Raw genomic sequence first — 54,292 nt, 5'->3', positions numbered from 1 at the left:
CGTTTGAGTAGGGGAAAACTATGGATAAGGCGCCTTCAGACCATTCAACCCCGTGGTCTAAACGTCCAAGAAGGAAACGACTAATTACCTGTTTAATTTTGCCTTCTTCTCCCCCCAAGATACCCATTTTTAGCCTGTCTTATTCATGAATAAATTATCCCCCCTTTTCTACCAATAATATTGTCCCTTGTGTTGCCATCATGTTCTTATTCCTCTAAGAGATAGGACTGGTCCTAAGTTAGGACCAGTAACTCATCCTAACTTAGGACTGGTCCTATCTCTTATCATTGCCTAGGACTAATCCTAAGTTAGGACTATCTTTGTGAAATCCACCCCAGGGTCGCTCAATATCTAGATAGGTTATTGATGGTTTTGCAGGGAATGTGTGAGGATGTACTAACAGTGCAAACAATTGGCTTCACGAAATTCCGACGTGAAGGGCGTTGTATGTATCTCAGCGAAGTAGCCGAGTATAAACATCTGATCATTACTAAATAAATAATAAAACTGAATTAAAATGATTCCCTTGGTAAATGGAGACGACTGTTTGTTTCAATCACGTACTATAAAACCAACCTGTGGAATTTTAATATTCACAAAAGGTGGCAGCGTTTTCTAGAATTTGTCGGAAATTTGAAGCAGTTATGTCAATGCGGAAAGAATAATCTACAACTAAAATACACAATTTGAGAAACGTTGCTGTCAGTAACGATTTTCAAATACAACGATTTATTGAAACAAAAAGTGATATATATTTTTTTATAACAAGTGAAATCGTATTCGAACCCAGATCACTTCAAACTGAAAAGTTTCTCAACATACATTATATTGTTCAAAGCTGCTCTCTTTTTTTCCAAATAAGTTTTGATTTCAGTTCAGTCTTAAACACTTGTAGACAGACCCTTTAATACAAAATATTAAAAAAAAAAAATGATGTGGAGGTAAAAATCCAGAACACCATGCCTTTCTAACTCGAACTGTCGTTGTGGAGTCACAGACACAAACCCCTATAGAGTCAAACCTGTGATCTACATCATATTGAAACAGGCCACACAACACCTGTTCGCTTGACTGTTCCAACACCAATCTAGAAGGGCTGGAGCAAACGTGTGTTTATCAAGAAATAAACTATTTGCAGTTCCACGGCAAGTGAGTGAAAATGCCCACGGTTGGGGAACATGAGAAGAACAAAATATTACATTTATATAAATTAGTCATTATTGACGCCCTGTCAAACTATTTCAGTCACACAATTTGAAGTGGCAAAACAAAAAATGTTCCGCGTTTGTAAAGTGGTTGGGCATTTAGGTGTCGCACTGTTAACCCCGCACTACATAATTATTCACTGTGACACTTTGTGTTGAACAGATACTTCCATTTGAAGGCAGTGTACACTATTGGTTATTAGTCAATAATTATCAGCATATAAAATCTCCCTTGGTAACGAGTACATGTACTGGGGAGAGGTTGATAGGATAAAACATTGTGAGAAACGGCTCCCTCTAAAGTGACGTGGTTTGCAAGAAATAAGTAATATTCCACGAATATGATTTCGAGACCTCAAGTATGAGGTCTCAAAATCAATCATCTGAAAGCACATAACTTCGTGTGACAAGGTTGTTTTTTCTTTCATCATTATCTCACAACTTCGATGACCAATTCAGCTCAAAATTTGCACATGTTTGTTATTTTATGTTGAGGTACATCGGGTGAGAAGACTGATGTTTGACAATAACTAATAGTTTCCAGTGTCTTTAAGAGGGAAACACCTCTTGATTTCTACCCTTGAAGCGTCAATCGGAGTGCAACAAAACGCTATAAGAAATACGCATAATTCAATTGAGATACCAGTGGAATAAACATATTTTGTTCACGCAGTTTAGACTCAAAATTAATTCATTAACCCTTTCAGTATTAACATTCATCTCACTGTTGTCATTCTTTGCCTGTTATCAAATTTACAAAAACAATTTAGTATGAGGTATGATATATTAGGCACACAATGATATAAGCAGCAACGTACAACACAACCGAAACGGTAACTGGCAAACAAAAGGGTAACTGGCCACCGAAACAGTAACTGCCCACCGAAACAGTAACTGCCCACCGAAACAGTAACTGCCCACCAGTAATAACATGACCACCGAAACAGTAGCTGGCAACCGAAACAGTAACTGCCCATCAGTATACATGACCACCGAAACAGTAACTGCCCACCGAAACAGTAACTGCCCACCAGTAACAACATGACCACCGAAACAGTAACTGCCCACCGAAACAGTAACTGCCCGACCTGCCCACCGAAACAGTAACTGCCCATCAGTAACTACATGACCACCGAAACAGTAACCGAGGAAGTGTTTCGTTAATAATTTGCTCCGAACTGGAAACGGTTTATTGACTTCCTAACTGTCGGATCTTAACAAACTAATCGATTTATTTGTGAATGCCGATTGCAGATCACGTAGACGATGGTCGCGGGGCTAACGTCGCCCCTTGGGGGGAACTGCAAAACTAATGCGGCGACAAACAACTGTCTGAATTCCGCGGCTACAAAATGATTCCCTATTAACGAGGTTTGCCTTCCGGATTCGTCGACCCCCTCAGGGTTAAATAGCAACCATTACCACACCGAGTACAAGGTTGTGAATTCAATATTATGGAGAGCCATCGTCGAGGTTCATGCTCGATTCCAAGCTTCACACAAACAGGCACGTCGTGTCCGGTTTATTAAGTTAAGACTTCCAACCTGGCAACAAATTTTAATGCGAAATTTGCGACATTTAGCACATTTCGACTTATGGTGGTTAACTGTGAGGGCAAGGCAAGGAGAATTGGCTCGATGGGTTTATAAGGCCTACCCTCCAAGGATTTTTTTTTCATGGGTCCTTACTGCTCATGTGCGTACAAAACCAATTTTCTTCAATACAGGAACAGAATTAGGTACAACATTTATTTATTTTTTTTTTTTTTTTTTTTTTCAATTTCCTCTTTGCCACAAAATAGTTTGTTCGCCTGCAGAGAAGTCACTAATCACAGGAGTCTGGATTATACGTGCACGGTGCAATGTCAGGACAGTAGTCACATCTCCTTATATAAGCCTTACATTCCCGCGGGGAATGTTTCATCCCTTCACGTTACAAATAAATACAAAATAAACATAAAAGAAGGACATCGTGGACTGGGTCTTAATTTGTCATCTCCAAATCCCAAACCAAACCATTCATCCACACGCCCTGACCAACATTGCCCTCTCTCACATCGGGAACATAAATACAAACCGACAATTAAAAACATGTATCCGGCGCCAAATGATAAGCTCGTGGTGTTCTTTAAAAAGTGTTTAACTACAGCTAGAACAACAACAGTCTCGACCCCTCCTTCACGTATATTATACCCGCTAATCAGGGATAACGAGAAAAAGCGCATTGGTCTGCGTCTTAAAATGCTGGCTGTTGACCGGTATATTCAACCTCGTTTCCATGGGTGACCATATCACCCATGGGTGCCGTTTGTGTTCTACTTTCAGAACCCCTTGAATTGGTTCATTAAAATGTGTCAGCTTCGGGAACGTTTTAGGGCCTGCAAAGGAGGTATCAAGTTAGAGAGAGAATTACTCTCTAATCGTGTCGATCACTCTAAAGCAGTGAACACTTTTCTACAAGCTTTGTACATTCTTTTTTCAATGTGTATACCAACTCACGCAAGCACTTAAAGGCAGTGGACACTATTGGTAATTACTCAAAATATTTATAAGCATACAACCTTACTTGGTAACGAGTAATGGGGAAAGGTTGGCAGTATAAAACATTGTGAGAAGCGGGTTCCTCTGAAGTGGAGTAGTTTTCGAGAAAGAAATAATTTTCCACGAATTTGATTTCGAGACCTCAAATTTAGAATTTGATTTCGAGACCTCAAATTTAGAATTTGAGGTCTCGAAGTCAAAACTCTGAAAGCACACAACTTTGTGTGACAAGGGTGTTTTTTCCTTTCATTATTATCTCGCAACTTCGACGACCGATTGAGCTCAAATTTTCACAGGTTTGTTATTGTATGTATATGTTGAGATACAGCAAGTGAGAAGACTGGTCTTTGACAATTACCCAAAGTGTCCATGCCTTTAATACCCCGCGTTTTTCAAATTGATGCATCCCTGTGGAGACGTCTTTTGTTCTTTCATTGTCCCTGTACTTACTATTTTGCCGTAGACTCTGTACACAAAATGTCTTGTGGAACATTATAATTTCCCTATGGATGGAGTCATTTTTTTCCAATTTTTTTTCTGTTATCCTTGGTTTCAAGAATTAACCGAATATGAACACACGGGACCAAGACATTCACAGCGAGAAAAAAAAAACGCAATTATTTAGCTTCCCCGCTGCAATAAATGCATCGTTTATTGTTTAATCACTGGTTCCGAGTTCGTTCTGTTTCCAAAGGCTGCCTTCGAATTCGTCGTTAACATGTAAATTTTGGAATCAAGACGTTCACAGCTCAAACTTTCAAGGGCGAGTGGGAACGAAATTAAGTTCAAAACAGTTTTTAAACAACTTACCGGCTGCTTAGTTTCTTTGTGAAGGTGAACCCACGCTTATGTTTTGAGGACATCTTTAAGACGACGACAGTCGTCGCTATAGCATTCAATGTCAATCTGTTGGATGTAAAGAAAGGAAGAAGCATTTGAGATGGCGGTATTTAATACCGTATGGTTGTTTATTAAATTTAAACCGAACGCAGACATCAAAAACGTTAAAGAGGGCGGCCAGTGCAGTGTTATCAGCCTTAACACAAGCATAGACGGACCGACAGACCACTGTGACAATCACCTCTATCTTAAACAATGTCATTGTTACTCTATTTGGAGCGTTTAAATTCATCTTTTGTTTCTACTAACATTATATTATTATTTTAACTTCATTTTTTTTTTTTTTTTTTTTACATGTAACATGTTATTTATGTCAGGCCTATCCACTAATGAATTCCTTTGTACTGTTCTTAGTATTAAACAAAATAATGAACATTCTCCTGTAAAATTAATTCAACTATAAAAACACCAATTATGTTTTAATGAATGGCAGACCTTTTAAAACATTACACATGACGCACACTGATAATTGTCAGTTAAAACGACCCAAAATGAACACTTTGGCACTAACAACGAACCCAAGCAGCGCTGCCAAGAAGCGCATGACAAAATAAATGGGCGCTGAATGTAATTGCCCAATTACGGTTCATTTCACCTCTTGGGATAATTGGCAACTTTTCGGCAAAAGAAACCTCTCCGGATAAACTACAACTTCTCGGTGTCTACGTCAGATTTACGTCACGAAAACAATGGGTAGTAATTATAGCCAATGATCCGGTTTAAATTATGCTTTAATTATACAGAGAGGTGGCATTCACCGGGAAGCCGTGTACATGCACAGTGCGTCAGAGAACTCTTAGGACTGCAATACAAAGTTATGAAAGCAGCTTTGAACTGAAGGTGAACGGGTAAAAGTCTTTGGGGGAAAAGGTGTTCATAGCTCTGACACCCACCCCCACACACAATCTTGTATACGCCTGCAACAGTGGACCTCTTAGTGTCCCTCTTTTGTTTATACTCTAGTTTTTCTGCAACAGCTCCCATTGGCTTTGTACACGTTTTCAAATACTCTCTTTTGTTATTTTTGTTTAGGTCCCAGGTTTGAATGTGTATACATCCTCACACATTGTCAATATGCATCCCTCTGGAGACATCTTTTGTTCTTTTCACTGTCCCTGTACTAAAGATTTTTCAATATACGTTGTACACTCATTCCATTGGAGCACCCCGGTTCTTAGAAACTCCCTATATATGGACTCCTCTTATGTTCTTTTTTTTTTGTTCTGTCCTTCGTCTCCAGGGGTCGATTCACAAAGGTCGTCTTAACTTAGGACTAGTCTTAGGCAATGCTAAGAGATAGGACTGGTCCTAAGTTAGGACCAGTAACTCATCCTAACTTAGGACTGGTCCTATCTCTTAGCATTGCCTAGGACTAGTCCTAAGTTAGGACCACCTTTGTGAAATCCACCCCAGAAGGTACCGAATATGGGAGAACCTTGACACACTACGGGGTACCTTCATTAATTGTTAATAATTGATAATTCCCCTTTCTGGTTTCCACTAGGCCAAAGACAACTTTGTGGTATAGTAGTGTGTTCCATTGTTAAAAGTACCCCGTAAGCTGGCGTGTGTAAGCTCACGCAAAAAATGTTCAATCGTGGACCCTCCTTTGTTCAAATCTTTGTCCCCTGAAAACAAAAACATGGCCTTCATGGCTTTCCTTTGTGAAGTCCTTCATGGTATAAACGTCACTACAAACTCACTCACACACACATTCTCTTTTTTTCTTTATCTTTTATTGTTCTCCTGCAACTTCAACGATCAATTGAGCTCAAATTATCTAAGATTTGTTTATGTATGTTGGGGTACACCTAGTGAGAATACTGGTCTTTACCAAAATGTGTCTAGTACCTTTAAACATCGTAAAGCGCCATGAATTTGGGGCACCGTGGATGATGAGCGGAAGCACACGGCATTCTGATCTGGATGAACAAAAAGCGGGGGCAAAATCACAGTGATATGCCACGTGTAATTCGAGCGGTCGAATGGGGTAGATTACAAAATCTCGTCTTTGACGAAATGTCGGCTATGGCGCCATGATTGCGTAAATTGTCCGGATGAACCAACGGGTGAGTCAACCGAGTCTTACATTGTCGGGTCTCAATGCACATTTCGGTTTCAGTAAAAAAATAAATGATATTGATGACGGCAGAATTGTTTTACTCTTGGTTGGTTCTGGCAGTGAGTCAAGTTGCTTAAGAAAAATAATATAGGCTATAATACACTTCTAATGTGATGTGCGAAACTTCTTTCGCGACTCTGCTTATTAATGTTTGTAGTGTTCACAAAAAAGCGCCTAACAAACCCCAAAGGCGGCAGTTAAAAAAAAACAAAAAAAAAAACGACAAGGACAACGACAGCGACAGCGACAGCAACATCGACAGTGACAATGACAGTGACATCGATAATGACAGTGACACAGACAATGACAGCGACATCGACAATGACAGCGACAGCGACAATGACAGCGACAGCGACAATGGCATCGACAGCAACATCGACAGCAACAATGACAGTGACACCGACAATGACAGCGACAGCGACAATAACAGCGACATCGACAATGACAGCGACAGCGACAATGACACCAACAACGGCAACGACAATGGCATTTACAACGACAACAACAACAACAACATCACCAACAGCTGAAACAAAAACAACAACAAAAATAACAACAACAAAAATAACAACAACAGCAGCAGCAGCAACGACAACACAGCAACATCAGCAGCAGCAACGACAACAACAAAAACAACAACAACAACAACAACAACAACAACAACAGCAGCAGCAACGACAACAACAAAAACAACAACAACAACAACAACTTAATACGATGTTTCCCCTTATGTATGTTCCTCTTCATACAAACACACCGGTTGAGGTTGATGGCAACATATTGGCCCGTGTATACAGTGCCAACCACAAACTGTTGAAAGCGTATGGGACCATCTTATATTTTCTAATCCCAGAATAATTAGCGTAGAAATTGATATCTACAGCTGAATGGTTGAAATATGAAATCCAATTAAAGTCTATTTCCATTGGAAAAAAGTCATGTTTGCTCCTTGGCTATTAATACTGCATTGTGGAGGGTTTTGATACTTTCAGTATCCCTCGCACAATGCCACACCGCCGACTGACAGAAGACCACAGCCCAACACGTGACTTGTCTTTCGCAACAGGCCATCCTGGTTTACCTCAAAAGTGGCAGAGCGAATAAATTAAATCAAAATAAAGAATGGAAGAGTACAAATACTCGCCCTTCGTGTTGGAGATCACACTACGGAGAACTTTGATTAAAATTCGGCATCCGGGGGAAGACTACACACCACGACAAGAGAGAGCAAAGAGGGAATGTCATTGTGTGGTACGGACCCGAAACCAGCGTTTTGCCTAGACTCGTCTCAAGCCCCTAATTACGGGAAGGAGGAGGGATGAGTACAGAATTGCGTATTGAATTCGGAAAGTGACCTTTATACTACCGTTGTTGACTAGCCCAGTACTCTTAGGAAATGTCCACAATACAAGGGTTGTAGCAATATTTGGCAAAGGCAGCCGCTTGAGAAATCACCCATCCATGGATGGTATATTTTTATTTAAAATTCAATCTCTATCAGTATCAAGCAAAGTACACATATCTTTATAAACACGAACCCCCCCCCCCGCCCCTCTGAAAAAAAAAAAAAAAAACATAATATATTTGACCCAATTTCACGGCCATGCTTCGGCTAAAATTAAATTATGCCCATCATTTGCGTCAATTGGACTTTGAAAGTGACGTACATATAGTAACGTTGAATGCAAAAACGGTGACTTAAACCTTTACATTGTACACAATGGGCCTGCTTAACAAGCAGGGCTCTAACAATGAACAAGAACAATGCTGTAAACAAATGGCAATGTATGTACTAGCATCCTGCCTTTGGAAAATGTGCACCGCACATTTCTTTGTGGAAGGCAAAACGGTTGTTTACATTCTCAAAGACTGAAGTAATGCTGTTGTATAAACAATTTGCCTTATGATAATGACAACGAATGATTATTTAGAGTTACTAGTGCATACATGGCGCATTTCCAGATCAGTAAGCATACGTAAAGTCATCAGAGAATTTTCCAATTGTGCATTTTTTGTACAGAGCTTATTACGATATCTCACAGCAAAGACTGTCTCTCATCTGCCCATCTTCCCAATTTACACACCCGGGTGAAGGGAAGCAATTTATGGTTTAGGTTTCTCATTACTATGGAAAAGGGTACTGTTGCCTGGCATGCAATGCCGTATTCTTTATCAGTAGGAGATCTAGTAACGCACCAGACAACAACCGGCCACGACAGACACATAATCGTGACGTCATTGCGTAACACACGCGTGCGCACTTGCTGCGTTCCAAAAGTTTTCCTCTACTTCCGGCTTCGCAGCTGGCAAACGATTAATGTAAGTTTACACCCAAAAGACACACATAATGTCGTTAACATTATTTTCTAATGACAGAAACGTATAATTATATGAACACACATTCCCTTTTTTACATTCCTGTGGGGACATCTTTTGTTCTTTCCATTCTCCCTGTACTGTAGATTTTCCCATAGACTTTGTGAAGCACCCAGGTCTTTAAATTTCCCTAAGGAGTCCTTTTATTTTCCATTTTTTGTTTTGTCCTTTACCTCCATAAGGTAGTGAAAATGAAAACACCTTTAGTGTTTGAAGAGCATATGTAAAAGCCTAGCACAATTTTATTAATTGAACATGATCAAAGTTAAACTAGCTCCCCACGAGGTTAAAACCGTTTACAACTCCTATACTATGGGCTTCTTTCTGGTATATCCGTGCAGCCACTTTGTGTGAAATTGGTTAGGCTTACGGTGGTATTACGTCACAGGATACGCAAAGAGTTGGCACAGACCATGCAGGTAATTAAAGTCATTCTTGTTAAAAGACACAACTTCATCAAACAAAACCTCACAACTGAACGGGTCATCAGAGTCCATCTTTCTCCAGAAGACGATCAGAGCATACTGATCGAAACGTCAAGTTGAAACCAACGGTTCTTTTCAGAACCACCCCAACTCATTAGAGAAAGTGTTACCGCAAACCTTTCTACATTGAATGGGTTTAAACGAGTCTTCTTTTATAAATTATATTGTATTGTGCCTTCTTGGTTTTGACCAATGCTTTTTTTGACAATTGTATTAATATATTAATATTGTGTTTATCTCCTTATTGTTAATTTCTACTTGATGTTTTTTTTTTTTTTTTTTTTTTTTTTTTTTTTGACGATGGCACGTGCAATACGGTTTTTAACTGCGATATATATGTATATACATATTTTTTTAATAACCCATTTTTTAATTTAATTTAATTTCATATAGGTGAGACATGGTTTGACACTATTTACCACAAATTTATCATAATTTATGAGTTGAAAATGATAATGAATGTAGCTATTATCAAATTGTGGTTAACATTATGGCTCTGTCTCTTCTCTTTGTTAGACTTAAAGTCACGCTGACGCTGTTACACAAATTAGAATCAAGATACCAGAGGGTATTTTAAAATTCAATCTAAGCTTCCGAGAGTCCGCATTGTTAAAACCGTTTTAATATAGCCATGACGCGTTGTATCGACGCGCTTCCGATCTCCAAAACTCAATTATAGAATTCAAAGCTATGAAAGATGTCTAAAAAACCTATTAAATAAACAAGGATGATGAGATTTCGCCAGCAATAAAACGTAAGACTTTTTTGCCTCTCGTTGTGTCCCCGTGGAACACAGGTGAGCACTGGTCCGGGCCATTCCCTGACAGGTGCATAAACTACTCTTTAAGGCATGCACCGCTGCCAAACCTGAATTTTCAAACTGGGAAACACTCAATTTGTAAGTGGCTGTCTCCTTTTGGGAATTGTCAGTTAGATCCGGTCTAAACATGAAAACAAATTTTCCTCAGCAGCCCCTCTCTCTACCCGGTAAGACGATACCAGTGTCCCCAGGGCGGGCATTGATTTAGTAGAGGGGGCTTGCATAGGGGAGTTGGTTGGCACCCTCCACGCAAACGGTTTTTCAAGTCGACTCAACGTCCCTCGGTTTGGGGAAACTAGGCAAGATTTCCTGCGGCCGTGCCGAAACAAACTGTGTTGTTTCCCCGTCATGTCTCTCCCTGCGCTGACAGGCACTGTCGTTCGGCCATCAGGAGTCCAAGTCAAAAACCAAATGACGCCATAAACACCACCATTGATTCGCTAGCCTAAGTACAAGCCTTCTGCTTTTCAATATTTGGGACAATCCACTACGAATCGCCCCCCCCCCCCTTCCTTCGATGTTTTGAGAAACGCTGCATCGTATACGTCTATAGCAAGACACATAAGTACGCTGGATCGGGTTTTTGTTTTCTATTTAGTTAAGTATTATTGTTTGCGACATGGGGGATCATATGTCGAGGATAATGAAAACTAAAGATGGTATTTTAAGTTGAGGTTAAATCGAGCTAGACAAGCAACGCATGGTCCTCAGTCAACTAGTTTGATTGACTCTCAAACCGTTCGGATAAATAAGACTGTCTGACTCCATCTTCCAGACAACCCGGTGAATTTACGGGCAGTTTATACAAGATGTCCGCTCTTAATAAAGGGCGAAACATCGCTCCCAAACAAACAAAAAGATTCAGGAAGTCTGATCAAGAATTCTGAGAGGAGACTTCTGTTTTGTTTCCCTTAAAGATTCAATAAAAGAGAAAGACAATTCTAAAGAAGAAGAAAAAAAAACATATCCGCACTTACTAAAATGAGAAACATCGCTCACATACAACAATACAGATTTTAGGAAGTCTTGTTTAAAAATTTCAAAAGGGACTGACGTTTTTCACCCTCTAAGATTAAATAAAAGAGGAGCAGTGTTCTTCACGTGTGCGTGTAACCTTAAACAAGAGAAATCTCATTCACCCCCCCCCCCACCGTTCCCGTCTTTAATTAAGTTTAAGGTTTAAATATAGTTCCTCTGTGTTTTAGAACGAAAATAAAAACAATCCGCACAAAGTATTTACTTCTTTTAAGACAGATTCGGCGATGCTTGTGAACGGACCGTGATGGGAATTGCAATTCCTTGACACAGGAGTGAACACACCAATAGACGGCCCGATGCTTAAAAGCAGAAGCTCAAACCTTGCACCCTAATGGTTGAGGAGCTCATGATATTTTTTTCTGAAGAAAGACTTTTAAGTTTAAAAACATCCATTGTCATTACATACTTCTGGTGGTGACACCAGTGATACCACATGTGAACTTCACCACTGTAGCTCGCAAGCCTGAGAAAACAAACAAGGGTAATTGCTTTAATGTGAACCATAAACACTGGGTTAACCCCTACTCTTTCACGATAAGTGTTCAGGGTGTTTTTTGTGCACTACATATACTGAGCTAGTACACGGGACCTACGGCTGAATGTCCGATCCGAAGGACGAAGCAATTAGTATATATCTCAGAAAGGACATTAGTGCACTCCAGTTAAAACCTCTCGGCCACGACCCGCCGCGGTGTAGAAAATACGCCTTAATGTAAAAACATCATTTCTTTTCAGAGCCAACACAATTCACAAACGTGATAATTAACATGATGTTAACGCACACCTTATCGTGTCATTGGTAATCTTTTCAGAGCCTTCTCGATTTCTCGGGTCGCTTTATTAAATCAGTTTTGCCTGAAAACTGGAAAGAAAACAACCCCGAGCTATAGTTTTAATATAATTTTTTTAAAGCAAGCTCTAAGATGAAGAGTGGCTAATTTCAATGGCACAACTAGGCTACATGAAACCTGCAGAGATTTGGGGATAACGTTATTAACGATGAATTTAGGAATAATTGTAAAGGAACACGTTGCCTTGGATTGGCCGAGTTGGCCCTGTGAAAAGCGATTGTAACCGTTTGTTATAAAATGCATATGATAAGAAAGATATTTTAAAAGTAAGAAAATAATGCTCCACACAAGTATGACTTGAAATTGCGTGGTTTTCATTTTACTTTTGCGAACAACACGGTCGGCCATTAATTATGGAATGGGAGTCAAAAATTGACTCCAATAAATGACCGACCGTGTCGTTAGTCGACGAGGTAAAAGGAAAACCACGCAATTTCGAGTCATACGTGTGTGGATCAATATATTCTACTTTTTAAATATCTTTCTAACATTTGCATTTTATAACAAACGGTTACAACAAACGGTTACAATCGCTTTTTAAAGACCAACTCGACCGATCCAAGGCGACGTGTTTCTATGCATTTGCATGATTGTCGTTGTTTTTCATATTTCGGTTTAATATGTTTTTTCCAAACAATCTGTTCCATCCCCAAAAATGAAAACACAAATAATTATTACAACTATTCGAAGAATGGGGGGGGGGGGGTACAATACCGACACACCGGCCCGCGCAAGTATATTTAAAGGCAGTGGACACTATTGGTTATTGTCAAAGACTAGCCTTCGCAGTTGGTGTATCTCAACATATGCATAAAATAACAAACCTGTGAAAATTTGAGCTCAATCGGTCATCAAAGTTGCGAGATAATATTGAAAGAAAAAAAACCTTGTCACACGAAGTTGTGTGCGTTTAGATGGTTGATTTCGAGACCTCAAGTTCTAAATCTGAGGTCTCGAAATCAAATTCGTGGAAAATTACTTCTTTCTCGAAAACTATGGCACTTCAGAGGGAGCTGTTTCTCAAAATGTTCTATACCCTCAACCTCTCCCTATTACTCGTCATCAAGAAAGGTTATATGGCAATAATTATTTTGAGTAATTACCAATAGTGTCCACTGCCTTTAAAAGAAGAGGTTTGATTCCAGCTTGTAATGAACGATATAAATATATTGTGGATACATTATGTGTAATTTAGTATACTAAGTTAAGTTTTGTTCTAACCAGGGCCAAATTTCATAGAGCTGCTTAAGCACAACATTTTGCTTAAGCAAACACTTACTTGCTTAGTAAAACCAGATTACCGGTCAAGACTCCACTCAATTGTAATGCTAAGTAAACAACAGCTAAATACGGGTCACAAGCAATGTATAATGGCATGAAATTTTAGCTAGTAACATGTGTAAAATAAGCGAGCTATTTTCGTGCTTAAGCAATTTTTTTGCTTAAGCAGCTCTATGAAATTGGCCCCTGTACTGCAAGCTTTAGCAAGCGAACACCTCTTTGGAGTCAGGTCAGCAGAGGTTACTGCATTGGTTGAACCGGCGCATAATGTTGAGTGTATCCTTTGTCAAGTAGATAAAAATGACCCTTGAAGAAATAAGTCTTCCTGTTGTTTGTGTGTTCGAATGCATTGTTTCGATTTAGTCGATTTTAAGGGGTTTACGTTTGAGGATTTCTTTTAACATTTTTTTCTGGGGGGGGGGGGCTGTTATTACGCTTCTTAAAGCTGTGTATTGGGAGCTGGAGCAACTTGCAATATAAAAAGCCATTTTTCAAGAAGAAAAAAAGGGGGAAGAATTAGCCAGATTATGAACTGCACATCGGGTTGTTCTGCATTTTGACAAAAAATAACGTTCAGCAACCACTTGGGCAATGAAAAATGCTCACACAATGGGCCAGATAAATAAAAACTAGCATTTGCTTTTACTAGTCTTTTACTTAAATTCTTATAAATAAAAGAAAGCCTTAATATTGCCTGTAATTGGTCGAACTAGTAGGTAAAATCAATGCTTGAGGGACTCTTCTTATTGAGAGATGTAAATAAAACCGACATTTTACTATTACCTGATAGTTTCACAAGATACTGGGCCGTGTAAAGGCCAGCATTAACAAAATGTCGATAAGTTTAAGATCAGGCATGAGAATTTGCTCAAATCTCTATAAATAACCTTTTACTGGAAAAACACCACTTACTTGAACGGATTAGTAAGTGGTCGGAGAAAAGCACAATAGCGGGGTATTCAGGAGTATAACAATAGAGGCATGGACTCGCTGATCAATAGCGATTAACTGAAATGCAGGCGGGGCAGTTTCCACTTAGTCAAGTTTTTGATGGCGGCAGTGGCTATGAGGAAACAGCCAGCCTCTCCACGCCAGCGCTCCAGAGATTGGTTCTTTTAGAGCAAATAAAGTACACAACAAATTTATAAGTAACATTTATAGTTGGATCATTAGGTCAAGGGAAAAATAACCCTTTAATACTGACGCGATACCGAGCCATATATGCAACACTGTTGTTCAAGTAAAATCTCAAGCTCCTCATGTAGTAGCTTGTAAAAATATTAGTAATTGCTACAGTATGTTAGTAAAATGTCGTTTTTATTTATATGTCTATAAGTGAAAGGTAATCCAGCGAGCAAAATGTTCATGCCTGATCTTTTACTTTTCAGTCTTCTTGCTAATGCTGAACCTTTTACTTGATAAGTAATTGCTAGTTTTTATTTATCCGGCCCAATGTCTCATCTTTCTCAGTCCGCAAGCACGTTTAAGTGCACCGCCCTCTATTGTCATTATCACAATAGTATTGACTTCTACAGCGCTCCAACACAATCACAAGATCAATCGCTGCCCTCAAAGGTAACCATTTGCCCCTAATGGGTGTCGAACCCACGTTGTTAAAGACTTAACCCCAATAACCTAAGCTTGGCCGTGGCACAAACTGAGTAAAATTTGACAAAGATTTCCTATGCTGCCTGATGATGGAACTCCAAAGCTTGTGACTATAAGATACTTTTTTTTTTTTACAAAGGTGCATACAAGTTTATTTTCAGCCCCCCCAAAAAGAGGCATTTTTTTTTCTTCTCTGAAATCAATCTTAAGATCAGAGATTAAATTTTGCTTTCTTCCTCTCAGCTAATAAAAGGCAATCCGCGAAGGGAATCCCAGCAGTACACAATGTCTTCAAGTACAAAAGCCGTTTCATTCACTGTCGATCTACAGTCGGAGCTTCATTTGTTAGATTTTGTTTGTGTACATAGGATAGTTGTGGTCGGTCATCTTAGTAATTTCAAGTGTTTCCCCCATAAGGCAACTACGGAATCTGACACAATAGGCTTACATTTTGCTTATTTTTTGTTTTTTTAGTCAAGGGCACTTCTTGAAGATTGATTTGAACCTTTCTAGGGGGAAAGTTGAGTTGAAAATTAATTAATTAAAATAACGTCTGTATTTTTTACTACGGCGGGGAGATGTCACGGTTTTTTTTTTAAATAAAAAGTATTTTAAGCTCATATCATTACTTCAGACGCGACTAAATACTCCGTTAAATTTATTTAAAAAATAAATAAAAAGGGCTAACAATGAAATTTCCCGAAATGGTTGTAAGACCGTGAAGGTAGGTTTCGGCCAAGCTTTGGGGAAAAAATTTACATATATGTTCAAGAAATTTCCTCGAACGGAGAAGATAACGTCATTAAATCGGATTTCATATGAATAATTATGCTTTAATTTGAGCAATTAATAATTAAAAAAAAAAAAAAAATCTTTTTATTGTGATTTATTTGTTTATTTTGTTTCCAGTTTATTTATTTACTTATTTATTTTGGAGGGGGGCAGGTTAAGGATATTAGATAGATGTAGATGGTCTATACGCATTTGATCAGGCAACACAAGCTCACTGTCTAGCAACTCGTGTAGTTTAGGGGCCAATTAATTACACTTTGCAAAAATAATTTTAAACTGTCTTTGTTTGCTTCCTGTGGAGAAATTGTGATTGGTTTATTGTTTCTATTTCTGAACTTTGGGGAATGTACCTGCGTCATACATCTATGAGAAATCAAAAAAAAAAAAAAATAGTAATAATAATAATAATAATGCAGAAAGCCGTCACTGCAATGACAAATTCATCACTCGGAAGTTTTATGCCCATCTAACCAAAACTTGACTTCAAGCCCGTTTTTTGTCTTTCTTTTTTCTTTCTTTTTGTTTTCTTTTATTTTTTGAGACCTTACAGTCACGTGCGCTAGTGAAGCATAACGACTTCTCTTAATGATGGTGGTCCGTTATAACACGAGTTAAAGTGCGTTGCTACCAGCTAGTCACGTCTGTTGAAATTAAAAACCACAGAATGATAAGTATGATGTGGTGACGGTTTGCCATTTATCAAAACGAAGAGACGAAAAAAAAAAAACAGTCAGAATCTTTGGTAAAGGAGCAGCTTTGGGGATGGAAAAAGACAAACGATTTCCGCTGGAATTATGACGAAGAATTGAAGCTTAGGTTTCCACTAGAGTATTTTCTAACTCCCCCCCCCCCCCCGACAGACTTCCCATACTTCTTGTCTATTCTCTGGTGTTGAATACTTGGTTTTCCTCTGTGGTGAGTTGTTATGCAAAGTGTTAGGCTCAATTCGTTATTTCAAAGCATCATAATTCCACACAGCACAGCAGGTAGGGTTACGGTAATGTGCAATTGATGATACAGGAAAACAATTTTTCCCACAGAATTAGCATGTCTTGAGAAAGATATACGGCCTTGGGGCAATCGCAGATTTGTCTTTTTTTTATTTATTTTTTTATTTTTTTATGTATGAATAAAACAACAACGCATTTTGCCAATGTTGAATTCGCTTGTTATGTGCTTCCTGTTTCCTATTAGATCAGCGATGTCCCGTTAGCTAAACACCTTTCTAGTGGCATACTCTGACTGTTTGTAAAATCGCACACTCGTATAATATCAAAGGCACAACTCCACAATTTCTGCAAAATATTTCCCTACCACAATAAAATGTAATGGCATTAGAAAATGATTTGCACTAGGACTTACTCAAAAGAAGTGAATGCAGTTCCAATTGCAGTAATTATGTTTTAAGTAGATTTTATTCCTTTATTTGCAGAGGCCCACGGCAAACTGAATTTTTTTATAGTTTTGCTGCACATTATTCCCATAATAACATAACTTGTGTGCTTGGGAGTATAGAAGGCATCAACTTTTTTTTGCCAAAAAGAGAAAGACGAATCCGTCAAAATAAGCGTCAAAGTGTCCATATCATGCTGACGTACACGGGGTTCAAACACACACACTTAAACCCAGCGTTGCAAAGCGATGGCACGATTAGGAAAAGGAACATTTGCGTAATGTAAACAGATTAAGGAAATTTTCCCATTACAGAATGTTATCAGGGCATTGCCAGTAATTTCAACGTCCAATTAAACCGAAATCCTCCCGAGACACGGTCGGGACACGGATTGTGATACATCGCCCTGAAACATCCACAAGAAAAGTTTTTTAAGAAGGACGATTGGTAAAAACTAATCAAAGAGTATTGTCAGAGTTTCGTCAATCATTAATACAAAAAGTGTTTGCTGCTTACGGGATGTCACTACAATCAGCTTACGTTTAGCACCGCGGCAAGGCAAGAGCTAAGCATGCTGCCCGCAGCTTTATTTGTTCTGGAAGCAGTTGGCGTGTAAGATAGGACTAAAGGCAATGCATAATTGGGAAATACTAAATAAGATAGGGTTTACGGTGACAGCATTTACACATTTTCTGTTGTAGTGCTGGTTATGGGAAGAGCCGGTCTGTGCTTCTCGACGTTTAGTTCAGATGCTCTGACTGTCTTTTGGATTGGCTTTTACCACTGCGCCGTGAACACGACTCGTGCAGACAACACATCTTCGTGATCGGTCTATAATTGTGTTTTTTCGTATACAATGTCTCGTTGTAAGACAAAGAATGCACACCAACTAAAGAAACTGGACACCTTTGGAAATTGTCAAAGATCAGTATTCTTACTTAGTGTATTCCAACATATAAATAAAATAACAAAAAAAAACTGTGAAAAGTTTGACTCAATTGGTCATCGAACTTGCAAGAGAATAATGAAGAAGAAAAGAAAAAACCTTGTTGCACAAATTTGTGTGCTTTCAGATGTATAATAAAATACTTTGAGTCTTTAAATATATTTTGAGTGAGAAATTACCTTTCAAAAACTATAACGTTACTTCACAGAGGGAGCCGTTTCTCACAATGTTGTATGTTATCAACAGCTCTCCATCGTGTGTTACGAAGAAAGTTTAAATTAAGTTGGTATTAAAACTTGTGGTTTGATTTATAAATGAAGGAAAATATTCAAGACTACCCCCGTTTGTGCCCAGTCATTGATTATAATTAGCTAGGGTGTATCATCGCATAGTTTAGAGAACCGGTAATTATATGCAACAAAACTATAAGCCTTCGGGCTGTAGGTTTCCATGTTAAATATGTCAACGGGCCTCATTAAAGTTCCTATCCGCTTATATTGAAAACTTAAAAGACTACCCCCCCCAAGTAAAAAACAAAAAAAAATAATACGAATATCGATAACCAAAATAATGAACAAAAAACATTACAAATTTTAAAAATAATAATAAAGAAAGAAAGAAATTAAACAAACCCATTAGCCTTCAGTGTGTAGTTCATTGAAGTTCCTATCGACTTATGTTAAACATCCCGAACTAGTAACAACCACAAGTATATATAAAAGAAAAAAATTGAAAAAGAAAAACCAAAAAGAAAAATTGTAAGAATAAAAATAAATAAATAAATTAAACAAAACTATAATTCTTAAGGATAAAGTTTTCTATGTGAAATATTTTACCCGACCTTTTTTTAAAAATCCCATCGGCTTATAAAATTATTGAAAACTTGAAATATTACCTCGAAGTAGAAATATAAAAAAATAATAACAATGAATAAAAACATCTACCATTTTGAAACTAATAATAAATAAAGGAATTTAAAAAAGCTAAAAGCCCTCAGTTTGTAGTTATTTGAAGTTCCTCTCGAAACAAAACAAACAAATAAATACCCCCAACAACCCCAACTAACTAGCAAACAAACAGACTCAAAAAAAGTACGACCTACCAAACAACACCGACATGTAACAAATACGGGGAAAAAAAATGAACGAGTTAAATATCAAATCAAGTTAAAAATCATAAACAAAAATTGATAGTTAACAAAATTAAATACAATCAGTAATCAAACAAACCACAATTATTATGAAATACAAACATAAACTCATAAACAAATACTAAACTTGCAAATTAGGGTTACAAAAATCTGAGTGAAAATACATTTTGCATTTTCCCGTATTCCTCACAGGTTTGCCATCCTAGTGTGTTTATATATAAAACGATGACCACAATCAGCCCGCCTAGCCTCAACACAATATTAAATCGAATCCTCCGAGATTGAGTCGGGGGACTTTCCGCATAAACCAAACGCGAGGAAGCCAAATGTAGACCCCATATTATGTAAATAAATGCATATTTTGAAATGCAATAAAAAAACAGGTTGCTGGCGTTCCTCTTATGATATGTAATTTCATACAGATGTATGAAACTTAATAAAAGGGCAATGCGAAAACATGAAAGCTTTTGGTTTGGATGCATGGTCTATACACGGTTTCTGGATGGCACCAATGTCTATGTGTATGTACACAATATGATCACAGGGACTGCACAGCCAACAACCGAAGCCACCTGATTGGTCAAAAGAGAAGCCGTCCACGTGACGCGCCAATGACGTCAGCAGACGGCTTGCGAAGCTACGCAGCGGATCCTTATAAAATTTGCCGGTTGGCTTTTACGAAGATAAGAAAACGATTCTCACCGGAACGGAACAACATCATCCACGCGACCAAGACGATTAGCTTGTGTGTGTGTACGGTAGAGGTGGTAGTGAGGACTAAGTCGAAAGGCGAGCAAGACAACAGGCCAACAAGAGTGTACAGAGACGTTTTGGGGTTTTACATTGCAGATTATAACAAAGGTAAGGTTTCAGTGTTATTTGGTTCGGTTTTTGAGTTGTTAACTTGTTTTAGAGGGATTGAGAGTTTGATTTCGCTTAGTGTGGAATTTTCTCGCTCTGCCTACCACATCAGACAGTGTGTTATCAAAATGAATTCGTAAATGAACTGCGGTGTGATTATTTAGACAAGAGTTTTCATGCTCGGTAGTTTTCCCAGCAGTGACTGGCTACTGGGGTATAACATGAACTGTTTTTCTTTGTTCGTTCTTCGGTACTATAAATTTTATGCAATCTGTTTCATGTTATAGATCGCGATAGTTGCGATTAGCTGAAAATGAAATGTAACCAGCTTCTTGAATAAACAGCGATGTAATTATTTAGATAAGAGTTTTCATTCTCAGTTAGTTTTCTCGGTAGTGACTCGAAACACCATTACTTTGTCTTCTCGTTCTTCGGTACTATAAACTGTATGCAATCTGTATCATGTTATAGATCGCAGCGATCAACTGAAAATTACATGAAACTAGCTTTTTAAATGAACAGCGATGTGACGAGTATAATTAGAACATGTTCGTTCTGGCTGACTGTGGCACAATCTCTACTGTTGCTTTTTGGTAATCGGTACTAAATATGTAATATGTATCATGTGAGATCGCAAAAGCCCGAAACTGGAAGAAACTAGCTTCTTGAGTATGGTGTGAATGTAATCAAGGTATAACACAGGGAAACAGGTGTTGAAAGTTTCAGTTTATTTTATCTTCAACAGGTCTTATCAGTAGCACACTTAAGCTAACCAAATCCTAAAAGTGTTTCAAATCTAAAATCAAACAATGATTTGCTTCTTGTTTAAAAAGGACAACAATTAGTGGCTGTGTGTTACAAGTAGAATATCAGACCAATTGTCAAAAAAAAAAAAAAAAACACGAAATGTAACTTTGCATATTGTGTTACCGCTAAAATTGTCCGTCCAAGTCATTTTAAATGGTATGTCCATACACACAAAAAGACAATCTTAATCACAGAGAATTCTACAGAAAGGTTACACACAGAGAAAAAATTACACAACTTGTGTAAAATATTACCTGTTTTAGATGTAGTGGGCGAACACCATAACTATTAGGTAAAACTTTACCCAACAGGCGTTGGGTAGTATCTTGCTTAATAGCTGTGTAAAAGTTTACATACATATTGGGTAGTTTTATTTACTGAATTGTTGGGTAAACCCACTCATGTAAAATATTACTTAATTTTGAAGTAAAGCCTTTACCGCTTTACAGTGTAAATAGTTGTGTAAAACTTAACATCAATATTGGGTAGTTTTTTTTTTACTGAATTGCTGGGTATAAACCCACTCATGTAAAATAATTACTTAATTTTGAAGTAAACATTTTACCGATATTTAATGTACACTGTATACCTTTAAAACTGGTAATAATATACACAATGCTTGGGTTGAATACTAGCAAAGTGTTATTTCATGGAATTTGGGGCTGTAATAAATGGACACATCATAAATATTGACACTTGGCGACTACAACATGAATTTCAAGATAAACACTTTTTATTAAAATTTAACAATGTTAATAACATTAACAATCCAAAACATGTGCAAAATGGGGTGTTCTATATGTTTCATAATCAATCAACAGTTTCAGTGAATTTAAAAAATTACAAAAAATCTACAATGGTCAACATTAATTGGCAAGGTCAGAGTAAATACTTCCAGGCTAACAAAGCTTAAAGAAGAACTCCAAGGTCAAATTGAATTTTGGGTTTGAACAATTTATATGGGGAATTGTTGGTTTATCCTAATCGTCGCTAAGCAATTAAAACGGCGTTGAATTTGACATTTTGACAAATTTGACAAAACTGGAAGGGTATTGAATACAAGTTTAAATTTGACCTTTGAGTTCCTCCCACAAATCAAAGCTATCACAACTATCACATCTCTTATGATTTTGATACTTATTTGCAAACAATTTGTGCAAGAACTTCTTTAACTATACAATGCTTCTGGAATGGTCAACATTAATTGGCAAGGTCAGAATAAATACTTCCAGGCTAACACAGCTTGAAGAAGAACTCCAAGGTCAAATTCAATTTTGGGTTTGAACAATTTATATGGGGAATTTTTTGTTTATCCTAATTGTCGCTAAGCAATTAAAACAGCGTTGAATTTAACATTTTGAAAAATTTGACAAAACTGGAAGGGTATTGAATACAAGTTTAAATTTGACCTTTGAGTTCCTCTTTAAACTGTATAAAGGTTGTTCCATAAATCAAAACTATCACAACTATCACATCTCTCATGATTTTGATACTTATTTGCAAACATTTTGTGCATAAACTTCTTCAACTACAATGCTTCTGGAATGGTCAACATTAATCAGATGCATCATGAGATGAACAGTATGCCCTGAACTCTCGAACAGTGTTGCTCTTCACACTGCCTTTGAGTTCAAACACAACCGATTCAATGAACTCCCTAATACCAGAACACTTCTCCTGGTAGCTCAAGTCAAAGACAAAGTGTGTTTTGAAACACACATCCAATGCTTTCACAAGGGATGACTTTTGGAATGCATGTCGCTCAAAAATTACGAACACTTGCTGTGGAGCCAGTGCAGACCCACCTAGTATCAGCAAATGGTTGCGATCTGGTGTCCCTGTTGATGTCTTTCAAATACTGGTCCAAACTTGTGTTTTCCTGCATAAATGGGAATAATAATATAAAAGAATAGGTTAAATTTCAATGGGGGTGCAGTACAAATTGTATTACAAGTGTATATTGTCTGTAATGAACTTAAAGTGTTGTAATATGACAATTAAACCAATTTTGCTGTAAAATAATAATTTAATCTGATGTGTCTTAAGGATGGGGTACATACAATGTCAGATTAAATCGTTATTTTATATCAATGGTGGTTTAATTATCATATTACACTATTTTGAGATCAATAGAGACAATGTTCCTGTACTGCAATGTATGTGCAATACAATTTGTACATGATGTACAGCGCATAAATTGAAAAAAAGTACAAATAAAAATTAAAATAAAATAAAATAAATAAGCAAATAAATACATTAAGGGCCTAACAAATAAACAAATTAACAAAAGGTTCAAGGATGGAGACTTGCAGTTCTGGAATAAGGTGATAGGATCCCAGAAGGAGAGATAATTTTGGTGCTGAAAACCTGAAAACTTTGATTTTTCTTGATCTTTATCTGATTTTTCTTCTTTTTTTTTTTTTGGGGGGGGGGTGAGATTTCTTGAATAATTCCTTTAAAAGGTTAAAATAAACAAGAATTCATGGCCAAATCAGAATATTTTTGTTACTAGTTGCCTGCTGTCTTAAAGGCAGTGGACACTATTGGTAATTTTCAAAGATTAGCCTTCACAGGTGGTGTATCTCAACATATGCATAAATTAACAAATAACCTGTTAAAATTTGAGCTCAATCGGTTATCGAACTTGGGAGATAATAATGAAAGAAAAACCCTTGTCACACGAAGTTGTGTGCGTTTAGATGGTTGATGTCGAGACCTCAAGTTCTAAACTTGAGGTCTCGAAATCAAATTCGTGGAAAACTATGGAAAAATTCTCGAAAACTATGGCACATCAGGGGGAGCCGTTTCCCACAATGTTTTATACCATCGACCTCTCCCCATTACTCGTAATCAAGAAAGGTTTTATGATGATAATTATTTTGAGTGATTACCAATAGTGTCCACTGCCTTTAATACAGTGCACATGTACATGTCTACAATGGTCTCCAACGATGCATGTTGTACGTGTATTGCGTGCACAATACGGGGACCATTTATTGTTCATGATTGTTCATGTAGGTGTTTATGATAATTATTCAAGTCACTGTTCAAAAGTTTTGTCAGTCAATCAAAACATGACGTTCAATTGTCCCTTTATGCTGATAAGGAGTCGTATATAGTCTATCACTACAGATAATAACATCAATACAGAAATCTTTTATATTACTTACCTTCAAACGTCTCAACTAAATGAGGGAAGTTCCACTCAAAAAGTTTTTCCTTCATGAGATCCATTTCGTTGTGTGTGTGTGGTTACACTGTACTGTGGTACTGCAGAGCGCGACCGACCCCAGCATGCCGACAAGTTAGCACAATACTTGAGTAAACATCGTCGTTTACTAAACACCATGTAAACTTTTACAACCAGTCCAGTTCAGTAAAATTTACATAATATGTGTTTAAAGTTGCTAAGTTATGTAAACTATTAGTTTTACTAACTATTTGAGTATTTTTTTATTTACACAAACATTTTGTTTAAATTTTTCATAAATTTTTACTTATGTTAAGTATCTTTTTACTTAACACATTTAACATAACTTTTTTTTACCATTCTTTTTCTGAGTGTATAAATTCTCCTGAGACACCGGTCGGCCTTTCATGCTATTTATTTTGAAAGATAATCTTTGATGTTTAATCTTTTAAGGATAATATTTTAGGGATGATCATTTCTAGATATCGCAATTGAATAATTATAGACTGTTGGTCATTGCACCATTTCCACGTGATATTAAAGAGCAAACGCCGTGCGTTGCGTTTACGTCCGGATATTAAAGGAGTTATGGTTATTGTTGTACAACACAATTGAACACAAATGCCACAGATTTGTAACAGACTTACACGCTTTGATGGTAGAAAGCTTCCCTAAACGTATAACTTGCTTTGACGCTGTAGTTTTTTTTGAGAAATTAGTAAAACAATGTTACGAATATATCTTTCGTCGAGGTGAAACGAAAGTTAATTTAGCATGTACAGCGGTTTTACAAGGCTCTTACGAAAATATTGCTCCGCAATTGTCACCATTTTCTCAAACAATTTGACCACTAATGAAGCTGAAATTTCTACGGGTGACTTTTAATTACATACATCATCATTCACAGTGAGTAGGGGTTCATGTCATGGTCGAACACTTGATCTACAAAAGGTATCAAATCCCTTTAAACAAAGATTAGTTTATTTTCTTCTTCAAAACGGCAGAGCAGTTGAACTGAGTTGCGTTTTACCATAGGTTGGATGCGTCCGCCTTTACTACGATTTAGATCAAATTTGTTATGCCACAAATATTTATATACTAAAATGATTTACCCGAACAGTACGTATAACAAATAATTAATATTTATTAAAGGCAGTGGACACTATTGGTAATTACTCAAAATAATTATTACCATAAAACCTTTCTTGATTACAAGTAATGGGGAGAGGTTGATGGTTTAAAACATTGTAAGAAACAGTTCCCTCTGAAGTGACGTATAGTTTTCGATAATTTACCACGAATTTGATTTCGAGACCTCAAGTTTAGAATTATTTTTAGGTCTCGAAATCAAGCATTAGAAAGCACACAACTTCGTGTGACAAGTGTTTTTTTTTTCTGTCATTGTTATCGCGCAATTTCGACGACCAATTGAGCTCAAATTTTCACAGGTTTGTTATTGTATGCACATGTTGAGATACACCAACTGTGAAGACTAGTCTTTGACAATAACCAATAGTGTCCACTGTCTTTAAAGTTAAAAACAAAGAAACACCTTACAGACAACTGAGAAAATGCAGCGAAGATGACAATGAAAATGAGCTTTATTTGCGCTATCAATGTTTGGTATAGAGGATATATATTATCTTCAGTTCTTGAACTTTCTAGCTTACAATCGCAATTACTGGTCGGTGAAAGTGAGAGAAGGTGTATCTTATTTAATATCGAGCCTTTTCTTCTATGCATCTCCGCGGTCCGTGTATACGCAACCAACAAGTTATGTTTGCATAGGCCTATGTGCCTTGAGTGTCTCCGGTCTTAAACTATATTGAAAATCTGCTAAGAAATATGAATATCATAACTGGGCCCGTATAATAATAAAGTCTGTATCGTCGCCTCTGTTCAAACGGAATGGCAACAACACCCACCAAAATGAAATTAAATATCAAGACTCGTCAAACTTGAATAAATAAAGTCAGTTTTTTTTATAAGGAGGCTGTTGATGAATCCACACAGAGCCGATACTGTAGCTGCATATTGACAGTTAGTGCTTTCCGGTTAATAATATAGTGAGTTCTTGGACATTTGCCGATTCTATCTCTAAGGCAACATGCATTTTCTTGATTTTAATTTTCTTTGAATGTATGATGCAATTTATTTCCACACGAGCAGAGCAAAAATAATGCAAATAGTATAATAAAGTCGAGAGGCGAAACACTCAAATCAGCAGAAGAAAAAAAAACAGCGATTGAGTGGTATTCATGAATGGATTCAATGCCTTTCTTTTCCAATATCCAGCAGCGCGTGCAAATAACAGAAAAGATAAATACATTAAATTACACAAAAGTAGCACAATAAAATTAATTTAAAGAGTACAATAATTTGTATGCTATATCCGTCATCAAAATGGTAGTAAAAAATCTATCACAAAAAACAATGAGATTTGGTATAACGACGGAAAAATATCAACATAATGGTATTTCTCTTGCGTCTGTGGTATAGCTAATTCATTACCAACAGAAAGTGCAGTTAGATATCACAGTACTAAGTACAATCACTGTCATACACTTGCTCACTTTCGAGTGTTTTAACGGCCCAGCGAGCTCCCTTTTGAGTGTTAATAGCTAAAAGCGATGACTTCTGCAAGGGTGAGGAAATGTCTTACAGTTTCAAAAAGATCCCTGTACCCTTGGAGCGATTGAATTAGACTCATTCATTCCACGGTGGTTTTGTTTTGGTTGCGTTGTACATGCCCCGTTTCTTGTTTGGTCTACATTTACATATCAGAGGAAGCAGCTTCAAAAAGGTTAACACTACTGTACTTTATTTTGATTCAAAATGAGCGAGCGTATAGTGGTGGTACCGATTGGCACACAAGTAGCAGCAGTTAACCATTGTTGTACCTTTGCCTGATGCATGGGTAGTAATCTATCAATGAAGGCATGCGTAAATTGTTGTCAATGCTTAATTTGTGTGGTCATCGTGGTCCAGTGGTTGGACCGCGGGGCTTGCAATTGCAAAAAAGGGTTATGGGTTCGAATCCTCCGGGGTTAACTGCTGGTTTCACAAGGACTAGAATAAGTATTTTAGTCTACGTTACTGAGTCACTATTGCTTGATTTGTTCTATACATAGCTTGTGTTTGTATTATATATATATTGACTGTTGTCATCTTGGCGGTTATATCCCCTTTGTGGGAGTTTGCCGAATTCCCTTGACGAGAAAATCATTGAAACCAACGAACACATCACGTCTTATTTTTAAGAAGTAAACGTACATAATCCATGCCAGCAGATAACCCCAACTACCAAATCAGAAATGTTGTTTCCCTCTTATACTTTAATGCCCAATGTGACAAAACCCAGGTGCCAATTTTAACACCCAAGTTTTTGCGGGCAGTTTCCATTGTCATGTTAACATAAGAGCAACGATTGGTGCATCACAATGCCTCTATTGATGCCACAGCGCCTTATACCCTCAAACTTATTAAGCTTAAATGGGGGAAGAATCTGACATCATTTTACAAAATCTGCGGCACATTTATTGTATTAATATTCATTCAAAGAAGGTTTAATGGCATTTAATTTGCTCCACATGCCCATCGGTCCCCTTTGATGTAACGACTGGTAGTCGGTTTGTTCATAAACACATTACAACAAGCGCTAGATTCAGGTATAGGTACGCACCACTCAGTTGCCAGAATTCAAAAGCAATTACATCGCAACCCACGTTTCCATACAAATTACATTCTACTACGGTTCTACTAGAAGCGGAAGGAAATTGTATACAATGAAATAATGTCTATAGCTTTTCCCCTTAATTGTTTTACCCCTTTGCCCGCAAGAAAAGAAAAGGGTCTGTACTCGTTAACTGAAAATGCCACGCAGTGGCAATTTAGTTTCCACCCTTAATTGTTCTAAAGAATTACGTGGTCGCTTCAAAAGAACCCGGGTGCACGCGGTGCCGCAAAAAAAAGAATAATATTCATAGGTTTCGATTATTACATTTCATTCTCCCTTTTTTTTTTTTTTTACCTTTCATGGTCAGCAGTTTTTTTTTCTATATTAATATTGATGCTGGACGGTTTTTTGCCCGCAGCTCCGAACCCTGCTTACTTTACACAACATTCCTGAGCGGTAAAACGACGGAATTATTATTAAGTTAGCGCTTCAAACCATATTGCTTGGACACAAAATTCTGCTCTGGTTTTATTTTGGTGAGGAGCGTTTGAAGGTGGGCATTAACATGGGAAAAATAATTGCATCTGTTTTCTCTCATATTTTTTGCCGCGCTTAGGGATAACCGAATCAGTGACGAATCACCACGGTCAAAATTAGGGAGAAGTGCTTTTGAGTTTTTTCAAAGCTTCCGTTGTGATGTATTTGTGAAAGATATGAGGCGGATTTGTCTTCTCTCGTCATAAATAATCGCTTCAGAAACATACAAGTAATCGCGTTCCCTTTGTGCACACAAAGATACCACACTAATAGCGAAAGAGCTGTGGCGGATTTTTCTTTTTGAAACATATTAATTGCTTCACGCACACTCAATGTGTCGCAGGCATCCGCGTTCCCTTCGCCCAAATACACCACGCTTCACGAACACGATCGAGGTTTTATCAACAACGTGTAATGAAAAAAAAGGTTTCGCTGTTCAGGTTGTTCCCAAACAACACTGTCGATTACACTTGAGGATTTTTTTTTGATCTTGTGAAATATTCCGCAACCGCGGTGTGAATATCCACAACATGTTACCACTACACGTTGCTCGTGTTACTTTTAAAGAACAGTCCGCTGAGGTTTCAATGACCGTCTATACTATTACAACCCGACCGCGACCGACCGAGGTTTGGCGTTACAACAAAATTACATGAAAGACAGAAAAAAAAGTGTTCCGTTCAATTAAAAACAACTCCCGGCATTTATTTTATTGCTTCGTTTTTCCCGAGCAGTCAAATTACCACGTTGCAAATTAAATGAAGACGTCTGATGTCCTCCTGTAAATGATAAAACTGCTCTTTCGCGCCAAGAAAATAAAACGTCACGCCATTGACGTTTTGCCTTTCGGGGCTGGTAAACTCATCTGTATCCCCGCAGGATATAATCGGTCATAACAAGAAGAAGTAAAAAACAAAAAATCAAATGAAAGCAACCCTTACATTTAAACTATTTTAATGTAATTATAGACTTTCAATTACTTTATTTAATTTTGTGCACAAAACTATCGCATACCCATTTGTACTGTGTCCTAATGCGCAAAACGCAATCGACACAATTGGGCCGACTAATAGATTCAAAAGCCAGTTATAGTTTGTAATCTTACTGAGGTCAATATCAAAAGCAAGAAATAAAAAATAAAAAAAAACGATGATGGGCGTAAGCAATAGCTGTCAGTGCGCAGTCGGATAATCTCGATTGAATATGTAATTTACAAGACGAAAGAGGTTGACGTAATGTAGACAGTCAGTGATAGTTTTATAACGGCACGCCATGCGTAAAAATACCTGCAATTTATCCGAAGGCAATACACAGGCTTCATGTCAACTTTGACTCAGCGCGCCTACACCATTTCCTAAACACACAGGCTGATGTCATGCGTGCAGCCATGCGCGTAATTCCATTAGGGCCTGTATATTAGCCAGTGGTTGGTTTGTGATCGTCCATCCTCTTTATTACACTGCCAATCAAGCATGATGGGGAGAGATGGGCTGCCATTTTAAAGATTGTTTTCTTTTCCCTTTTTTCCGCTCCTCCTTTTGTGTCGAAGCCGTGATGCTGAGGTAATTCAAACACCACCGAAAACTACACTTTTTTTTTTTTTTTTATCGGATCATTTTTTGGTTCGGTACTTTAAATTTTGTATTATTTATTAGGGATGATATTATGAGTCTTTTTCCCATTAGGTAAACAATATTGCTGGTTTAATTTCCTACATTTTTATCCGGCGTTAAATGTAGCAAACTTTATTGATATAGAGCTGACAAAATAGGCGCAGACAGTGTTCATAATGTGTGTGATCAGCCAAATTGTACGAAAACAGTGAAACAGTTTGCAAATTGTTCAGCATGAAAACACAACGTCTTAACTTCATAATAAATTAGTTTTTAGATTAAACAAACAAGGAGTGTGTTTACCAATCCGATCGTGTTTGATAGTATTATTACCTTTAGTCATCAGTACAGTTATTTGACAAAGGCCTACTAGTCTGCTCGCCCAGGCCTACTCTGCAAAAACTGCGGTGTAAAATTATACTCTTTTCGGTCTAGACATTAGACAACATCACCAAGGTGTTGTTATTCCCATAAATTATCGGTGAAATTAATACTACGTCGGTGTTGTCACCTACAGAAATAATCACTGCAAACACCAAGTTTTGGGCAGTGCGTTATACAAGTGCTATAAGTTTGTTTGATGTGCAAAACATGTTTTCGTACAAAACGAATTTTCTGTTGTTTAAACACATTGTTTCGCTGTTATTAGAGTACGGATATAGCGTCGTAAAATCCGTGTAACATATATAAGCCGTATTGTTTTCCGCTGCGTCATAACTACGTACTGAAACTAAAAAGAGCGCCGTTCCTTCTCTAGCCAACTCCACAGAAAGCAGACTCATTAGGCGTAATGACCTTCCCAGACAAGAAACTGTAAACTTTAATCTCTTAAAAGGCAGGCTAAAAAAATCCCCAATCGCAAAAAAAAAAAAAAAAAAAAACGTAAACAAAGAGAAAAAGTAAATTGATGCTGAAACCGGATGCCTGTCAGTTGCTTTACTCCTCTACCCGTTCATGTTGATAATACGGGAAAATGAAAATAAATAATTAGACCTTCCAATCCATATAATTGATAGAAATCTAGGGATTGCGTGATGTGCTCCGTTAGGAACAAAAGTGTAATTAGGGTGAGCGGTTTTTGACCTGTTACAGTCAACATCTGACCCTGCTCGGTAGGGTAAAAACTGTGTTTAAATGGATCTATAAGTAGAACTTCAAGTCAAATAATTGATATAAATTGAGGGATTGCGTGACGTGCTCTGTTAAATAAAGTGTAGTTTTTGGCCTGATGAACATGGTTTCTTCCCCAGTTTTGTTTTATAACAAAAACATTTGAAAAGCTGGTTTAGAATGTGTCTCGGGAAACAGTCAAACAGTTACCGTACCGGCATTTCATTCTTATCAGGCAGATTTTCGGCACTTCCTAGAAATGCTTATAATAACCACTTCATAACATGTATTTATATCACCCTGTTCCAAAATGCTGCTACCATGCACTGTCACTCGGTGGCTTTTCACCAACGCAACCTACACGTGGATATTTGTATGCAATAGTATTTGGGCGGGAATACATTCTCGTGTCTGTTTTCTTGATCGCGAAGCCCCATTTCCTGCTCGATTCAAGTGTAAAAAGAAATACTTTCAAGTCCCTATATCACGTGGGCTCCTTTTGTTCTCAGGTCCACACTTTGTATGATACAATATTAACCTGAACCCATTGGATAATGTCACGTTAACAAGTAAAACAATAAACAAGTGAAATAGAAGATACCTGTGTGGAGATATTGGAAGCTTTTCTTTTACTGTTTGAAATTAAGCAAAAGATCATGCGCAAAACATGTCATAAAACCTCTTTTACATCAAAATAACGCTGGCTTGTTTTATTCTTTCTCCTCTTCGTCAGACAAACATGGATTTGAAGTTATTCCTTCTAGTTGGAGTGTGTTGTGTGCTCCGTGTATCAGCAGAGTACAAAAGTAAAGGTAAGCCCACAATCTCCAAATTTCTTCGATTACAAGAATATTGCATCTAGAGATCTGGGGCCAATTTCATAGAGCTGCTTAAGCAAAAGTGTTGCTTAAGCACGAAAATAGCTTGCTTATTTTACACATGTTAACATAAATATTGAGTGGAGTCTTGGCCGGTAATCTGATTTAACTAAGCAATGAATTGTTTTGATTAAGCAAAGTTTTGTGCTTAAGCAGCTCTATGAAATTGGGCCCAGATCTTATTTCAGTTGCCTTCAAGTTGACTTGAATTTGCTCCTGGGACATCAAGGTTCCACGTGTATATACACACACTGTATTTTGTGCATCCCGTGGAGCCATCTTTGGTTCTCTCCTCTGTCCCTGTGGTGAAGAACCTCCCTTGGACTTTTTACACAACATTCCTTGGGGGACCCTTTGTCAGTTCCCATTGTCTAGCAAGTTTTTCTCTGTCTCCATGAGATAGCGAATATGAAGTCAGTGGTATATGCAGTTTCAAATCCTACTTATTAGTTAAATACATTGTTTTGGAGTTGCTAAATGAGGTTTGTACGCAGTCTACCTTTAATAGTTGTAATTCGGTTGATGCATCGTCCGTGGCGATCAAGCGATGAAATTGGCGGTCAATCAAGACGCGATATCAATATCAATATGGTTGCTGTGCAGCTCAACACAAACGTATGTTATAGAATATATAGATATAGGCTATCTTAGATCAGGACGTGTCCTGAAACGAAAAAAAGTCACAACAAATACGCAGATTTTAACTAGTTATTTCTTGAAAGGCTATCCTTTGAGAAAGACTCTGTAAGGTCGAAACGTCAGGACGTTAACTATTTTTGTGTTTAATTATTTTATAAAAGGTTTTTCGATGCAAACATTGGAAGCGGATACAGCGTTGATCTGAAAATGTCACACGTTGCAATGTCGAGGCCGTTTTACCCATCGACCAATACCGGTAGATGAGCAATTTAGTGGCGCTTAATGACACGTATAGTACAATGGAAAAAAACAAGATTCAGCTGTCTTATATTGAAACTATCACCGGAAATTGTTTTAAATTAACTAGGTAAAAAACCTTTAACGATTCATATTATTTTTCAAAATGTACACTATGCACGATACAATATTTTCATTTGTCTTTTTGAAACATGACGCATCGGAACGCGAGTACTTCTCCATCGTGATTGTTTTAATCCTACATAAATGAAGTTGTATACAAAACTAAGCGGAGAAATTTCATTTCTAAGGGTGGTCGCGTTTTTTTTTTTTTTTTTTTTTTTTCCTGTTTTTTTTCTCTCCCGATATCACCGAAATTCCGGCGCGTCTTTGTCCAAGCGGGAAGATTAATCCCCAAGGAATACTCAATCTAAGAAGCGTTACCGCGCAGGTATTCTTCATATTATATTATTCAGATATCTGGCGATGACAAGTGATGTAATTGTCCATAAGTGCAGTAGTTCGAAGTGGTATGTTTCTTCAAATACATTATACCATCTAAGCTGCTGTACTCTTTATCACTTAGATTTTTTACTGACAAAATTTTCAGTCAAAACCAAACTTGTGTATCCTTAAAGAACTCCACTGGCCCCAGATACCAAAAACCCTTTGAAATACACTTATCTTTAACGCACTCTAAAACTCGGAACTCACCCACATCAACGATCTTCTTCAAAGAACGTGTACAGTCTCTTTAAACCGGTTTTGAGACTTTTCTTACGGTCGCAAGTTCAATGATATTCAAGAGTGTTAAAATTAAAATCTGATAACCTGTGCCATTTCAAAGACCCGTGAAGGTCTCCGGGCAACAGCAGGTCTCTTTCAAAACATGAATTGTTCAGTGTGTCTGAACAGATATTTACCAAGTTCTTGAATACAGTTTCGCCTCGGACGAAACCCTTGCTCTATCAAGAGTAATTATTTCACCGCAGCGGGGTAGGCTTTTTTGTATTTTCTTCGAACAGTTCCATACTCGGCGTCCATCGCCAAACCGGAACAATTCTTGTTGACACACCAGATATCGACCACATCAGATAAACTGGTTTGAAAGTGCGGATCCCCTGATTGCCATACAATACCAGAATAAGATATCATTTCTGCGATAAATTACTAAGAAACTATAGGGTTTTTTTTTCAACAAAATTGTTTGGATGGGAGCTCCTTCTGATTCCCACCATGTCGACTTGTTCCATTAAAATGTTGAAATTTTGAGCATCACGTTTTTTCGATATTGTTGTAAGGCGCCCAGTAGTACAGAGAAAAAGGTCGTCGCACAAGTAGAGTTCCGTGTTTAAAGGCACTGTACACGTTTGGTAATTGTCAAAGACCAGTGTTCTCACTTGGTGTATCCCAACATAAGCACAAAATAATAAGCCTGTGAAAATTTGGGCTCAATTTGTCATCGAAGTTGCGAAAAAATGATGAAAGAAAAAACACCCTTGTTGGACGAATTTGTGTGCTTTCAGATCAGAATAAAAGACTTCTATCTAGCAAGAATATTTTAGTGAGAAACTTGTCTACCTCTTTCTCAAAAACTACGTTACTTCAGAGGGAGTCGTTTCCCACAATGTTTTATACTTATCAACAGCTCTCCAATGCTCGTTTATACCAAGTAAGTTTTTAAGTTAATTATTTGTTTTGGGTAATAACCAAACGTGTACCTTCCCTTTAAGAGAATGTCTGGCAAAGTACAATATGTGTCACCGTAATGGTCCTTTCTCTATGGTATCACGTATAAAAACCCGCTCTAAGTATGAAAACAGCGTTTACGTAAGTGGTGGTACATTTACTTCTAGTATACTTAACAAAAATAAACCGTCATCCATGTTGACAATATTATCTATCAAGAGTATGAAATGAACCTCCTAAACCTTCTTGGAAGATCTAACTGATTACGAATAAACAATTTAAAAAACAAATTGAAATTGTACTGATAATGCTTTTACATACTTTCAACGATTAAATGTACCCATGATCAAACCCCACCACTCCCCCGTGAATGTCAAACTTTAACGCCCATCATTATCCCAATTCCACCCACTCGACTGCCACGTAGTAACCCCACCTACATTTAGTTTATACCTTATACCTTGAAACACCTTTGATTCCCCAAGCCAATCCACCTTCATTTCATATCGATCAAAACGCGAATTGAAATGTTGATAGCCGGGGACTTTGCGATGAAGGTTATGAGAGAGCTAAAGGCTTGAAGGCATGGGTTCGCAACAATCCAAGAGTATCTTGTTTTACCGCGCTGTCAAATTGCACGGTGTTTAGTGCTGGCCGGTTGATTTCTTTGGCGGTATGCCGTAAGTAAGTCAAAGACCGTTTTTCCAAAACAGTAATTTCCGAGCTCCTCCAGGCCTCTATTGTATATCGGCTATGAACCAAAAAGGCTGAAACTAAATGGCGTGTAACGATGCATGATAAAAAAAAACCCGCTTCTCATATTTTGTTGAATTATTATAACGTAAAAGAGGTTGTCCCGAGGGTAAAGATGCATTTAGGCTGGCCTTGACGGAACAGCTCGCAAAGCAATCTGCGGCCAAGCTCCCCCTGTCGTAAAAAAAAATTAGATAATAATTATATTTTGCACAATTTTGGATCCTGTTCAGCGACCCATTATGATTGGAAGAGACAGGGAGTGTAACAGCCGCGTGGAGTTAATTCCTGAAGGAATGGATGGGATGACCGTGACTCTTGTTGGCCGTTCAAGAGCTAAGCGGGCGCGGGAGATGGGGGTGGGGCGACGGCGGTGGAGAAGGTGGGCTTGCGGAAAGGGGGGTTGGCGGGTTGAAAACACAAACAAAACAAGTATCAAACTGGTCGATACTTGTGGCATGAGAACGAGTTTTGTGATACAATTTTGAACTTTTCTGACTAGAGATCAGATGTATCGAGTTTCCCGTTTTCAACGGAGGACAATAAGAGAGGGTGGGAGTGAAATGCTTTGTTTGCAATACTGCCCAAGTGTCTATTGAAGATAACAATTCCACATACTACACAACTGATTCCACAAAACTAAAAAACTCGGTAGTTAGCCCTACCCCTACCGCCATTGACCAGAGTGAAATATAAACCAATTAGCAGTATCTCGTTTCATATAATATAATATAATAGTAGTGCTCCAAATCTCTATTGAAGACAACACGGATTGTACAACATTGCTGTCACAAACTTAAAAATACAGTAATTGGTAACATAATCCACCCCATTGACCATAAGGGGAAAACAAATCAATTAGCAGTTTCTTGTTACGTTATTATATCCTAAACACATGATGTCATTTAAGTAAAGCACACTTGACTAAAGGTCAACATAAGGTTGCTCATTTCGCTTAATTTGCGCGCCGCGCATACATTGTGCACTTTCCAGTGTTGTACCAGAGTTTTACCTTAACGGTGTCGGCGTGATGACGTCATTGCATTAAGTCTGTAAGCACATATAATGAGTATTTGTAAAACGCATTCGAGAATTAGTCCGATAACATACAATAAACGATAAAATAAAAGGAATCCTTACAATTAAGTAATTATTGTTAAATGCTGCCCATTCAGGTGGAGGTAGTTTTTGTAATTATAATTCTTGGGCGAATGGCTTTATAAGCCGTCTACTGTAAATTCTTAATGAACTATCCAAGTGTATCATTGAAAAAGACACGACAATTACTCCTGAATTGCAGCTTGGTTGCGAATGGTACTAAAAAGTAATCCGCCACATCCCCGTCTTGACCAAAGAATACATTTTAACAACCTCATACCCAGTGGTATATGCCGCGCCATTTCCCCCAAGAACGGTGATTTCAAGCGCAGACTTCGGCGGTTAGCAGAGCCATGAACTTGATACCAATTTCAAAGAGTTGCTTAAGCATAAAAAGTAACTAAGCACAACAATATTGTGCTTACCAGAATAATGTTACCAGCCAAAATGCCATTTCTAATGTTCAATCTTTGACAGGTATCCTGCTTGCCACTGGTTACCGGTAACAATATTTTCTGTTAAGCAGCTCTTAGCTGCTTTTAACTGCCATGTAAACTTGGTCCCTGCACTGTACGGTTTCCACTGTCTAAACTTAATTGTGACGGTGTATGCAGACGGGTGTATACAAACTTCAAACAACAAAAGTGTATGATGGTTTTGCAGTTAACGATAAATAAATAAAATATGATTCTGGTGAGTACTGGATTGAACCGTCTCAAACTGAATGGGACAGGCGTCAACTAACGTTCCCAACATCGCGGAAACGTTTACACAGTGGCGCGCGGGGGGGGGGGGGGGGGGTCCATATAAGGCGCTTCAATAAAACTTAAAAGCTTGCAAGACTTCCAACTTCCTCAGTGTTATGTTGCCATGATGTTTATTTAGTAAATCGAGAAGACTGGAAGGTCTCTTGTCAAAAAAAAAATAAAAGGAAACACGAAACGTGATAATACGAGGTTATCACTAGGTTCACACGAGGAGGTAAAAAACATACACAATGAAAAACACAGCAAGAATCACTTAACGTATATTAGAGAAGGTCTATATACGGCAAACTATCGTTTCTGCTGTTAATGTAGTCCCGGTCCGAGAGAGGAAGTTTATAGGAATCTTGAAAAAAGGTTTTAACAGAAAACGCACCAAACTATGGGGAACCCTAGTCAAAATCAATACCGGCATTTGTGCGTTCACTTTACTTTACGCGGCTGTTGAGTTGGGGAATCGATGGTCGAGGAATATTAACTTGAGAAATGTTGATATGCCTTTACGGTGTGTTCGAGACCAGCACACTGCGTTGTGTTAACCTGTTCATCACCTTCATACCTAAACACGGGATTCGGATGTTAGAACACCGTTTGTGAGCTATCAAAACGAGATAAAATGAATTAAGGGAGATTTTGTTTTTTTTCTTTTTTTGGGGGGGGGATTCTTGTGGAAAGGAGACGTCAACATCTAGGTTGTTGAACCAATCCCGAGTTTGTAATTTCATCAGAGTGGAATTAATATCGGCATGCCTTAACACTGTCTGTTAAGTTTCCGCGCAGACACGTTTTCGAAGCATTTGACTTGACACTTAAGGCATCAACAATGATTCCAAAGTGATCATGTAATTGATTGTTTACAGGGGCACCTTTGGAGATACGTGATCTTTAGAAGTCAATATGCAAAAAGGAGACCCATCACTTTCCCCCTTGGAGGCTAATAACGCAGTTTAACTTGGTATCTGTTACTGTGTAGGGATGCTGCGTGCAGAAGAGACGTTGGTTTGACGGGAGTTAGCTTGCCACCGGGCCTAATTATCGTTCCAAATCGAATCCGCATTGCACGGTCTCGCCGGATATTGGTCAGGAAGACACGAATAGGATACCCGTGCCATTCTCTGCGATTTGGTTGCTTCGGCGAAACAGCCAAAACGATTACTGTTACATGAATGCCCTCCATAGGCCTCGAACAATCATGTGTACGTGTTATCGGACCGACCTGACAGATTAAATACAATTAAAACATCAATGTCTATTGATCGTGAAACAAGATTTTGGAGAAAAACAAAAATCTAATCTGACGGAGAAATGCCAACGGCCTGTACAATGCGGTGCCTTTTTCTCGTCATGGCGCCAACAGAAACATCACCAAGCCGTTTCCTCGTGTTCACGCCTTTATGGGAATCTTTCTGTCGGCCCATAAACGAACCCTGGCACACATACCTACAAAGTGCCTTCTAGATATCTACGTGATCCTTCACTATAAGCCTACAGTGTCAGCAATCAATATTACCGTGTTGAACATCATTCTATTTTATTCCACTTAGTTGTGACGTCAACTTACAAACTAATGACAACATATCAATAAACACGATCAACTTTGTCAAAACCTCTTGTCATAACAAAGCAGAAATCTTGAATTTCTCACACTTTACGTATGAATTACGGGATAAATTAACCAGCCTGGCCCCACTCTCAATAAATTTACACATTATAGACTCTACAAATTTTGGGTAAAAAATGAAAGAGTTCAACAATGCATTGCGTTATTAGCTGCACATCACTATCTTTACAGTTTGAGCGGGCTACTTCAAGGCCTTCTGCACTGCCCCCCCCCCCCCCACCACCGCTTAAGTAAAATTTGCACACGTTGATATTCCCAAACACAAAACGTTTCATCACACACCTACAAAACAATCACCACATCATCGCTGGGGGAAAACAAATTCGTCTGAAAGGTGTGCCAATTCAGTCCTTCTTTAATCATAGTAGCATGATTATGATTGTAGTAACCCGTTGTTAATGCGTTCAGCTAATTGGCACTGTTCGTCTATTTGTCTTCTAGCCGTCACACACATATCGTTTGGGAAGAAAAGTGCAAAATATGTTTCCCAGAAAGATTGCTGGTTGATTTTTTTTTTTTTTGGGGGGGGGGGACAGTGAACGCGGGGACTTAAACGCGTTCCGTTTTCTCGCTCTATCCAATTATTCAATATGTCTAGAGTTACACGTTGATAGAAAATGGTCACTGTACTGCTTCAGTGTGAAAACAAGATTCTTATCATAAAAATGTCTATTAAAAAAAAAAACGAGAGTCGTTATTTTGTGGCATCTCTTCTCAGAGCTTCCGATTGATTTGAATTTTGCTTGGGGAGTGTTATTTGTTTAACCTCCAGCGCAGGAGAGACTGCACTCGAACGTTAGGCTATACATGAATTTTCCTCATCAAAATGGCAGAAGACACTCTATTAGATAAAATCATCAAAAAAGAAAACCTGTATGGAAGAACATTCCCCATGTATTTGCAGCTTCTATTCTGAGTGTTGTGACGAAACATTTGAAGGTGTTCTAAGGGGGGGGGGGGTAAACAAAAAGTGAGGGGTTGGGGTAAAAAAAAAATGGAGAACATGTATTCACAGCGTCTTATGCGTAGTGTGACAGAACATTTTAATGTATTCTATTGGTTTTTAAACCAGTGATGGTTTGCGAGGGGGAGGGGGTAAATGCTGGCAAGATATACATGTACGTAGTCAAAACACTCTCGTGGTTTGCAACGTCGTCGAGGTACCCTGTTTCGGACCGCGACGTCGAGGTACCCCCGTTTCGGATCCTCAGCAGCCCATTACGAAGCCAGGGTCGGGCCAGCAGTGGTCCGGTTACCGTTGGCCGGGCTGCTGTGATCGTTTTAGTAATGATTCGGCCGTGAGTTTATCCATGCTGTCTGCTTGTATTTCGGTGAACGACCACAATGATTCGAATAATGGAACTCCGCGTACTTTCCATGGTTCATCTCAACTGAGATATTGTATCTCCTTTTTTTTCTTCTTTTTCTTTGCCATTCCGAAAATATGTACGTGCGTTTAGATCGGTAACATAGCCTGCAAGTGTTGGGTAGAATATAGCAAGACGGTTCTTTGAAGAACAAACTCTGTCTGGCAAATAGATTTACTCATGGTGTTACCACAAACCGAAATGTATATTGATACCTCAACATGTTATGCCTCAAATCCCCGGACTAAACTCTAGATATGTTCTTATATTTATAAATGTAAGTTATAGGTATTTATACTAGATACTTACATGTATTTACTTCATTGCAACCGTGTGTACTGTGTCCAATACAAAATACGCCGACGATGCATGTATGCGTTCAGCGCTCGTAATCCTATTTGGGAAAATTTATAATCCGTTCTTCTAATTTCATTTCGAACATTTCCGACAAGGCCAGTGAACTATTTTTCACATCAAATTAGCAAGCCCAGACTAACGTTGAATATTACAATCGAAGAAACAGGCCAATATAAGCACAACAATTCAGTTGATATCATTATTACATACCGTTGACCGTATAACCCAGCAGATGCTCAGCTATGTATTTAAGCTGTCACTCATCAAAGTTGCAAAAGATCAATGAAAAAAAAAACACTTGTTGATTTGCTTTGTGTGCTATCAGATGCATTAAATAAAACGCTCTGTTATTATTTGAGCGATAAATGTTTTACCTCTTTCACAAAAACTACTTTACTTCAGAGGGAGCCGTGTCTCACAATGTTTTTTACTATCAAAATATCTCTCCATTGCTCGTTACCGAGTAAGTTTTTATGCTAACAACTATTTGAGTGCGGTAAGCATTATGTGCTCAATGGACTACCGGGGAATAACCGTAAAGTCAGGAAGCACCTGTTACGTTTGCTTTCTACCACTCGGTTTTATGCAATGGACTGTTCTGTCACGAAGTCGTGCACTGGTTGTATCGTAGACTCGTATTACGTGTAAATTAAATGCCCTCAGTTGGCGTTATAATTGAACGCTATAGTGTTACTCTTGAGAACTACACAGTGTCATGCAGAACTATTAATCAATCAACGTTTCGATTTATAATATTCGAGTGGTCTTCATCAGAATTAAACAATATATAACAAACATAAATAGTAACCACACATGCAGCTCAAAGTACTTTGAAACTACACGATTTACCAGGTGAGCCAAAACGATTATATCGTAGCTTTATATTGACGAAAACAGATAAGTTTCTCTCGACCAGTTAATACTAATCGAACTAAATGATTCAGAACGAATTATAAAACAAACCCCTGTTTTCGTCTCCGCTAAAGTGGTCCGGTTTTCTCCAAAAAGCAACCGAGACCGGCGGTGCCAGCCTAATCGTCCGGCCACTCAACAAAAAACATATTTGTCGGTATTTAATAGTCCGTCTTTACGATGTCCAGGAGGAGAGGTATTCTCTTTCTGTTTTCTGTAAACAAAACCACCGTCCGGATTGATTTCAAGCCCGTCGTTTTAGCGAGGTCGCCTTACACGCACGCGTGCCGGTTAGCAATCGTAATTTACCCTCGTGATTGTTTTCTGGCATCTGCTGATTCCCGTTTTTCTTTTTGTACAGTTGGTGTGTGTAGAGGGGTGGGGGGGGGTCTTGCCCGCGTGGTGGAGAGTTACCAATCTTGATTTTTTTCAGGATTCATTAAAATGTTTCTCTCTTTGCTTTCGGATTAAAAGAGACGGTAACCGGACACGAGTTTGCAGAGGGTTTATGTGCAAATGTATTGGATGTGTGCCGCTTGTTTGCTCGGTGCTTCTTGGCTTCAATATTTCTTCTGTAACCTTCGGGAGGACAAAAATGACTGTCATCTTCATAGACTGCAGAAATCATTATCCCACGATCTTATAGTACTGGATTCTAGAGCACGACTCATTGATACAGGGACGTTGGGGCCAGTGCCCTGGACCACGTTCCAGATAATGCTTAAAGCAGAATATGCTGCTTAACGGCAGTGGACACTATTGGTAATTACTCAAAAACAGCATAAAACCTTACTTGGTAACGAGTAATGGGGAGAGGTTGATATTATAAAACATTGGGAGAAACGGCTCCCTCTGAAGTAACGTAGCTTTCGAGAAAGAAGTAATTCTCCACGAATTTTATTTCGAGACCACACATTTAGAATTTGAGGTCTCGAAATCAAGCATCTGAAAGCAGACAACTTCGTGTGACAAGGGTGTTTTTTCTTTCATTATTATCTCGCAGCTTCGACGACCGATTGAGCACAAATTTTCTCAGGTTTGTTATGTTATGCATGTTGAGATACACCGAGTGAGAATACTGGTCATTGACAGTTACCAATAGTATCCAGTGTCTTTAACAGTTCCCTGCTAAGCAGGAATGAGTAGGATACCAGTCCATATTTGTATATGTTACATGGTATTGTGGCTGGTAACCTTAATCTAGAAAGCATAATCTGGTTCGCAATATGATTTAAGTTGGGTTTATTGTAAACATTCAGACGTAAATCCATGTTAATTTTGGGGAAATGGAACTACACAAAGAAAGGTTTGACTTGTTAAAATTCATTAAGCGAAACGTAAGTAGACACCATACTAGATAATTCTATTCGAATCTTGTAAAGTCAAGTTTTCCCTTTGCAAGAAGTATCTGACAATCGACTAAAAAAAATTTAAAAATGATGTTCTTTCCCCCATATGTTTTAATTGTTTTAACAATTGAACCAAATTAGATTTAAAACAATCTAATCTGGTTCAATTCACGCATTGTATAGGTAAAAAGTAAACATTTTGATGTATCTTATCTTCATTTGACTCTTGTGTTCTGTTTCACTGAAGGTGTCCTTTTGTAAATAATTTTGATAACACCAACTTCTGAAAAGATCAATATGGGAATCAAAATGATTAAAAATAGGAATTTATCATCATGCAGTTAGCAACCTGTTTTTGGTTGCAGCGCCCTAAGAGCAGACGTGTGTCCACGTTTTGCCTTGGTTAATTTGATCTTAATTGTTTGCTTAATTGTAAAAAGTGCAATGATTTTGTATAATTTCCCCTTGACATTAAACTTCATGTCGATTTTGCACAAAGGATGATGGCAGAGTTTTATCATGGCCCTTCTAACAAAATCATTGACCCCTATTGTATATTCCATTCACACGGTAATTTAAATTCATCGATGTGCTATTGTGCACCATCTTACCCTTTGAAGAAAAACTACATAACGACAAAAATACAGTATCTATATGGACAAAAGATGACCGCATTCACTCTGAAATCACAATAATTATAAAGCCCACACCGATAATAGTTCCCAGGAGGAATGTTTCTCTCTGAAATGCGTCTTAATTGGAGCCCTAATCACCAATGCTGCAATCGAAACAAGCCCAAATGGACGCGCACAGAAAATCGCTAACGAACCATTTACGCTCTATTCAAAGTAACCAAAGAACATGATGACCAGTCACTTTAGAGACACTGTACACTAGTGGTTATTGTCAACGACTATTCTTCACAGTTGATGCATCTCAACATATCCATAAAATAGCAAACCTTTGAAAACATGAGCTCAATCGGTCGTCGAAATTGAGAAATATTAATGAAAGAAAAAAAACACCCTTGTCGCACCATGGTCACACGAAGTTCTGTGCTTCCAGATGCTTGATTTCGAGACCTCTAAATTCTAAATCTGAGGTCTCGAAATCAATTTCGTGGAAAATTACTTCTTTCTCGAAAACTACGTCACTTCAGAGGGAGCTGTTTCTTACAAAGTTGTGTACTATCAGCCTCTCCACACCCCATGAGGTTTTGTGAAAAAATGCGGATATGTTTCGATTTCGAGTTTCCTTTGGTGTATCGGCACCGCCCGGTCACCGCCCGGTCACCGGTTGCACATTGGCTCGGGTATAAAGGGAAAACGTATAGCACCTAACAATGTTGCGAGAATTGAACTTGTTTGTAGTCTGTGGTCGCATTGCATGGGCAGATTGTGCATAAGACATGCAAGAATGGCGAGGTAACACGAGGATCCTGACGAGAAATAATGTATAAAACATACAAATGTTTTTTTTTGTCAGATGTCGGGTTTCTACATGCAAGCTGCAAATTATATCCAACGCACACTACAATCTCATCTCAAATCATAAACCTATAATAAACATATTGTCTCAAAAACGACTGTCGGTGCAATCTTTCAACAACATTTCTTTTGTCAACCTCGATTACTGGGGAGTGACATGCTTTTTTTTGTTGCTTTTTTTTTAACTCAATAAACAAAAAAATTATGTTAAAAATGTGAGTGGAGAACTCATTTTGTGCGAGTGTTTGCAAACTGTGTGTGCGACTATAAAACCGTTACGATCTCGTCAACTTCACAACGAACGTGATACAATCATTTGGGGCAAACAGAAACACAGTGAACAGTACTTATCGAATCCTGTAAATTCAGCTTACTTTAAAGGCACAGGACTCAAAATAATAATAAGTAGGCATACAAACATACTTGGTAACGAGCAATGGAGAGCTGTTGTGTGAGAAACGGCTCCCTCTGCAGTAGCATAATCCTCACTCAAATTAAAGGAATTCAGGATTTAGGCCTTTTGTATGGCATCTGAAAGCACGCACATGTTTGCAACACGTGTATTTTGTTGTTGTTGTTGTTGTTGTTGTTATTATTCTCTTGCAACTGCGATGACCAATTCAGCATAAATTGTTATTATTGTTGTTTTTTTGTGTTTTTTTCTTGTTTTTTTTTGCATATGCTTAGATACACCAAGTAAGAGTACTGGTCTTTAACAGTTACCAAATGTATCCATACCTTTAAAGCCATTATACACTTTCGGAACAGGAAAAAAAAAGTTCACAGATTTACAAATAACTTACAGGGTTTACAGAAGGTAATGGTGAAAGGCTTCTCTTGACATATTATTCCATGAGATGCTTTACATTTTGAGAAAACATTAAAACAATAATTATCAATTCTCGATATAAAATACGAGAATGTTGGAACTAGGGTGTGGATGAGGTAAACTCAACAATCGGCAGGGACGCATTTTAACGAGAAACATGTTTGGCCTCCTTTCCCCAAACACCACACATCAGTGGAACTGGAATAATAATATTAAGCACATGTTTTACTTTAGAAAAAGGGTAAACAAAAAGATGTAGTTTTTCGATTCGGTCAAGCTGCTCAACTATTGCGTAATATACATAACCATTATAACAATATTAAAGGGAAAACATTGTCTCGAATAGGAGACTTTTGTGACGCTTGGTGGCAGCAGACTTACCAGGTAAAATCCACTGTTCTTGGTAATGTGCGCATGCTCAGAACTACGTAAACAATGGAAATTTACCTGGTAAGTCTGCTGCCACCTAGCGTTCCAAAGTCTCGAATTAGGCACTTTGGGTTGAATTTATATTGGAAAAAAACATCCACCAGGCAATGAGTTTGAAATAGCCGCAGTGCGTGGAATTAAGCTGTTGGAATGGCTCTTTCTTCTACATCTCACCAACGGGTGCTAGAAGAATCGCAGAAAGCAGAAAGCCAAAATAATGCTTGCGCATAATTGCTAGATTATATTATAAGGTAGCATTTTCCCCATACCTTTTAGCCGTGAGAACTACGAGAACTGTAGAGGACCCATGGGGACTTTCCTTTATTTTTTGTTCAATATCAAGGCATGATACTTTCTTTGGGTTGATTTGTAGTTTGATGCATCATTCTCAGCGAGTGACGTTGGGAGCTGTATTTTACGATCAATTCATCATCTTACAAACAACACATAAACCTTGTACCTATGTACAAATGGGATATGACTGTGACAAGACCAAATTGCACTGTAGTAGTAGTATATGAACAAGCTATTATACACTGCATTTCACAATAACCGTCTCAATGCGCTTTACAGTTAGTAAAGTGGGGTACATGAACGCAATGTTATAAAATCTTCTCAGAGTTGGACACGTCACGAGGCGATATCATACAAGCTCTACTTCACAGTAGATCGAAAACGATACCGCCGCCAGCAGCCAAACAAAAATCACTTCTGTCGTTCAGTGCTTATAGGGGCAAGGGTTTGGATATACCGAAGTGTTTTTAGTTTGACAAAACATTGAGGTTGGGGCCTGATTTTTCAATCGATAATTACGAAAAATTCAGAAGTGCACAAAATAAATATCAAAATAGCATTTCAATTGTAAACAACCGTTATAAACAAGTACAATTAGCATTCCCGTCAACCATAATTCGCTCAAGTACCTGTTTAAGTTTTCAAGGGAAAGGAAATAAGTAATCACTTCACTCACGAAGTGGAGTCGAAAACATCCTCAGCAAAGATTTCCCACAACCGCCATATTGAATTTGTGTCTCTTGCCTCTCAGACTCGTTGCAACGACAAGTCTTATAGAGAATTGTAATCAGGTTCCTTCATGCCCTAAATCCGATTACCGCTCGCGGAGTCTCTGTCGACTAAAAAGTGGTACAATTTCTCTGGTGATTAATTATTCATTTTCCCCGGTGACTACCCTCCTCAAGTGGGAGTACAAAGTGTGACATTCTTTTAAGTCCTAGTTTTACACAGCATTTGGGGGTCCAGCGAGGTTTGAATGTGTGATTCATTTCATCGGTTATCGTGTCCTAAACAATTTCATTATCTGCTGGCATCTGGATCGTGAACCGTATCAGGAAACTTTCCAAAGGAAGAAGTTCAATTGACCGACAGTTCGCCCGAGGGTTCCTTTTCTTAACTGTATAATTAAAACCGATATTAGGTCTCGATGGTATTTACAAACTGTGTACGAGAAGAAGGCATAAGCCGTTTTTACCGTTTTGATGCATGCTATCATGGCGTGTACTCAAATTCAAGTCCGATTCAATACCCACGAGCCTGGTCCGGATTACCGTTATATTGACTGACAACAACCCCGGAACAGACTAACCCGGATTATGATAAGCTTGACCCGGATTGCTCTGTATTCATTGTTCCGGATTACGGTCAGCTTGACCCGAAGTGTTATGTCTCCATTGTCCTAGAATATTGCCAGCTTGACCTGTATTGCTTTGTCTGCAATGTCCTAGAATATGATCACCGTGGCCCGGTTTTGTTCTGTCTACATTGTCCCGGAATGCGATCAGCTTGTGACCCGGTGTTGTTCTGTTTTCATTGTCCCATAATGCGATCAGCTTGACCTGGTTTTGTTCTGTTCAATGTCCCGGAATGCAATCAGCTTGACCCGGTTTTTGTCTGTTCAATGTCCCATAATGCAATCAGCTTGGCCTGGTTTTGTTCTGTTCACTGTCCCGGAATGCAATCAGCTTGACCCGGTTTTGTTCTGTTCAATGTCACATAATGCAATCAGCTTGACCTGGTTTTGTTTTGTTCAATGTCCCATAATGCAATCAGCTTGACCTGGTTTTGTTCTGTTCAATGTCCCGGATTGCAATCAGCTTGACCCGGTTTTGTTCTGTTCAATGTCCCATAATGCAATCAGCTTGACCTGGTTTTGTTCTGTTCAATGTCCCGGAATGCAATCAGCTTGACCCGGTTTTGTTCTGTTCAATGTCCCATAATGCAATCAGCTTGACCTGGTTTTGTTCTGTCCAATGTCCCGGAATGCAATCAGCTTGACCCGGTTTCGTTCTGTTCAATGTCCCATAATGCGATCAGCTTGACCCGGTTTTGTTCTGTTCAATGTCCCGAAATACGATCAGCTTGACCCGGTTGTGATCTGTTCAATGTCCTGGAATGCGATCAGCTTGACCAGGTTTGTTCCGTTTCCATTGTCCGGGAACATGCCCAAGATAGACTCTCTGGGAAAGCAAATGACACACATATATACTGATGCAGTATAGCAGACAAACATTTTAATTCGATCTAGACCGTGTTAATGAACTACTTTAAACCGACATGGAATCGAGACCAGATTGACCTTAGTGATTCGAGGAAAGACTTTGTCTCAAAACTTTCAAGAACAACTGCTCGAACACTAGTCTGTAACAAAACTGAACAATGCTGGTCAAGTTAAAACAAAACGGGACAGTGCTGTATTAACAATAATCGGAAATTAGTCACAACGCTGACCCACAAACTCAAATAAGATTATATCTCAATCAATAAATCAATCGATCAACCAATCATTATATACTACAGTCAGTGTCAGTGACCCTCAGTTCGGGTTTTAACCAGACTTCATGACAGATCAATCAAGGTTCAACGATGTGCACAGCCAAACTCATTGGTACACATTTGTTGCCATGGCCATCCTATAAAGAACGGTATAAAAAACCTTTGATGATCGCAAAGATCTTACTTTCAAATTTATATCAATTAACAATCCATGTATCAATGATGCATTTCAGAATTTTTAATCAGGATCATTCTTCTTGCAAATTCGATACGAAATTTTTACGTCACAAATTCGCAACGAATAATTCGCACGAAATGACTGAGTTAATCAATATTTGTATGTTGTTCATGTTGTGTCTTGTTGCATTACAAAACGGGTAACCATGATTGTGGACGAGCATACATCAGATTGTGTCCGATTTTCAGCCCAACTCATTTCATAGAATCTAGCCAATACATGCATAATAAATGTGTCAAGGCCAGATTGGTCACAATAAGCCTTTACAAATCTTACTATAAATAATAGCAGACAATTTGTATTGCGCCAAATCAATCTAAAATATTAATGGACAAAATGCATAAATAAACAAAAAACCGGAACACTTTGAAATCAACGAAGCTTATTTTTCGGAGGTGATGTGCTGAACCGACGGAATTATGTTAATTTGTGTTTTAACCATCTTCTTCTTCTTCATTTCTTAGTCCTACGCAACGGTTGATAAATTATGGAGGGACACACAATGGCATGTCCAATTCTTACGATCCGGGGTATGGCCATGGGGGTGGATTAAACAAGTTAACGAACGCAGTCTCCAAAATCAAATACGGCTCTCCTCTTAAAACCTGCAACCAAGGTGTTCTGCGTCTATGGGTAACCAAATTGTGCAATTTGTGCGAGTTTTTCGAGACAGGTGCCGAGGTATAACTTGCGCAAACCCTGTATATCGGGAGTCGTGCTCTCATATTCTGTACCTTCTTGAGACCAGGGGAAAAAAAGGGAATTAAATAAACGGACTCCATAGGCAAGTTCTAAAGACCGGGGTGCTTCACAACTGAGTGTGTTCAAAGTCTATGGGAAAGTTGAAGTACAGGGACAATAGAAAGAACAAAGGATGTCTCCACAGGAACGCAACAAAGGGAATGTGTCGAACTTTTCGTGTATTTAAAATGATGGTACACTCTTGAAAAAAAAAGTGAGAGTTGACCCGGATTCAGAACCTCGGGAGGCCTGACCCAAATCCGGGTCAGCCTGACTCGTTTCTGAATTATGATAAGGACCCAATTACATGAAACTGTTTAAAGAGATTGGACACTATTGATAATTGTCACAGACCAGTCTTCCCAACTTGTGTATCTCAACATATGCATAAAGTATTAACAAACCTGTGAAAATTTGAGCTCAATTGGTCGTCAAAGTTGCGAGATATGAATGAAATAAAAACACCCTTGTCACACAAAGTTGTGTGCTTTCAGATGCTTGATTTCGAAACCTCAAGTTCTAAATCAGAGATCTCGAAATCAAATTCGTGGAAATTACTTTTTCTTCTCGAAAACTACGTTACTTCAGAGGGATCCGTTTCTCATAATGTTGTACACTACAAACCTCTCCCCCATTACTCATTACCAAGTAAGGTTTTATGCTAACAATTATTTTTAGCAATTACCAATAGTGTCCACTGCCGTTAAGTACAAAATACAACCAAGCGCAAAACAAACGTGCCAACCAGTAAAAGGTTACCGGCCAAACTACCATAAAATGTTTACGATTTGGGACTGGTATCCTTCTAATTTCTGCTTAGCAGAAAGTTGTTAAGCAATATGTTCTGCCTAAGCAGCTCTATGAAATTGGGCATAGAGAGTGTAAATACGAAAGTGGAGTCTTGCTTCAATAGGCCTAGATAAATTTGATGATATGTGCTTTATGCCATGAAATTAAGGCTTTATACTAAGTTACCCCTTCGATAAAAAAAAATTGTATAGAAATTATATACATACATAGGGGGATTTCGGGAGCCGTTTGGTCGCTCACTGTTTGTACATTGAGGCATTTTGGGATTAAACTATTTCTTACGGTGATCGATCGCGCCAATCAGCTGCACACACATCGTGCCAGTATTAGTTCTCAAACACCGTGCAGTATTAGCTCTCAAACAAGAGCTCCGGGGCAGAATGTCCCCCTATCCATCGATGCACAACATTCAGAAATTGAGCGGTGTGCTAAAAAAAAGAGAAGAAAAAAAATGAAAGTGGAGGGATGGTATCTAGGGATTAGTCTCTTACTCCAGACGCTCTCATATAGACCGGGTAATAGGCGTGAACGAGCCCGTAATTATGGTTCTGAAACCCCCACTAGCGTATCCAGTATCGTCAGGCTTTGATTGTACCCGGTACGGGATGGACTCCCTCAAGGTCCTGAGAGAATTAACACAGGATTTGGATCAGGGAAAGAAAATCAAAGTTGGAAACATGGCCGTTAGTGATGGGTTATTTATATATTACATATCCGACGAACATGTGTACAACTCCCCCCCCCCCCCCCCCCCAATGCACGGGACAGCTTACCAATGCAAAAATATGTTCAATTTGTTTGAGTTAAATTATCATTTAAGGAAGGCAATTATTGCAATCCCTCCATCTTGACTTGACCTACTCGAGAGAACTTGAGAACTGTCGACTAAATTGTTAGAAAGAAAGAAAAGCAACCATGCATTGCGTGCAAAAGGATGGTTTAAATAAATCTTTGTTTGTTTGTTTGTCGGTGGGTTTTTCTTAAGTTAAATTATCATCTTAAAAGAAGAACTTTACTGCCATCTCCGTCTTGATTTGCCCAAACAGGCGTGTTGTCATCATCTTTGAGAGAGCTTGACAAAAAAATGTAGATGCAAAATGATGACAGATTTGTCAGGCCCTTTTCATTTTGTAAAGGGCACTTCCGTTTGAAAATTCCAATGTTCATGGAAAATATTTGTAGGGACACAAAGGCCAATACCAGGGCATGACCACCTTCGTGGCATCAAATTAATTCCAGATAAGAAAGATGTACTGCGTGCCACGGTTTGAAACAAGTCTTAGCTTACGACTAACTGTTCTGTCTTGTTTGTTGTTTTGTTTTACAGCCATGCAGGCCGAAAGGACGGGACAGCTTCGCCGCCTGAATCCGCGCTTCGGGCGGAATTTCGTCTTGCCGCCCTTAACCGACGAGAACAACGCCATTCAAGACGCCGAGAACCGGGAAGAACACATGAACGAGATCCTGAACACGATACCTGGCGAGGCTGACGAAATGGAACCAGGCATGGCTGACGGCACATGGCGCCTACCCCTCGAGAACCAACTTTTCAAATACTTCAACAGACCCCGTCGGTATTAAACCGTCTAAAACAGAGTTTCACCAACACCCCAACCCCTTTAACTTTTAGATAAGAAAAAAACAATCAAATCCGACCAAAGATTAAAACACACTAAGATAGAGAAACCATTTTAAATTGATTTTCAGTTCTGGGCCCAATTTCATAAAACAAACATGTAAGCAGCCGTGGTGGTTACGGGGCGTCCCCTAGAAGAAGTTATATTTCATAAAGCTGTTAAATACTGTAAGCAAGGGTAAATGCTCGATAACCCGCGGTTAGCACGAGAGTGACGTTAAAAAATGCAGTTTCGTGTTGAACGTGCATGCGCGTCGAGAATTTGCCTGCTTACTTGGGAAACTATGGTGAAATACGCGATGCTAACGCCCAATTTTCTGCTACAGTAAGCACAAAAATGTGCTAACCGGTAAACAGCTTTATGAAATTGGGCCAAGTTTGTAGAATGGTCCATTGATACCATAGCAATTATAATTTCGATACCAAGCCTTCATTACTGTTAACAGATATTGAAACAGAAGCATAATGTATTGTCAAGGCGACTCTCTAATTCCCGTTGTCTTTGTTGAGAAGACGTGCGACGTGAAAAGAGAAGCGCCGATTCTTTAACTTATTGCACCTCGTGGGCGGTGCATTGAAATCCGACAGACTGATTCCACGCGCCACACGCGGCAAACGAGTTTACGAGAAAGTTTGTGTCGTGTTTGTTTTATTTGTCGTCGTCCATTTTGGTTTTCACCGCCTTTATTCACAAACAGAAAGTTCGGGTGCGCATGTTTCAGTCAACTACTGACAAGGAACGTACATGCGCAGTGACGCACTCACTCGAACGTTTCGTTTGGGAGCCCAGTCAACCATCGGTACCACGGTTTCAACACTACACCATTGCTTTCCGCGTGTTCGCCATAGTGTCACTGGTTCCGCTCTGCGCTATACACATGTTAGCATGTAACTGGCTATTGGCACCAGTCATGAGGCTGGTTCCAATTGGTTGACCGCAGAAGTCAACAAATGGTCGACCAGCCTGGGTGCGAGTCAAAGTTTTAGTCATCATTCAGTTAAACCCATAGTGCGCACTCGAACTTGCTCATAGGTGCACGGGTGAGTAGAAACACCCGAGGTCGCTTATAGCCTATTAGTCCATGTCTTAGGCCCTTTTCGAATCCACGGCTTCGGGCTTCAGCTTCGGCTCAGGCTAGCTTGGCCCTGCGGTTGTTTTTGACAAATTGCGCGTGCTTCGCGTACGCGCTCAGTGCTTCAGACGAGAGGACGGAGCATGAAGCCGAATCCAAAGCCGAAGCCGTGGTTACGTAAAGGGCCATTAGTGTAGTGTCCTTGGATTGTACCGTCATGATGGCGTTTTGTTTCAAAATGTACTAATTATTACAACCGTTTTAAAATTGAAAACCTCGTTCTCAGGTTGGAATAACTACCCATCTTGTGGGCGAGCAATGAAGGCAGTTATTTATTCCCAGTGGACGAGGTTGTGTACAAAACGATATCTGGTTATCATAAAAGGGAATCCGGGTGTTTTGAATTAGTCTTGTTTGTACAAAACAAAAGGAAAAGTCGGCAGAAAGAAAATAAAACAATGAGGGGAAAATGTCCTTGATTTAACGGTTAGTCATCTTTGTTGTGTGTTTGTGTGTGTTTACTTTTATGTCTAACAAAGTTGTGCCACCATGTTTGCTTTACACTAACCAATACTACTAATAAAATAGTGTGGAATTTAACAATCATTTTGTGCTTATTTCTCATAGTGAGTATAAACTAAATGTAGATTTCCACACATGTAAGAAAACACAACCCCATACAGTATTCAATACATGTACAGTATAGTTCTTTAACACGTGACTCTAGATTCAGTTGTGTACCAATGGCCATCGAGTGTTAATGGCGACATTTCAAACACAGATCCATGAAGTAAAATATTCATTTTGCTTACAATCAGTTTGATCCAGATAGAGTTAGCCTGGCCTGAAACTCTGCCATATTTTAGGCTGACTTGATTGCTAGTCAGAAAGGCATGAACAAACCGGGTCAAAACACCAATCCGGAAGCCATAAGGGTCTAGTGTGAATAAACAGGTCAATGCCGACCGTGATAAGAGTCAGTCTGACCCTTGACCCCTACCAGACATTCTGAGAGATTGTATCTGAAAACATCAAGTCTGGGTTAGCAAAAACATCAGTTCTATCGGATCTACTAAAGTCACCTCAAAGACTGCATACTTAAATAACTGTATTAAAACCATTGTTTATCGTTTTGAAGCTTGTAAATATGGGATGAAATGCAAACGAACTTTATGTCACAAGTGGTTTCAATCCAAAAAGTAATGGTTAATTTAGAGATTTGTTTATATGAAATAAATTGTGTAAAAACGTTCACATATAAAAGTCAAGCGGTTAAATCTAGCGTATGGTGTCT

The 54,292-nt window shown here is 38.5% G+C and overlaps 1 protein-coding gene across 1 annotated transcript; it reads left to right on the top strand.

Annotated features, from left to right (window-relative positions):
- The first annotated feature begins 20,203 nt into the window (after positions 1-20,203).
- LOC139937656 (uncharacterized) lies at positions 20,204-54,050 on the top strand. Its single transcript, XM_071932905.1, has 3 exons — positions 20,204-20,368; positions 32,035-32,113; positions 51,617-54,050. The coding sequence occupies exons 2-3, from the start codon at positions 32,041-32,043 to the stop codon at positions 51,868-51,870; spliced, it is 327 nt and encodes a 108-aa protein (XP_071789006.1). The 5' UTR covers positions 20,204-20,368; positions 32,035-32,040; the 3' UTR covers positions 51,871-54,050.
- Positions 54,051-54,292: the final 242 nt, after the last annotated feature.

Source organism: Asterias amurensis, chromosome 5 (genome assembly GCF_032118995.1).
Source record: "Asterias amurensis chromosome 5, ASM3211899v1".
Lineage (NCBI taxonomy): Eukaryota > Metazoa > Echinodermata > Asteroidea > Forcipulatida > Asteriidae > Asterias > Asterias amurensis.
The sequence above is the reverse complement of the archived record's forward strand: the minus strand, read 5'-3'. Positions and strand labels throughout refer to the sequence as shown.

Excerpts from the sequence above, each read along its gene's own strand:
- LOC139937656 (XM_071932905.1), top strand. The coding sequence starts at position 32,041 with ATGGATTTGAAGTTATTCCTTCTAGTTGGAGTGTGTTGTGTGCTCCGT. Across the intron at positions 32,114-51,616 it reads AGCAGAGTACAAAAGTAAAG|CCATGCAGGCCGAAAGGACG; the intron begins GTAAGCCCACAA and ends TTTGTTTTACAG.